The sequence below is a fragment of the Ambystoma mexicanum genome, chromosome 6q, assembly GCF_040938575.1.
Source record: "Ambystoma mexicanum isolate Mex_15411 chromosome 6q, UKY_AmexF1_1, whole genome shotgun sequence".
NCBI classification, from domain to species: domain Eukaryota; kingdom Metazoa; phylum Chordata; class Amphibia; order Caudata; family Ambystomatidae; genus Ambystoma; species Ambystoma mexicanum.
The window spans coordinates 16,998,842-17,070,593 of NC_090937.1; positions in this window are offsets into that span (position 1 = coordinate 16,998,842).

A 71,752-nucleotide genomic window follows, 5' to 3' on the forward strand; every position below is an offset into this window, starting at 1 on the left:
AGCAGTCCCTGGAATGGGACTGTGCCCTCTCTCTACCACGGGAGGTGGCCAGATGCAGCTCCAACACGGCTTGACGATAAGTTAAGACCCTCCCTGGGCCCTTTCAGGCACACGCACATCGTTGCTGCCATGACATTGAATTGCTACCCTGCCTTGAAGATTGTGGCACTCTACAGCTCTGTTGTAGACTATGGATATTACTGCTTGCTAGGCTGCATTTTCGACAGCTACTGCCCTTCTGCAATATGTTCGAACTGCAAGCTGCCATACCAAGATGGCGGCCCGCACACTGTGTTGTTGTGTGCTTGGTGCAGTTGATGCTCTGCCTCCATTGGCTCTGGCTCCTTTGTAATGGGCTAATGAGAAGCCGGCAGGCTTGGCCGGCCCTCCTCCAAAGGCCCGATCCTGGCACTGGACAAAAAGCTCCTCTCTTCACTAACCCGCGCATCGGGAAGGAAGCAGTCCCTGGAATGAGACTGCGGCTTCTCCCTTCCACGGAAGGTTGCCAGGTGAAGCTCCATCACGGCTTGACGATAAGATAAGACCCTCCCTCGGCCCTTTGAGGCACACTCACATCGTTGCTGCCATGACATTGAATTGCTTCCCTGCCCTGAAGATCGTGACACTCTGCAGCTCTGTTGTGGACTGTGGATGTTACTGCTTGCTAGGCTGCATTTTTGACGGCTACTGCCCTTCTGCAATATATTCGAACCGCCAGCTGCCATACCAAGATGGCGGCCCGCACACTGTGTTGTGTGCTTGGTGCAGTTGATGCTCTGTCCCCATTGGCTCTGGCTCATTTGTAATGGGCCAATGAGAAGCCGGCAGGCTTGGCCAACCCTCCTCCGAAGGCCCGATCCTGGTCCCGGACAAAATGCTCCTCTCTTCGTTTTCCCGTGCATTGGCAAGGCAGCAGTCCCTGGAATGGCACTGCGCCCTCTCCCTACCACGGTATGTTGCCAGGTGAAGCTCCAAGAAGGCTTGACGATAAGGGAAGACCCTCCCTGGACCCTTTCAGGCACACGCACATCGTTCCTGCCATGACTTTCAATTGCTTCCCTGCCCTGAAGATCGTTGCACTCTACAGCTCTGTTGTGGACTATGGATGTTACTCATTGCTAGGCTGCATGTTCGACAGCTACTGCCCACCTGCAATATATTCGAACTGCGAGCTGCCGTACCAAGATGGCGACCCGCACCCTGTGTCGTGTGTCTTTCTAGCAGTTGATGCTCTGCCCCCATTGGCTCTGGCTCCTTTGTAATGGGCCAATGAGAAGCTGGCAGGCTTGGCCGGCCCTCCTCCAAAGGCCCGATCCTGGCCTTGGACAAAATGGTTGTCTCTTAACTATCTCACACATCGGCAAGGCAGCAGTCCCTGGAATGGGACTGTGCCCTCTCTCTACCACGGGAGGTGGCCAGGTGCAGCTCCAAGAAGGCTTGACGATAAGGGAAGACCCTCCCTGGGCCCTTTCAGGCACACGCACATCGTTGCTGCCATGACTTTCAATTGCTTCCCTGCCCTGAAGATCGTTGCACTCTACAGCTCTGTTGTGGACCATGGATGTTACTGCTTGCTAGGCTGCATTTTTAACAGCTACTGCCCTTCTGCAATATATTCTAACTGTGCGCTCCCATACCAAGATGGCGGCCTGCACACTGTGTTGTTGCGTGCTTGGTGCAGTTGATGCTCTGCCCCCATTGACTATCGCTCTTTTGTAATGGGCCAATGAGAAGCCGGCAGGTTTGCCAGCCCTCCTCCAAAGGCCCGATCCCGGCCCTGTACAAAATGCTCCTCTCTTCACTATCCCACGCATCGGCAAGGCAGCAGTCCCTGGAATGGCAATGCACCCTCTCCCTACCACGGGAGGTGGCCAGGTGCAGCTCCAACACGGCTTGACGATAAGGTAAGACCCTCCCTGGGCCCTTTCAGGTACACGCACATAGAAGCTGCCATGACTTTCAATTGCTTCCCTGCCCTGAAGATCGTTGCACTCTACAGCTCTGTTGTGGACTATGGATGTTACTGCTTGCTAGGCTGCATTTTCGACAGCTACTGCCCTTCTGCAATATATTCAAACTGCAAGCTGCTATACCAAGATGGCGGCCCGCAAACTGTGTTGTCGTGTGCTTGGTGCAGTTGATGCTCTGCCCCCATTGGGTCTAGCTCCTTTGTAATGGGCCAATGAGAAGCCGGCAGGCTTAGCCATCCCTCCTCCAAAGGCCTGGCCCTGGACAAAATGGTTGTCTCTTAACTAACCCACGCATCGGCAAGGCAGCAGTCCCTGGAATGGGACTGCGCCTTCTCCCTTCCACGGAAGGTTGCCAGGTGCAGCTCCATCACGGCTTGACGATAAGGTAAGACCCTCCCTGGGCCCTTTCAGGCATGCGCACGTCGGCGCTGCCATGACTTTGAATTGCTTAGCTGCCCTGAAGATCGTGGCACTCTACAGCTCTGTTGTGGACTATGGATGTTACTGCTTGCTAGGCTGCATTTCCGACGGCTACTGCCCTTCTGCAATATATTAGAACCCCGAGTTGCCATACCAAGATGGGGGCCCGCACACTGTGTTGTGTGCTTGGTGCAGTTGATGCTCTGCCCCCATTGGCTCTAGCTCCTTTGTAATGGGCCAATGAGAAGCCGGCAGGCTTGGCCGGCCCTCCTCCAAGGGCCCAATCCTGGCCCTGGACAAAATGGTTGTCTGTTAATTATCCCACGCATCGGCAAGGCAGCAGTCCCTCGAATGGGACTGTGCCCTCTCTCTACCACGGGAGGTGGCCAGGCGCAGCTCCAACACGGCTTGACGATAAGGTAAGAACATCCCTGGGCCCTTTCAGGCACGCGCACGTCGGCGCTGCCATGACTTTGCATTGCTTAGCTGCCTGAAGATCGTGGCACTCTACAGCTCTGTTGTGGACTATGGATGTTACTGCTTGCTAGGCTGCATTTTTGACGGCTACTGTCCACCTGCAATATATTCGAACTGCGAGCTGCCGTACCAAGATGGCGGCCCGCACACTGTGTTGTTGTGTGCTTCGTGCAGTTGATTCTCTGCCCTCATTGGCTCTGGCTCCTTTGTAATGGGCCAATGAGAAGCTGGCAGGCTTGGCCAGCCCTCCTCCAAACGCCCGATCCTGGCCTTGGACAAAATGGTTGTCTCTTAACTATCTCAGGCATCGGCAAGGCAGCAGTCCCTGGAATGGGACTGTGCCCTCTCTCTACCACGGGAGGTGGCCAGATGCAGCTCCAACACGGCTTGACGATAAGTTAAGACCCTCCCTGGGCCCTTTCAGGCACACGCACATCGTTGCTGCCATGACATTGAATTGCTACCCTTCTCCAGCATGGGGTCTGGCATGGATTCACATGCTCATGAATATTCCCCGTCGTCAGGCTGGGAATCCTCGGTAAAGAAAAAACCAGTATCAGTTTCGTTTCTGATCTGTCTTTCGTAGTAATAACCAATCACTGGTCTCTGCGTCATACTGACCACAGCCAATGACTGCCCTCTACCTAAGCACCGCCTCTGGCAGCCATCTTCAGATTTTTACCGCACGTTCATGTGTTGGGATCCTCGTGCTATTGCTCTCGAGCGTTAGTGCTATTTTTTCGCGCTTTTTCACAAAAACTTCGATTCTTTCGGTCAAAAGAGCCTCAAGCTCCACCGATCCTACATCCGATCAACGGGGACCCGTGTCGGATTCATCTGTGCCCCTCAAGGGTGAAGATTTCGTCGAGCTACACTTCGGAGGACTCCAGAAGCTTCTCAGGCCCGGTCTCGGAGATGGCCCAGGAGAAGGGAAGCTCGACGCCCGGAAAGCTGTTCAGGGCCTGCCCTGGATGCCAGCTGCAGAACGTCTTCAAGGAGGACGAACACTCTTTCTGCCTTTACTGCCTTCATGGGGACAAGACGCACGTGGAGAAGGACTGTGCGTTTTGCGGCAACATGTCGGAACGGACCATGAAGGACCGCCATCAACGTCTCGCCAGCTGGCTGGAGGGTAAGAGCCCGTCTGGCGAGAAGAAGAAGAAATCTGAGCGGTCTTCTAAGACCTTTGAGGGCGCCCCGGCGACGGGGGCCCAACATAAGGCCAAGCACCGCGAGTCCGCTGGCACCGGGAGCGCCGAACGGTCGGGCTCTACGGGCGCCAGGCAGGGCGCACCCTCCCCGGCACCATCAACCACGAGCCAACGCTCTGGGTCGGGTAAGAGGAAGGCCGAGCACCCGGCGAAGCTCCTGGAGAGACCCCGGTCGAGCTCTAAGGCAGAGGAGGAGCGTGGCAGTGCCCCCTCCCTCAAGGATAAGGCGGTGAGCGCACCTAAGGTGGTGAAGGCCTTGATCCATTCGACCAAGCCCTCTATCGAAACGGTCGCGGCGGCCCTGGCCCAGCCTGTGGAGGCTGCACCAGTGGTGGCGGCCTCGGGGCCCAGAATCTCCCTGCCTCCTCGGAGGGAGTCTTCTTTCGTGCCCATCGATAGGACCCCCGTGAAACCCTCCGTGGGGAAGAAGGGGGGGCAGGGCGTCGTCGTAGATTCGGCCTCAACCTCAGAAGAGGAACTGATCGAGGTCTTAAGCCACGGCCTAGGCGTGGAACAAGACCAGCCCGTCGGAATGGGCCCCGACGCAGGTGACGACGACGACATCGTCGAGGATACCGACGGGGCCCCTGCTCGCCCGTCGGATTCCCCTCTGCCAGCGCCGCAAGACAACTCAGCGGCCATTTTGTTGGCTATACAGTCCTTATGCTCCGAGATAAGGACGAGACTACCGTTACCGACGGAGGAACCTCTCCCGTCGGGGGATCCAGAACCGGGACCTTCTGGTGTTCCCCCTACCAAGAAAAGAAGGATCCATCCACCGCCTCCTTTTCAACCGTCGCGCCCCGTCCAGCCCTCCTCCCCGTCCACCCGAGGGGATGATACGGGGACTGACACGGCAGCGACGGGTACGGACGACGAGGCATACGACGAGGATTTTCCGTCGTCGCCTCCCACCAGGGCTTCTCCGCCCGACGAGATTGGATCGTTCCACTCAATGATCGCCAGGGCATCCGAGCTTTTCCAACTCTGCCCTGAGGAGAAGAAAAAGGAAGGCTTCCTTTACCAACGGCGCGAGACCAAGAGGAAGACGGTCCTCGCAGTGCCTCTGTTGGACGACATTTGGGATGAGGGCCTTTCCCTCCTCAAGAACCCTTCCACGACGCCAGCGAAAAGAGACCGGTACGAGAAAAAGTACCGGGTCCCGGACTCGGCCCCCCTATGCCTCCGGGCGCAGCCTACCCCGGACTCCGTCGTCTCCGCGGCAGCCAGGAAGAAAGCGGGGGGGGGTGCGGCCTCCACGTCGACTTCCCCGCCGGACGGCGAGGGAAAGAAATTGGATGCCATGGGACGCAGAGTCATCTCGTCGGCGGCGACGACGATTAAAGCGGCCAACGCCTTGGCTATCGTGGCCCGCTACGACAGGGAACTCTGGTACAAGATAGCTCCCCTGCTGGATTTTCTGCCGGACGACAAGAGGGCGGAGGCCCTTGAGATCCTGCAGGAAGGTGAGGTGGCCTCGGACCACGCCATCACCGTGGCGACGGACATCGCCGACACTGGGTTCCGCCAGATGGGCAACGGCGTTTGCCTTCGACGTCGCGGATGGCTCAAGGCTACGGACTTTCGGCAGGACGTCCAGACCAGGGTCCTGGACATGCCCTTCGACGGGAACAACCTGTTTGGGAAGACAGTGGACGATTCCCTTCAGGCCATCAAGGCGGATACTGAGACGGCCCGGGCCCTTGGAGTACTGCAGCAACGGCGGACGCCCTTTCGGAGCGGCGGAGGCAAGGGCGCCTCCAAAGGTTCCGGCGGCGGTTTCGCTTCCTACCGTCAAGCGGCCCGCTCGTCGTCGCAAGAGGCCTACAGAGGACGAGGCAAGTCTGGCGGCCCCCGCCGTCGTCGCCAAGGAGGCCAAGGCGGCAAGGCCGCGTCCAAGCAGGATTGAACCGGCCGTGGGGTCGGGCCCCCACCGAAGCACCCCGGTGGGAGGCCGGCTGGCGGGCTTCGTCAGCGTGTGGGAGTCCATCTCCACCGACCGTTGGGTGCTGGACGCCCTGGCCCGGGGCCACGCGCTCGAGTTTCAAAGAAGGTGCCCGCGCGTCCCCCCCGTGGCCAGGAAAGAACTTCACGTCCCTCAACTTCTCCTGGAGGTAAAGGCGATGCTCAGAAAGGGCGCCATCGAACTCGTCCCAAAGAGGCTTCGGGGCTCCGGAGTCTACTCGCGTTACTTCCTCGTGAAGAAGAAGACGGGAGGATGGCGCCCCATCCTGGACCTGCGACGCCTGAACAAGTTCATCAAGGCGCAGAAGTTCCGGATGGTCACCCTCCAGCACGTCCTGGGTCAGCTGGAGGAAGGAGACTTCCTATCGTCGTTGGATTTGGAGGATGCCTACTTCCACATTCCCATCCTAAAGGGGCACCGAAAATTCCTCAGATTCGTGGTCCAAGGGCGTCATTACCAGTTCAAAGCCCTTCCCTTCGGACTGCGGTCGGCACCCAGGGTTTTCACCAAGTGCCTCGCACCGGTGGCGGCGCAGCTGCGCCGCGAGGGGATTCCCAAATCCCACCTGGTGCCCGCGCAAGTCGCACTGTTTCTGGGAGCGAGGCTCGACACAGTGTCCCTTCTGGCCTCCCCGTCGGAGGAGAGGACCAGGACCATCTTGGGCAAGGTGCAACGGATGTTGGTGGCCGACGCGGCCAAGGTGAGGTCCATCAAGTCCCTCCTCGGGATGATGTCTTCCTGCATCTACCTCATTCCCATGTGCAGGCTCCGGATGCGCCCGTTGCAAGAGTTCCTGGATGCGCGCTGGATCCAGACGACGGGCAGCTTCGAGGAAAGGATCAAGCTCGACGAGAGTTTCCGACGAGCGATACGGTGGTGGGGCACCCGCGCGCATCTGACGGCGGGCATGGACTTCCAGACCCCAGCCCACCAGGTGACTGTGACCACGGATGCCTCCCTAGAAGGGTGGGGAGCGCACACCGAAAATCTGCACGCAAGGGGACTCTGGCTCCCGACGGAGAAGTCCCTGCATATCAACGTCCTGGAACTCCGTGCAGTGTTTTGGGCCCTCAGGTCCTTCCTTCCGTCCCTCAAGGGCAAGGTGGTGAGGATCTTCACCGACAACACCACCACCATGTTTTACATCAGGAAACAGGGCGGAACCAGGTCCCCAGCGCTGTCCAAGGAGGCGCAGGACCTGTGGCATTGGGCCGTCGCCCAAGGGATTCTTCTGGTGCCGTTTCATCTGGCAGGGATAAAAAACACCATCGCCGACTCACTCAGCAGGGAGCTGCGCTCGTGCCACGAGTGGGAACTACGGCAGGATCTGGTGGATCGCCTCTTCCGACGGTGGGGCACACCCCAGATCGACCTGTTCGCGACGGCGACGAACACCAAGTGCCGGAGGTTCGCCAGCAGGTTTCCCCAGACGAGGAGCATGGGCGATGCTTTCTCGTTCCCCTGGGAGGGCCTGTTCCTCTACGCGTTCCCTCCCTTGCCTCTGCTAATCCGGCTCGTCAACCAGCTCAAGAGGTCACGGTGCAGGATGATCCTCGTCGCACCTGCGTGGCCGAGGCAGATATGGTTCCCGGACCTTCTGGACTTGTCGGCGTCCCCGCCAATCAAGCTGCCGGCGGACGCGGATCTACTCTCCAGGGAAGGAGGCGCCATCCTCCACCACGACCCGAAGTCGCTGAACTTGCAGGCCTGGCTCCTGCAGCGCTAGAGTTTGGAGGATACGACATACCGGCCGATTGCAGAGAGGTTCTTGCAAAGGCCAGGGCGTCCTCGACTCTTAAATGCTACGGACACAAATGGAAGAGGTTCTCTGTCTGGTGCTACGCACAGAAGATTAACCCTCTACGGATTACGGCTCCCCAAGTGCTGCCGTACCTGCTGACGCTGGCCAAAGCTGGTCTGGCACACGCGTCCATCAAGATTCATCTTGCTGCGATCTCCCGATACACCAGAACCACGGGCCGGACGTCCTTGTGGTCTCATCGTCTGGTGAAAGAGTTCATGAAGGGACTGTTCAGATCGTTCCCGCCGGTGAAGGCTCCGGCCCCGGCGTGGGAGCTCAACGTGGTGCTGACCAAACTCATGGGACCTCCGTTCGAGCCTCTGCACTCGGCCCCGTTGAAGTTTCTATCGTGGAAAACAGCTTTTCTCGTGGCCATCACCTCCGCACGACGAGTGGGAGAGATCCAGGCCCTTTCCTGCAAGGCCCCGTACTTGACTTTCCACGACACGAGGGTAGTGCTCAGGACGCACCCCTCCTTCATGCCCAAGGTACCGTCGGACTTTCATCTCAATGAACCCTTGGTGTTACCTGTGTTCTTCCCGTCGCCTTCGTCGCCGGCTGAGAGGACTTTGCACTCGCTGGATGTAGCTAGAGCGCTGAAGTTCTACGTGGACCGCACGAAAGGTTTTCGGAAGACGTCACAACTCTTTGTGAACTTTGGACCTGTCAATCAGGGGAAGGCTCTCTCGAAGGCTTCCATCTCCAGATGGCTCTCCGGCTGTATCATGTACTGTCACCGGTTGGCAAACCGACCGCTGCCTGGCCGTCCGAGAGCCCATTCCACCAGAGCGATCGCAGCTACCACGGCGTTCCTATCTGGTGTGCCCCTGCTGGACATATGCAGGGCTGCTACGTGGAGGTCGACGCACACCTTCACGAAATTCTACTGCGTCGACCGGGATTCCAGGGAGGAGTCCAGGGTCGGCCAAGCAGTGCTGCGCAACCTGTTCGCCTGAGGTGAGCCTGGTGAGGAGGTAAGATGCTTAATGTTGAGTTGATGTGATGCTTAATGTTGAGCCTTTGCCACCTCCCGTGGTTGTGCATGTGTGTACTGCTATGTATTCTTTATTCATGAGCATGTGAATCCATGCCAGACCCCATGCTGGAGAAGGAACAAGTTACTTACCTGTAACTGTTGTTCTCCAGCATGGGTCTGGCATGGATTCACATGCGAACCCTCCCGCCTACCCCTCTGCGGCTCTTCACTTGGTCATACTGCCACTTCACGTGCTTCCAAATCTGAAGATGGCTGCCAGAGGCGGTGCTTAGGTAGAGGGCAGTCATTGGCTGTGGTCAGTATGACGCAGAGACCAGTGATTGGTTATTACTACGAAAGACAGATCAGAAACGAAACTGATACTGGTTTTTTCTTTACCGAGGATTCCCAGCCTGACGACGGGGAATATTCATGAGCATGTGAATCCATGCCAGACCCATGCTGGAGAACAACAGTTACAGGTAAGTAACTTGTTCCTGCCTTGAAGATTGTGGCACTCTACAGCTCTGTTGTAGACTATGGATATTACTGCTTGCTAGGCTGCATTTTCGACAGCTACTGCCCTTCTGCAATATGTTCGAACTGCAAGCTGCCATACCAAGATGGCGGCCCGTACACTGTGTTGTTGTGTGCTTGGTGCAGTTGATGCTCTGCCTCCATTGGCTCTGGCTCCTTTGTAATGGGCTAATGAGAAGCCGGCAGGCTTGGCCGGCCCTCCTCCAAAGGCCCGATCCTGGCACTGGACAAAAAGCTCCTCTCTTCACTAACCCGCGCATCGGGAAGGAAGCAGTCCCTGGAATGAGACTGCGGCTTCTCCCTTCCACGGAAGGTTGCCAGGTGAAGCTCCATCACGGCTTGACGATAAGACCCTCCCTCGGCCCTTTGAGGCACACTCACATCGTTGCTGCCATGACATTGAATTGCTTCCCTGCCCTGAAGATCGTGACACTCTGCAGCTCTGTTGTGGACTGTGGATGTTACTGCTTGCTAGGCTGCATTTTTGACGGCTACTGCCCTTCTGCAATATATTCGAACTGCGAGCTGCCGTACCAAGATGGCGGCCCGCACACTGTGTTGTTGTGTGCTTCGTGCAGTTGATTCTCTGCCCTCATTGGCTCTGGCTCCTTTGTAATGGGCCAATGAGAAGCTGCCAGGCTTGGCCGGCCCTCCTCCAAACGCCCGATCCTGGCCTTGGACAAAATGGTTGTCTCTTAACTATCTCAGGCATCGGCAAGGCAGCAGTCCCTGGAATGGGACTGTGCCCTCTCTCTACCACGGTAGGTGGCCAGATGCAGCTCCAACACGGCTTGACGATAAGTTAAGACCCTCCCTGGGCCCTTTCAGGCACACGCACATCGTTGCTGCCATGACATTGAATTGCTACCCTGCCTTGAAGATTGTGACACTCTACAGCTCTGTTGTAGACTATGGATATTACTGCTTGCTAGGCTGCATTTTCGACAGCTACTGCCCTTCTGCAATATGTTCGAACCGCCAGCTGCCATACCAAGATGGCGGCCCGCACACTGTGTTGTGTGCTTGGTGCAGTTGATGCTCTGTCCCCATTGGCTCTGGCTCATTTGTAATGGGCCAATGAGAAGCCGGCGGGTTTGGCCGGCCCTTCTCCGAAGATCCGATCCTGGCCCACGACAAAATGCTCCTCTCTTCGTTTTCCCGTGCATTGCAAGACAGCAGTCCCTGGAATGGCACTGCGCCCTCTCCCTACCACGGTATGTTGCCAGGTGAAGCTCCAAGAAGGCATGACGATAAGGGAAGACCCTCCCTGGACCCTTTCAGGCACACGCACATCGTTGCTGCCATGACTTTCAATTGCTTCCCTGCCCTGAAGATCGTTGCACTCTACAGCTCTGTTGTGGACTATGGATGTTACTCCTTGCTAGGCTGCATGTTCGACAGCTACTGCCCACCTGCAATATATTCGAACTGCGAGCTGCCGTACCAAGATGGCGACCCGCACCCTGTGTTGTGTGTCTTTCTAGCAGTTGATGCTCTGCCCCCATTGGCTCTGGCTCCTTTGTAATGGGCCAATGAGAAGCTGGCAGGCTTGGCCGGCCCTCCTCCAAAGGCCCGATCCTGGCCTTGGACAAAATGGTTGTCTCTTAACTATCTCACACATCGGCAAGGCAGCAGTCCCTGGAATGGGACTGTGCCCTCTCTCTACCACGGGAGGTGGCCAGGTGCAGCTCCAACACGGCTTGACGATAAGTTAAAACCCTCCCTTGGCCCTTTCAGGCACACGCACATCGTTGCTGCCATAACATTGAATTGCTACCCTGCCTTGAAGATTGTGGCACTCTACAGCTCTGTTTTAGACTGTGGATATTACTGCTTGCTAGGCTGCATTTTCGACGGCTACTGCCCTTCTGCAATATATTCGAACTCCGAGCTGCCATACCAAGATGGCGGCCCGCACACTGTGTTGTTGTGTGCTTGGTGCAGTGATGCTCTGCCCCCATTGGCTCTGGCTCCTTTGTAGTGGGCCAATGAGAAGCCGGCAGGCTTGGCCGGCCCTCCTCCAAAGGCCCGATCCTGGCACTGGACAAAAAGCTCCTCTCTTCACTAACCCGCGCATCGGGAATGAAGCAGTCCCTGGAATGAGACTGCGGCTTCTCCCTTCCACGGAAGGTTGCCAGGTGAAGCTCCATCACGGCTTGACGATAAGATAAGACCCTCCCTGGGCCCTTTGAGGCACACTCAAATCGTTGCTGCCATGACATTGAATTGCTTCCCTGCCCTGAAGATCGTGACACTCTGCAGCTCTGTTGTGGACTGTGGATGTTACTGCTTGCTAGGCTGCATTTTTGACGGCTACTGCCCTTCTGCAATATATTCGAACCGCCAGCTGCCATACCAAGATGGCGGCCCGCACACTGTGTTGTGTGCTTGGTGCAGTTGATGCTCTGTCCCCATTGGCTCTGGCTCATTTGTAATGGGCCAATGAGAAGCCAGCAGGCTTGGCCAACCCTCCTCCGAAGGCCCGATCCTGGTCCCGGACAAAATGCTCCTCTCTTCGTTTTCCCGTGCATTGGCAAGGCAGCAGTCCCTGGAATGGCACGGCGCCCTCTCCCTACCACGGTATGTTGCCAGGTGAAGCTCCAAGAAGGCTTGACGATAAGGGAAGACCCTCCCTGGACCCTTTCAGGCACACGCACATCGTTGCTGCCATGACTTTCAATTGCTTCCCTGCCCTGAAGATCGTTGCACTCTACAGCTCTGTTGTGGACTATGGATGTTACTCATTGCTAGGCTGCATGTTCGACAGCTACTGCCCACCTGCAATATATTCGAACTGCGAGCTGCCGTACCAAGATGGCGACCCGCACCCTGTGTTGTGTGTCTTTCTAGCAGTTGATGCTCTGCCCCCATTGGCTCTGGCTCCTTTGTAATGGGCCAATGAGAAGCTGGCAGGCTTGGCCGGCCCTCCTCCAAAGGCCCGATCCTGGCCTTGGACAAAATGGTTGTCTCTTAACTATCTCACACATCGGCAAGGCAGCAGTCCCTGGAATGGGACTGTGCCCTCTCTCTACCACGGGAGGTGGCCAGGTGCAGCTCCAAGAAGGCTTGACGATAAGGGAAGACCCTCCCTGGGCCCTTTCAGGCACACGCACATCGTTGCTGCCATGACTTTCAATTGCTTCCCTGCCCTGAAGATCGTTGCACTCTACAGCTCTGTTGTGGACCATGGATGTTACTGCTTGCTAGGCTGCATTTTTAACAGCTACTGCCCTTCTGCAATATATTCTAACTGTGCGCTCCCATACCAAGATGGCGGCCTGCACACTGTGTTGTTGCGTGCTTGGTGCAGTTGATGCTCTGCCCCCATTGACTATCGCTCTTTTGTAATGGGCCAATGAGAAGCCGGCAGGTTTGCCAGCCCTCCTCCAAAGGCCCGATCCCGGCCCTGTACAAAATGCTCCTCTCTTCACTATCCCACGCATCGGCAAGGCAGCAGTCCCTGGAATGGCAATGCACCCTCTCCCTACCACGGGAGGTGGCCAGGTGCAGCTCCAACACGGCTTGACGATAAGGTAAGACCCTCCCTGGGCCCTTTCAGGTACACGCACATAGAAGCTGCCATGACTTTCAATTGCTTCCCTGCCCTGAAGATCGTTGCACTCTACAGCTCTGTTGTGGACTATGGATGTTACTGCTTGCTAGGCTGCATTTTCGACAGCTACTGCCCTTCTGCAATATATTCAAACTGCAAGCTGCTATACCAAGATGGCGGCCCGCAAACTGTGTTGTCGTGTGCTTGGTGCAGTTGATGCTCTGCCCCCATTGGGTCTAGCTCCTTTGTAATGGGCCAATGAGAAGCCGGCAGGCTTAGCCATCCCTCCTCCAAAGGCCTGGCCCTGGACAAAATGGTTGTCTCTTAACTAACCCACGCATCGGCAAGGCAGCAGTCCCTGGAATGGGACTGCGCCTTCTCCCTTCCACGGAAGGTTGCCAGGTGCAGCTCCATCACGGCTTGACGATAAGGTAAGACCCTCCCTGGGCCCTTTCAGGCATGCGCACGTCGGCGCTGCCATGACTTTGAATTGCTTAGCTGCCCTGAAGATCGTGGCACTCTACAGCTCTGTTGTGGACTATGGATGTTACTGCTTGCTAGGCTGCATTTCCGACGGCTACTGCCCTGCTGCAATATATTAGAACCCCGAGCTGCCATACCAAGATGGGGGCCTGCACACTGTGTTGTGTGCTTGGTGCAGTTGATGCTCTGCCCCCATTGGCTCTAGCTCCTTTGTAATGGGCCAATGAGAAGCCGGCAGGCTTGGCCGGCCCTCCTCCAAGGGCCCAATCCTGGCCCTGGACAAAATGGTTGTCTGTTAATTATCCCACGCATCGGCAAGGCAGCAGTCCCTCGAATGGGACTGTGCCCTCTCTCTACCACGGGAGGTGGCCAGGCGCAGCTCCAACACGGCTTGACGATAAGGTAAGAACATCCCTGGGCCCTTTCAGGCACGCGCACGTCGGCGCTGCCATGACTTTGCATTGCTTAGCTGCCTGAAGATCGTGGCACTCTACAGCTCTGTTGTGGACTATGGATGTTACTGCTTGCTAGGCTGCATTTTTGACGGCTACTGTCCACCTGCAATATATTCGAACTGCGAGCTGCCGTACCAAGATGGCGGCCCGCACACTGTGTTGTTGTGTGCTTCGTGCAGTTGATTCTCTGCCCTCATTGGCTCTGGCTCCTTTGTAATGGGCCAATGAGAAGCTGGCAGGCTTGCCGGCCCTCCTCCAAACGCCCGATCCTGGCCTTGGACAAAATGGTTGTCTCTTAACTATCTCAGGCATCGGCAAGGCAGCAGTCCCTGGAATGGGACTGTGCCCTCTCTCTACCACGGTAGGTGGCCAGATGCAGCTCCAACACGGCTTGACGATAAGTTAAGACCCTCCCTGGGCCCTTTCAGGCACACGCACATCGTTGCTGCCATGACATTGAATTGCTACCCTGCCTTGAAGATTGTGGCACTCTACAGCTCTGTTGTAGACTATGGATATTACTGCTTGCTAGGCTGCATTTTCGACAGCTACTGCCCTTCTGCAATATGTTCGAACTGCGAGCTGCCATACCAAGATGGCGGCCCGCACACTGTGTTGTTGTGTGCTTGGTGCAGTTGATGCTCTGCCTCCATTGGCTCTGGCTCCTTTGTAATGGGCTAATGAGAAGCCGGCAGGCTTGGCCGGCCCTCCTCCAAAGGCCCGATCCTGGCACTCGACAAAAAGCTCCTCTCTTCACTAACCCGCGCATCGGGAAGGAAGCAGTCCCTGGAATGAGACTGCGGCTTCTCCCTTCCACGGAAGGTTGCCAGGTGAAGCTCCATCACGGCTTGACGATAAGATAAGACCCTCCCTCGGCCCTTTGAGGCACACTCACATCATTGCTGCCATGACATTGAATTGCTTCCCTGCCCTGAAGATCGTGACACTCTGCAGCTCTGTTGTGGACTGTGGATGTTACTGCTTGCTAGGCTGCATTTTTGACGGATACTGCCCTTCTGCAATATATTCGAACCGCCAGCTGCCATACAAAGATGGCGGCCCGCACACTGTGTTGTGTGCTTGGTGCAGTTGATGCTCTGTCCCCATTGGCTCTGGCTCATTTGTAATGGGCCAATGAGAAGCCGGCGGGTTTGGCCGGCCCTTCTCCGAAGATCCGATCCTGGCCCACGACAAAATGTTCCTCTCTTCGTTTTCCCGTGCATTGGCAAGGCAGCAGTCCCTGGAATGGCACTGCGCCCTCTCCCTACCACGGTATGTTGCCAGGTGAAGCTCCAAGAAGGCTTGACGATAAGGGAAGACCCTCCCTGGACCCTTTCAGGCACACGCACATCGTTGCTGCCATGACTTTCAATTGCTTCCCTGCCCTGAAGATCGTTGCACTCTACAGCTCTGTTGTGGACTATGGATGTTACTCATTGCTAGGCTGCATGTTCGACAGCTACTGCCCACCTGCAATATATTCGAACTGCGAGCTGCCGTACCAAGATGGCGACCCGCACCCTGTGTTGTGTGTCTTTCTAGCAGTTGATGCTCTGCCCCCATTGGCTCTGGCTCCTTTGTAATGGGCCAATGAGAAGCTGGCAGGCTTGGCCGGCCCTCCTCCAAAGGCCGGATCCTGGCCTTGGACAAAATGGTTGTCTCTTAACTATCTCACACATCGGCAAGGCAGCAGTCCCTGGAATGGGACTGTGCCCTCTCTCTACCACGGGAGGTGGCCAGGTGCAGCTCCAAGAAGGCTTGACGATAAGGGAAGACCCTCCCTGGGCCCTTTCAGGCACACGCACATCGTTGCTGCCATGACTTTCAATTGCTTCCCTGCCCTGAAGATCGTTGCACTCTACAGCTCTGTTGTGGACCATGGATGTTACTGCTTGCTAGGCTGCATTTTTAACAGCTACTGCCCTTCTGCAATATATTCTAACTGTGCGCTCCCATACCAAGATGGCGGCCTGCACACTGTGTTGTTGCGTGCTTGGTGCAGTTGATGCTCTGCCCCCATTGACTATCGCTCTTTTGTAATGGGCCAATGAGAAGCCGGCAGGTTTGCCAGCCCTCCTCCAAAGGCCCGATCCCGGCCCTGTACAAAATGCTCCTCTCTTCACTATCCCACGGATCGGCAAGGCAGCAGTCCCTTTAATGGCAATGCACCCTCTCCCTACCACGGGAGGTGGCCAGGTGCAGCTCCAACACGGCTTGACGATAAGGTAAGACCCTCCCTGGGCCCTTTCAGGTACACGCACATAGAAGCTGCCATGACTTTCAATTGCTTCCCTGCCCTGAAGATCGTTGCACTCTACAGCTCTGTTGTGGACTATGGATGTTACTGCTTGCTAGGCTGCATTTTCGACAGCTACTGCCCTTCTGCAATATATTCAAACTGCAAGCTGCTATACCAAGATGGCGGCCCGCAAACTGTGTTGTCGTGTGCTTGGTGCAGTTGATGATCTGCCCCCATTGGGTCTAGCTCCTTTGTAATGGGCCAATGAGAAGCCGGCAGGCTTAGCCATCCCTCCTCCAAAGGCCTGGCCCTCGACAAAATGGTTGTCTCTTAACTAACCCACGCATCGGGAATGCAGCAGTCCCTGGAATGGGACTGCGCCTTATCCCTTCCACGGAAGGTTGCCAGGTGCAGCTCCATCACGGCTTGACGATAAGGTAAGACCCTCCCTGGGCCCTTTCAGGCATGCGCACGTCGGCGCTGCCATGACTTTGAATTGCTTAGCTGCCCTGAAGATCGTGGCACTCTACAGCTCTGTTGTGGACTATGGATGTTACTGCTTGCTAGGCTGCATTTCCGACGGCTACTGCCCTTCTGCAATATATTAGAACCCCGAGTTGCCATACCAAGATGGGGGCCCCCACACTGTGTTGTGTGCTTGGTGCAGTTGATGCTCTGCCCCCATTGGCTCTAGCTCCTTTGTAATGGGCCAATGAGAAGCCGGCAGGCTTGGCCGGCCCTCCTCCAAGGGCCCAATCCTGGCCCTGGACAAAATGGTTGTCTGTTAATTATCCCACGCATCGGCAAGGCAGCAGTCCCTCGAATGGGACTGTGCCCTCTCTCTACCACGGGAGGTGGCCAGGCGCAGCTCCAACACGGCTTGACGATAAGGTAAGAACATCCCTGGGCCCTTTCAGGCACGCGCACGTCGGCGCTGCCATGACTTTGCATTGCTTAGCTGCCTGAAGATCGTGGCACTCTACAGCTCTGTTGTGGACTATGGATGTTACTGCTTGCTAGGCTGCATTTTTGACGGCTACTGTCCACCTGCAATATATTCGAACTGCGAGCTGCCGTACCAAGATGGCGGCCCGCACACTGTGTTGTTGTGTGCTTCGTGCAGTTGATTCTCTGCCCTCATTGGCTCTGGCTCCTTTGTAATGGGTCAATGAGAAGCTGGCAGGCTTGGCCGGCCCTCCTCCAAACGCCCGATCCTGGCCTTGGACAAAATGGTTGTCTCTTAACTATCTCAGGCATCGGCAAGGCAGCAGTCCCTGGAATGGGACTGTGCCCTCTCTCTACCACGGGAGGTGGCCAGATGCAGCTCCAACACGGCTTGACGATAAGTTAAGACCCTCCCTGGGCCCTTTCAGGCACACGCACATCGTTGCTGCCATGACATTGAATTGCTACCCTGCCTTGAAGATTGTGGCACTCTACAGCTCTGTTGTAGACTATGGATATTACTGCTTGCTAGGCTGCATTTTCGACAGCTACTGCCCTTCTGCAATATGTTCGAACTGCAAGCTGCCATACCAAGATGGCGGCCCGCACACTGTGTTGTTGTGTGCTTGGTGCAGTTGATGCTCTGCCTCCATTGGCTCTGGCTCCTTTGTAATGGGCTAATGAGAAGCCGGCAGGCTTGGCCGGCCCTCCTCCAAAGGCCCGATCCTGGCACTGGACAAAAAGCTCCTCTCTTCACTAACCCGCGCATCGGGAAGGAAGCAGTCCCTGGAATGAGACTGCGGCTTCTCCCTTCCACGGAAGGTTGCCAGGTGAAGCTCCATCACGGCTTGACGATAAGACCCTCCCTCGGCCCTTTGAGGCACACTCACATCGTTGCTGCCATGACATTGAATTGCTTCCCTGCCCTGAAGATCGTGACACTCTGCAGCTCTGTTGTGGACTGTGGATGTTATTGCTTGCTAGGCTGCATTTTTGACGGCTACTGCCCTTCTGCAATATATTCGAACTGCGAGCTGCCGTACCAAGATGGCGGCCCGCACACTGTGTTGTTGTGTGCTTCGTGCAGTTGATTCTCTGCCCTCATTGGCTCTGGCTCCTTTGTAATGGGCCAATGAGAAGCTGGCAGGCTTGGCCGGCCCTCCTCCAAACGCCCGATCCTGGCCTTGGACAAAATGGTTGTCTCTTAACTATCTCAGGCATCGGCAAGGCAGCAGTCCCTGGAATGGGACTGTGCCCTCTCTCTACCACGGTAGGTGGCCAGATGCAGCTCCAACACGGCTTGACGATAAGTTAAGACCCTCCCTGGGCCCTTTCAGGCACACGCACATCGTTGCTGCCATGACATTGAATTGCTACCCTGCCTTGAAGATTGTGGCACTCTACAGCTCTGTTGTAGACTATGGATATTACTGCTTGCTAGGCTGCATTTTCGACAGCTACTGCCCTTCTGCAATATGTTCGAACTGCGAGCTGCCATACCAAGATGGCGGCCCGCACACTGTGTTGTTGTGTGCTTGGTGCAGTTGATGCTCTGCCTCCATTGGCTCTGGCTCCTTTGTAATGGGCTAATGAGAAGCCGGCAGGCTTGGCCGGCCCTCCTCCAAAGGCCCAATCCTGGCACTGGACAAAAAGCTCCTCTCTTCACTAACCCGCGCATCGGGAAGGAAGCAGTCCCTGGAATGAGACTGCGGCTTCTCCCTTCCACGGAAGGTTGCCAGGTGAAGCTCCATCACGGCTTGATGATAAGATAAGACCCTCCCTCGGCCCTTTGAGGCACACTCACATCGTTGCTGCCATGACATTGAATTGCTTCCCTGCCCTGAAGATCGTGACACTCTGCAGCTCTGTTGTGGACTGTGGATGTTACTGCTTGCTAGGCTGCATTTTTGACGGATACTGCCCTTCTGCAATATATTCGAACCGCCAGCTGCCATACCAAGATGGCGGCCCGCACACTGTGTTGTGTGCTTGGTGCAGTTGATGCTCTGTCCCCATTGGCTCTGGCTCATTTGTAATGGGCCAATGAGAAGCCGGCGGGTTTGGCCGGCCCTTCTCCGAAGATCCGATCCTGGCCCACGACAAAATGCTCCTCTCTTCGTTTTCCCGTGCACTGCAAGACAGCAGTCCCTGGAATGGCACTGCGCCCTCTCCCTACCACGGTATGTTGCCAGGTGAAGCTCCAAGAAGGCATGACGATAAGGGAAGACCCTCCCTGGACCCTTTCAGGCACACGCACATCGTTGCTGCCATGACTTTCAATTGCTTCCCTGCCCTGAAGATCGTTGCACTCTACAGCTCTGTTGTGGACTATGGATGTTACTCCTTGCTAGGCTGCATGTTCGACAGCTACTGCCCACCTGCAATATATTCGAACTGCGAGCTGCCGTACCAAGATGGCGACCCGCACCCTGTGTTGTGTGTCTTTCTAGCAGTTGATGCTCTGCCCCCATTGGCTCTGGCTCCTTTGTAATGGGCCAATGAGAAGCTGGCAGGCTTGGCCGGCCCTCCTCCAAAGGCCCGATCCTGGCCTTGGACAAAATGGTTGTCTCTTAACTATCTCACACATCGGCAAGGCAGCAGTCCCTGGAATGGGACTGTGCCCTCTCTCTACCACGGGAGGTGGCCAGGTGCAGCTCCAACACGGCTTGACGATAAGTTAAAACCCTCCCTTGGCCCTTTCAGGCACACGCACATCGTTGCTGCCATAACATTGAATTGCTACCCTGCCTTGAAGATTGTGGCACTCTACAGCTCTGTTTTAGACTGTGGATATTACTGCTTGTTAGGCTGCATTTTCGACGGCTACTGCCCTTCTGCAATATATTCGAACTCCGAGCTGCCATACCAAGATGGCGGCCCGCACACTGTGTTGTTGTGTGCTTGGTGCAGTGATGCTCTGCCCCCATTGGCTCTGGCTCCTTTGTAGTGGGCCAATGAGAAGCCGGCAGGCTTGGCCGGCCCTCCTCCAAAGGCCCGATCCTGGCACTGGACAAAAAGCTCCTCTCTTCACTAACCCGCGCATCGGGAATGAAGCAGTCCCTGGAATGAGACTGCGGCTTCTCCCTTCCACGGAAGGTTGCCAGGTGAAGCTCCATCACGGCTTGACGATAAGATAAGACCCTCCCTGGGCCCTTTGAGGCACACTCAAATCGTTGCTGCCATGACATTGAATTGCTTCCCTGCCCTGAAGATCGTGACACTCTGCAGCTCTGTTGTGGACTGTGGATGTTACTGCTTGCTAGGCTGCATTTTTGACGACTACTGCCCTTCTGCAATATATTCGAACCGCCAGCTGCCATACCAAGATGGCGGCCCGCACACTGTGTTGTGTGCTTGGTGCAGTTGATGCTCTGTCCCCATTGGCTCTGGCTCATTTGTAATGGGCCAATGAGAAGCCGGCTGGTTTGGCCGGCCCTTCTCCGAAGATCCGATCCTGGCCCACGACAAAATGCTCCTCTCTTCATTTTCCCGTGCATTAGCAAGGCAGCCGTCCCTGGAATGGCACTGCGCCCTCTCCCTACCATGGGATGTTGCCAGGTGCAGCTCCAAGAAGGCTTGACGATAAGGGAAGACCCTCCCTGGGCCCTTTCAGGCACACGCACATCGTTGCTGCCATGACTTTCAATTGCTTCCCTGCCCTGAAGATCGTTGCACTCTACAGCTCTGTTGTGGACCATGGATGTTACTGCTTGCTAGGCTGCATTTTTAACAGCTACTGCCCTTCTGCAATATATTCTAACTGTGCGCTCCCATACCAAGATGGCGGCCTGCACACTGTGTTGTTGCGTGCTTGGTGCAGTTGATGCTCTGCCCCCATTGACTATCGCTCTTTTGTAATGGGCCAATGAGAAGCCGGCAGGTTTGCCAGCCCTCCTCCAAAGGCCCGATCCCGGCCCTGTACAAAATGCTCCTCTCTTCACTATCCCACGCATCGGCAAGGCAGCAGTCCCTGGAATGGCAATGCACCCTCTCCCTACCACGGGAGGTGGCCAGGTGCAGCTCCAACACGGCTTGATGATAAGGTAAGACCCTCCCTGGGCCCTTTCAGGTACACGCACATAGAAGCTGCCATGACTTTCAATTGCTTCCCTGCCCTGAAGTTCGTTGCACTCTACAGCTCTGTTGTGGACTATGGATGTTACTGCTTGCTAGGCTGCATTTTCGACAGCTACTGCCCTTCTGCAATATATTCAAACTGCAAGCTGCTATACCAAGATGGCGGCCCGCAAACTGTGTTGTCGTGTGCTTGGTGCAGTTGATGCTCTGCCCCCATTGGGTCTAGCTCCTTTGTAATGGGCCAATGAGAAGCCGGCAGGCTTAGCCATCCCTCCTCCAAAGGCCTGGCCCTGGACAAAATGGTTGTCTCTTAACTAACCCACGCATCGGGAAGGCAGCAGTCCCTGGAATGGGACTGCGCCTTCTCCCTTACACGGAAGGTTGCCAGGTGCAGCTCCATCACGGCTTGACGATAAGGTAAGACCCTCCCTGGGCCCTTTCAGGCATGCGCACGTCGGCGCTGCCATGACTTTGAATTGCTTAGCTGCCCTGAAGATCGTGGCACTCTACAGCTCTGTTGTGGACTATGGATGTTACTGCTTGCTAGGCTGCATTTCCGACGGCTACTGCCCTTCTGCAATATATTAGAACCCCGAGCTGCCATACCAAGATGGGGGCCCGCACACTGTGTTGTGTGCTTGGTGCAGTTGATGCTCTGCCCCCATTGGCTCTAGCTCCTTTGTAATGGGCCAATGAGAAGCCGGCAGGCTTGGCCGGCCCTCCTCCAAGGGCCCAATCCTGGCCCTGGACAAAATGGTTGTCTGTTAATTATCCCACGCATCGGCAAGGCAGCAGTCCCTCGAATGGGACTGTGCCCTCTCTCTACCACGGGAGGTGGCCAGGCGCAGCTCCAACACGGCTTGACGATAAGGTAAGAACATCCCTGGGCCCTTTCAGGCACGCGCACGTCGCCGCTGCCATGACTTTGCATTGCTTAGCTGCCTGAAGATCGTGGCACTCTACAGCTCTGTTGTGGACTATGGATGTTACTGCTTGCTAGGCTGCATTTTTGACGGCTACTGTCCACCTGCAATATATTCGAACTGCGAGCTGCCGTACCAAGATGGCGGCCCGCACACTGTGTTGTTGTGTGCTTCGTGCAGTTGATTCTCTGCCCTCATTGGCTCTGGCTCCTTTGTAATGGGCCAATGAGAAGCTGGCAGGCTTGGCCGGCCCTCCTCCAAACGCCCGATCCTGGCCTTGGACAAAATGGTTGTCTCTTAACTATCTCAGGCATCGGCAAGGCAGCAGTCCCTGGAATGGGACTGTGCCCTCTCTCTACCACGGGAGGTGGCCAGATGCAGCTCCAACACGGCTTGACGATAAGTTAAGACCCTCCCTGGGCCCTTTCAGGCACACGCACATCGTTGCTGCCATGACATTGAATTGCTACCCTGCCTTGAAGATTGTGGCACTCTACAGCTCTGTTGTAGACCATGGATATTACTGCTTGCTAGGCTGCATTTTCGACAGCTACTGCCCTTCTGCAATATGTTCGAACTGCGAGCTGCCATACCAAGATGGCGGCCCGCACACTGTGTTGTTGTGTGCTTGGTGCAGTTGATGCTCTGCCTCCATTGGCTCTGGCTCCTTTGTAATGGGCTAATGAGAAGCCGGCAGGCTTGGCCGGCCCTCCTCCAAAGGCCCGATCCTGGCACTGGACAAAAAGCTCCTCTCTTCACTAACCCGCGCATCGGGAAGGAAGCAGTCCCTGGAATGAGACTGCGGCTTCTCCCTTCCACGGAAGGTTGCCAGGTGAAGCTCCATCACGGCTTGATGATAAGATAAGACCCTCCCTCGGCCCTTTGAGGCACACTCACATCGTTGCTGCCATGACATTGAATTGCTTCCCTGCCCTGAAGATCGTGACACTCTGCAGCTCTGTTGTGGACTGTGGATGTTACTGCTTGCTAGGCTGCATTTTTGACGGATACTGCCCTTCTGCAATATATTCGAACCGCCAGCTGCCATACCAAGATGGCGGCCCGCACACTGTGTTGTGTGCTTGGTGCAGTTGATGCTCTGTCCCCATTGGCTCTGGCTCATTTGTAATGGGCCAATGAGAAGCCGGCGGGTTTGGCCGGCCCTTCTCCGAAGATCCGATCCTGGCCCACGACAAAATGCTCCTCTCTTCGTTTTCCCGTGCATTGCAAGACAGCAGTCCCTGGAATGGCACTGCGCCCTCTCCCTACCACGGTATGTTGCCAGGTGAAGCTCCAAGAAGGCATGACGATAAGGGAAGACCCTCCCTGGACCCTTTCAGGCACACGCACATCGTTGCTGCCATGACTTTCAATTGCTTCCCTGCCCTGAAGATCGTTGCACTCTACAGCTCTGTTGTGGACTATGGATGTTACTCCTTGCTAGGCTGCATGTTCGACAGCTACTGCCCACCTGCAATATATTCGAACTGCGAGCTGCCGTACCAAGATGGCGACCCGCACCCTGTGTTGTGTGTCTTTCTAGCAGTTGATGCTCTGCCCCCATTGGCTCTGGCTCCTTTGTAATGTGCCAATGAGAAGCTGGCAGGCTTGGCCGGCCCTCCTCCAAAGGCCCGATCCTGGCCTTGGACAAAATGGTTGTCTCTTAACTATCTCACACATCGGCAAGGCAGCAGTCCCTGGAATGGGACTGTGCCCTCTCTCTACCACGGGAGGTGGCCAGGTGCAGCTCCAACACGGCTTGACGATAAGTTAAAACCCTCCCTTGGCCCTTTCAGGCACACGCACATCGTTGCTGCCATAACATTGAATTGCTACCCTGCCTTGAAGATTGTGGCACTCTACAGCTCTGTTTTAGACTGTGGATATTACTGCTTGCTAGGCTGCATTTTCGACGGCTACTGCCCTTCTGCAATATATTCGAACTCCGAGCTGCCATACCAAGATGGCGGCCCGCACACTGTGTTGTTGTGTGCTTGGTGCAGTGATGCTCTGCCCCCATTGGCTCTGGCTCCTTTGTAGTGGGCCAATGAGAAGCCGGCAGGCTTGGCCGGCCCTCCTCCAAAGGCCCGATCCTGGCACTGGACAAAAAGCTCCTCTCTTCACTAACCCGCGCATCGGGAATGAAGCAGTCCCTGGAATGAGACTGCGGCTTCTCCCTTCCACGGAAGGTTGCCAGGTGAAGCTCCATCACGGCTTGACGATAAGATAAGACCCTCCCTGGGCCCTTTGAGGCACACTCAAATCGTTGCTGCCATGACATTGAATTGCTTCCCTGCCCTGAAGATCGTGACACTCTGCAGCTCTGTTGTGGACTGTGGATGTTACTGCTTGCTAGGCTGCATTTTTGACGACTACTGCCCTTCTGCAATATATTCGAACCGCCAGCTGCCATACCAAGATGGCGGCCCGCACACTGTGTTGTGTGCTTGGTGCAGTTGATGCTCTGTCCCCATTGGCTCTGGCTCATTTGTAATGGGCCAATGAGAAGCCGGCTGGTTTGGCCGGCCCTTCTCCGAAGATCCGATCCTGGCCCACGACAAAATGCTCCTCTCTTCATTTTCCCGTGCATTAGCAAGGCAGCCGTCCCTGGAATGGCACTGCGCCCTCTCCCTACCATGGGATGTTGCCAGGTGCAGCTCCAAGAAGGCTTGACGATAAGGGAAGACCCTCCCTGGGCCCTTTCAGGCACACGCACATCGTTGCTGCCATGACTTTCAATTGCTTCCCTGCCCTGAAGATCGTTGCACTCTACAGCTCTGTTGTGGACCATGGATGTTACTGCTTGCTAGGCTGCATTTTTAACAGCTACTGCCCTTCTGCAATATATTCTAACTGTGCGCTCCCATACCAAGATGGCGGCCTGCACACTGTGTTGTTGCGTGCTTGGTGCAGTTGATGCTCTGCCCCCATTGACTATCGCTCTTTTGTAATGGGCCAATGAGAAGCCGGCAGGTTTGCCAGCCCTCCTCCAAAGGCCCGATCCCGGCCCTGTACAAAATGCTCCTCTCTTCACTATCCCACGCATCGGCAAGGCAGCAGTCCCTGGAATGGCAATGCACCCTCTCCCTACCACGGGAGGTGGCCAGGTGCAGCTCCAACACGGCTTGACGATAAGGTAAGACCCTCCCTGGGCCCTTTCAGGTACACGCACATAGAAGCTGCCATGACTTTCAATTGCTTCCCTGCCCTGAAGTTCGTTGCACTCTACAGCTCTGTTGTGGACTATGGATGTTACTGCTTGCTAGGCTGCATTTTCGACAGCTACTGCCCTTCTGCAATATATTCAAACTGCAAGCTGCTATACCAAGATGGCGGCCCGCAAACTGTGTTGTCGTGTGCTTGGTGCAGTTGATGCTCTGCCCCCATTGGGTCTAGCTCCTTTGTAATGGGCCAATGAGAAGCCGGCAGGCTTAGCCATCCCTCCTCCAAAGGCCTGGCCCTGGACAAAATGGTTGTCTCTTAACTAACCCACGCATCGGGAAGGCAGCAGTCCCTGGAATGGGACTGCGCCTTCTCCCTTCCACGGAAGGTTGCGAGGTGCAGCTCCATCACGGCTTGACGATAAGGTAAGACCCTCCCTGGGCCCTTTCAGGCATGCGCACGTCGGCGCTGCCATGACTTTGAATTGCTTAGCTGCCCTGAAGATCGTGGCACTCTACAGCTCTGTTGTGGACTATGGATGTTACTGCTTGCTAGGCTGCATTTCCGACGGCTACTGCCCTTCTGCAATATATTAGAACCCCGAGCTGCCATACCAAGATGGGGGCCCGCACACTGTGTTGTGTGCTTGGTGCAGTTGATGCTCTGCCCCCATTGGCTCTAGCTCCTTTGTAATGGGCCAATGAGAAGCCGGCAGGCTTGGCCGGCCCTCCTCCAAGGGCCCAATCCTGGCCCTGGACAAAATGGTTGTCTGTTAATTATCCCACGCATCAGCAAGGCAGCAGTCCCTCGAATGGGACTGTGCCCTCTCTCTACCACGGGAGGTGGCCAGGCGCAGCTCCAACACGGCTTGACGATAAGGTAAGAACATCCCTGGGCCCTTTCAGGCACGCGCACGTCGCCGCTGCCATGACTTTGCATTGCTTAGCTGCCTGAAGATCGTGGCACTCTACAGCTCTGTTGTGGACTATGGATGTTACTGCTTGCTAGGCTGCATTTTTGACGGCTACTGTCCACCTGCAATATATTCGAACTGCGAGCTGCCGTACCAAGATGGCGGCCCGCACACTGTGTTGTTGTGTGCTTCGTGCAGTTGAGTCTCTGCCCTCATTGGCTCTGGCTCCTTTGTAATGGGCCAATGAGAAGCTGGCAGGCTTGGCCGGCCCTCCTCCAAACGCCCGATCCTGGCCTTGGACAAAATGGTTGTCTCTTAACTATCTCAGGCATCGGCAAGGCAGCAGTCCCTGGAATGGGACTGTGCCCTCTCTCTACCACGGGAGGTGGCCAGATGCAGCTCCAACACGGCTTGACGATAAGTTAAGACCCTCCCTGGGCCCTTTCAGGCACACGCACATCGTTGCTGCCATGACATTGAATTGCTACCCTGCCTTGAAGATTGTGGCACTCTACAGCTCTGTTGTAGACCATGGATATTACTGCTTGCTAGGCTGCATTTTCGACAGCTACTGCCCTTCTGCAATATGTTCGAACTGCGAGCTGCCATACCAAGATGGCGGCCCGCACACTGTGTTGTTGTGTGCTTGGTGCAGTTGATGCTCTGCCTCCATTGGCTCTGGCTCCTTTGTAATGGGCTAATGAGAAGCCGGCAGGCTTGGCCGGCCCTCCTCCAAAGGCCCGATCCTGGCACTGGACAAAAAGCTCCTCTCTTCACTAACCCGCGCATCGGGAAGGAAGCAGTCCCTGGAATGAGACTGCGGCTTCTCCCTTCCACGGAAGGTTGCCAGGTGAAGCTCCATCACGGCTTGACGATAAGATAAGACCCTCCCTCGGCCCTTTGAGGCACACTCACATCGTTGCTGCCATGACATTGAATTGCTTCCCTGCCCTGAAGATCGTGACACTCTGCAGCTCTGTTGTGGACTGTGGATGTTACTGCTTGCTAGGCTGCATTTTTGACGGCTACTGCCCTTCTGCAATATATTCGAACCGCCAGCTGCCATACCAAGATGGCGGCCCGCACACTGTGTTGTGTGCTTGGTGCAGTTGATGCTCTGTCCCCATTGGCTCTGGCTCATTTGTAATGGGCCAATGAGAAGCCGACGGGTTTGGCCGGCCCTTCTCCGAAGATCCGATCCTGGCCCACGACAAAATGCTCCTCTCTTCATTTTCCTGTGCATTGGCAAGGCAGCGGTCCCTGGAATGGCACTGCGCCCTCTCCCTACCACGGGATGTTGCCAGGTGCAGCTCCAAGAAGGCTTGACGATAAGGGAAGACCCTCCCTGGTCCGTTTCAGGCACACGCACATCGTTGCTGCCATGCCTTTCAATTGCTTAGCTGCCCTGAAGATCATGGCACTCTAGAGCTCTGTTGTGGACTGTGGATGTTACTGCTTGCTAGGCTGAATTTTCAACGGCTACCGTCCTTCTGCAATATATTCGAACTGCGAGCTGCCATACCAAGATGGCAGCCCACACACTGTGTTATTGTGTCCTTGGTGCAGTTGATGCTCTGCCCCCATTCGCTCTAGCTCCTTTGTAATGGGCCAATGAGAAGCCGGCAGGCTTGGCCAACCCTCCCCCGAAGGCCCGATCCTGGTCCCGGACAAAATGCTCCTCTCTTCACTATCCCACGCATTGGCAACGCAGCAGTCCCTGGCATAGCACTGCGCCCTCTCCATACCACGGGAGGTTGCCACGTGTAGCTTCAACACAGCTTGACGATAAGGTAAGACCCTCCCTGGGCCCTTTCAGGCACACGCACATCGTCACTGCCATGACACTGAATTGCTTCCTTGCCCTGAAGATCGTGGCACTCTACAGCTCTTTTGTGGACTATGGATGTTACTGCTTGCTAGGCTGTATTTTCGATGGCTACTGACCTTCTGCAATATATTCGAATTGCTATACCAAGAGGGCGGCCCGCACACTGTGTTGTTGTGTGCTTGGTGCAGTTGATGCTCTGCCCCCATTGGCTCTGGCTCCTTTGTAATGGGCCAATGAGAAGCCGGCAGGCTTGGTCGGCCCGATCCTGGCCCTGGACAAAATGCTCCTCTCATCACTATCCCGAGCATTGGGAAGGCAGCAGTCCCTGGAATGGCACTGCTCCCTCTGCATACCACGGGAAGTTGCCAGGTGCAGCTCCAACATGGCTTGGTGATAAGGTAAGACCCTCACTGGGCCCTTTCAGGCACACACACATCGTCGCTGCCGTGACATTGACTTGCTTCCCTGCCCTGAAGATAGTGGCACTCTACAGCTCTGTTGTGGACTGTGGATGTTACTGCTTGCCAGGGTGCATTTTCAACGGATACCGCCCTTCTGCAATACATTCAAACTTTGAGCTGCCATACCAAGATGGCGGACCGCACACTGTGTTGTTGTGTGCTTGGTGCAGTTGGTGCTCTGCCCCCATTGGCTCTAGCTCCTTTGTAATGGGTCAATGAGAAGCCGGCAGGCTTGGCCGGCCCTCCTCCAAAGGCCAGATCCTGGCCCTCGACAAAATGCTTGTCTCTTTACTATCCCACGCATCGGCAAGGCAGCAGTCACTGGAATGGAACTGTGCCCTCTCCCTACCACGGGAGGTGGCCAGTTGCAGCTCCATCACGTCTTGACGATAAGGTAAGACCCTGCACGTGCACGTCGGCGGTACCATGACTTTGAATTGCTTCCCTGCCCTGAAGATCGTGGCACTCTACAGCTCTGTTGTGGACTATGGATGTTACTGCTTGGTAGGCTGAATTTTCGACGGCTAATGCCCTTCTGCAATATATTTGAATTGCTATACCAAGATGGCAGCCCGCACACTGTGTGGTTGTGTGCTTGGTGCAGTTGATGCTCTGCCCCCATTGGCTCTGGCTCCTTTGTAATGGGCCAATGAGAAGCCAGCAGGCTTGGTCGGCCTGGCCCTGGACAAAATGCTCCTCTCTTCACTATCCCGAGCATCGGGAAGGCAGCAGTCCCTAGAATGGCACTGCGCCTTCTGCATACCACGGGAAGTTGCCAGGTGCAGCTCCAACATGGCTTGGCGATAAGGTAAGACCCTGCCTGGGCCCTTTCAGGCACATACACATTGTCTCTGCCGTGACATTGAATTTCTTCCCTGCTCTGAAGATCGTGGCACTCTACAGCTCTGTTGTGTACTTTGGATGTTACTGCTTGCTAGGCTGCATTTTCGTCGGCTTACGCCCTTCTGCAATATATTCGAACTTTGAGCTGCCATACCAAGATGGCGACCCGCACACTGTGTTGTTGTGTGCTTGGTGCAGTTGATGCTCTGCCCCCATTGGCTTTAGCTCCTTTGTAATGGGCCAATGAGAGACCGGCAGGCTTGGCCGGCCCTCCTCCAAATGCCTGATCCTGGCCCTGGACAAAATGATTGTCTCTTAAATATCCCACGCATCAGCAAGGCTGCAGTCACTGGAATTGAACTGTGCCCTCTCCCTACCACGGGAGGTGTCCAGTTGCAGCTCCAACACGGCTTGACGATAAGGTAAGACCCTCTCTGGGCCCTTTCATGCACGTGCACGTCGCCGCTATCATGACTTTGAATTGTTTGCCTGCCCTGAAGATCGTGGCACTCTACAGCTCTGTTGTGGACTATGGCTGTTACTGCTTGGGAGGCTGCATTTTGTAACGGCTAATGCCCTTTTGCAATATATTCGAACTGCGAGCTGCCATACCAAGATGGCTGCCCGCACACTGTGCTGTGTGCTTGGTGCAGTTGATGCTCTGCCCCCATTGGCTTTAGCTCCTTTGCAATGGGCCAATGAGAAGTCAGCAGGCTTGTCCGGCCCTCCTCCAAAGGCCCGATCCTGGCCCTGGACAAAATGCTTGTCTCTAACTATCCCATGCATCGGCAAGGCAGCAGTCACTGGAATGGAACTCTGCCCTCTCCCTACCACGGGAGGTGGGCAGTTGCAGCTCCAACACGGCTTGACGATAAGGTAAGACCGTCCCTGGGCCCTTTCATGCACGTGCACGTCGGCGCTACCATGACTTTGAATTGCTTCCCTGCCCTGAAGATCGTGGCACTCTACAGCTCTGTTGTGGACTATGGATGTTACTGCTTGGTAGACTGCATTTTCGACGGCTAATGCCCTTCTGCAATATATTGGAACTGCGAGCTGCCATACAAAGATGGAGCCCCACGTTTTGTGCTTGGTGCAGTTGATGCTATGCCACCATTGGCTCTAGCTCCTTTGTAATGGGCCAATGAGACGCCGGCAGGCTTGGCGGGCCCTCCTCCAAAGGCCCGATCCTGGCTTTGGACAAAATGGTTGTCTCTTAACTATACCGAGCATCGGCAAGGCAGCAGTCACTGGAATGGAACTGTGCCCTCTCCCTACCACGGGAGGTGGCCAGTTGCAGCTCCATCACGTCTTGACGATAAGGTAAGACCCTCCCTGGGCCCTTTCATGCACGTGCATGTCGGCGGTACCATGACTTTGAATTGCTTCCCTGCCCTGAAGATAGTGGCACTCTACAGCTCTGTTGTGGACTATGGATGTTACTGCTTGGTAGGCTGAATTTTCGACGGCTAATGCCCTTCTGCAATATATTTGAATTTCTATACCAAGATGGCAGCCCGCACACTGTGTTGTTGGGTGCTTGGTGCAGTTGATGCTCTGCCCCCATTGGCTCTGGCTCCTTTGTAATGGGCCAATGAGAAGCCAGCAGGCTTGGTCGGCCTGGCCCTGGACAAAATGCTCCTCTCTTCACTATCCCGAGAATCGGGAAGGCAGCAGTCCCTAGAATGGCACAGCGCTCTCTGCATACCACGGGAAGTTGCCAGGTGCAGCTCCAACATGGCTTGGCGATAAGGTAAGACCCTGCCTGGGCCCTTTCAGGCACACACACATCGTCGCTGCGTGACATTGAATTTCCTCCCTGCTCTGAAGATCGTGGCACTCTACAGCTCTGTTGTGGACTTTGGATGTTACTGCTTGCTAGGCTGCATTTTTGACAGCTTCCGCCCTTCTGCAATATTTTCGAACTTTGAGCTGCCATACCAAGATGGCGACCCGCACACTGTGTTGTTGTGTGCTTGGTGCAGTTGATGCTCTGCCCCCATTGGCTTTAGCTCCTTTGTAAGGGGCCAATGAGAAGCCGGCTGGCTTGGCCGGCCCTCCTCCAAAGGCCTGATCCTGGCCCTGGACAAAATGATTGTCTCTTAAATATCCCACGCATCAGCAAGGCTGCAGTCACTGGAATGGAACTGTGCCCTCTCCCTACCACGGGAGGTGGCCAGTTGCAGCTCCAACACGGCTTGACGATAAGGTAAGACCCTCCCTGGGCCCTTTCATGCACGTGCACGTCGACGCTATCATGACTTTGAATTGTTTCCCTGCCCTGAAGATCGTGGCACTCTACAGCTCTGTTGTGGACTATGGCTGTTACTGCTTGGGAGGCTGCATTTTGTAACGGCTAATGCCCTTTTGCAATATATTTGAACTGCGAGCTGCCATACCAAGATGGCTGCCCGCAAACTGTGTTGTGTGCTTGGTGCAGTTGATGCTCTGCCCCCATTGGCTTTAGCTCCTTTGCAATGGGCCAATGAGAAGCCGGCAGGCTTGTCCGGCCCTCCTCCAAAGGCCCGATCCTGGCCCTTGACAAAATGCTTGTCTCTTAACTATCCCATGCATCGGCAAGGCAGCAGTCACTGGAATGGAACTGTGCCCTCTCCCTATCACGGGAGGTGGACAGTTGCAGCTCCAACACGGCTTGACGATAAGGTAAGACCGTCCCTGGGCCCTTTCATGCACGTGCACGTCGGCGCTACCATGACTTTGAATTGCTTCCCTGACCTGAAGATCGTGGCACTCTACAGCTCTGTTGTGGACATTGGATGTTACTGCTTGTTAGACTGCATTTTCGAGGGCTAATGCCCTTCTGCAATATATTGGAACTGCGAGCTGCCATACAAAGATGGAGCCCCACGTTTTGTGCTTGGTGCAGTTGATGCTTTGCCACCATTGGCTCTAGCTCCTTTGTAATGGGCCAATGAGACGCCGGCAGGCTTGGCGGACCCTCCTCCAAAGGCCCGATCCTGGCTCTGGACAAAATGGTTGTCTCTTAACTATACCGAGCATCGGCAAGGAATGGAATGGAATGGGACTGCGCCCTCTCCCTACCACGGGAGCTGGCCAGGTGCAGCTCCAAAACGGCTTGCCGATAAGGTAAGACCCTCCCTGGGCCCTTTGAGGCATGCGCACATCGGCGCTGCCATGATTTTAATTGCTTAGCTGCCCTGAAGATCGTGGCACTCTACAGCTCTGTTGTGGACTATGTATGTTACTGCTTGCTAGGCTGCATTTATGACGGCTACTGCCCTTCTGCAATATATTCGAACTGCGAGCTGCCATACCAAGATGGCGGCCCACACACTGTGTTGTTGTGTGCTTGGTGCAGTTGATGCTTTGCCACCATTGGCTCTAGCTCCTTTGTAATGGGCCAATGAGAAGCCGGCAGGCTTGGCCAGCCCTCCTCCAAAGGCCCGATCCTGCCCTTGGACAGAATGCTCCTCTCTTCACTATCCCGGGCATCGGCAAGGCTGAAGTCCCTGGAATGGCACTACGCCCTCTCCCTACCACAGGAGGTTGCCAGGTTCAGCTCCAACACGGCTTGACAATAAGGTAAGACCCTCCGTGGGCCCTTTCAGGCACACGCACATCAGTGCTGCCATGGCATTGAATTGCTTCCCTGGCCTGAACATCGTGGCACTCTAGAGCTCTGTTGTGGACTGTGGATGTTACTGCTTGCTTGGCTGCATTTTCGACAGCTACTTCCCTTATGCAATATATTCAAACTGCGAGCTGCCATACCAAGATGGCGGCCCGCACACTGTGTTGTTGTGTGCTTGGTGCAGTTGATGCTCTGCCCCCATTTGCTTTAGCTCCTTTGTAATGGGCCAGTGAGAAGCCGGCAGGCTTGGCCAGCACTCCTCCAAAGGCCAGATCCTGGCCCTGGACAAAATGCTTGTCTCTTAACTATCCCACGCATCGGCAAGGCAGCAGTCACTGGATTGGAACTGTGCCCTCTCCCTACCACGGGAGGTGGCCAGTTGCAGCTCCAACACGGCTTGACCATAAGGTAAGACCCTCTCTGGGCCCTTTCATGCACGTGCACGTCGGCGGTACCATGACTTTGAATTGCTTCCCTGCCCTGAAGATCGTGGCACTCTACAGCTCTGTTGTGGACTATGGATGTTACTGCTTGGTAGGCTGCATTTTCGACGGCTAATGCCCTTCTGCAATATATTCGAACTGCGAGCTGCCATACCAAGATGGCGGACCGCACACTGTGTTGTTGTGTGCTTGGTGCAGTTGATGCTCTGTCCCCATTGACTCTGGCTCATTTGTAATGGGCCAGTGAGAAGCCGGCAGGCTTGGCTGGCCCTCCTCCAAAGGCCAGATCCTGGCCCTGGACAAAACGCTTGTCTCTTTACTATCCCACGCATCAGCAAGGCAGCAGTCACTGGAATGGAACTGTGCCCTCTCCCTACAACGGGAGGTGGCCAGTTGCAACTCCATCACGTCTTGACGATAAGGTAAGACCCTCCCTGGGCCGTTTCATGCACGTGCACGTCGGCGGTACCATGACTTTGAATTGCTTCCCTGCCATGAAGATCGTGGCACTCTACAGCTTTGTTGTGGACTATGGATGTTACTGCTTGGTAGGCTGAATTTTCGACGGCTACTGCCCTTCTGCAATATATTTGAATTGCTATACCAAGATGGCAGACCGCACACTGTGTTGTTGTGTGCTTGGTGCAGTTGATGCTCTGCCCCCATTGGCTCTGGCTCCTTAGTAATGGGCCAATGAGAAGCCAGCAGGCTTGGTCGGCCTGGCCCTGGACAAAATGCTCCTCTCTTCACTATCCCGAGCATCGGGAAGGCAGCAGTCCCTAGAATGGCACTGCGCCCTCTGCATACCACGGGAAGTTGCCAGGTGCAGCTCCAACATGGCTTGACGATAAGGTAAGACCCTGCCTGGGCCTTTTCAGGCACACACACATCGTCGCTGCCGTGACATTGAATTTCTCCAGCATGGGGTCTGGCATGGATTCACATGCTCATGAATATTCCCCGTCGTCAGGCTGGGAATCCTCGGTAAAGAAAAAATCAGTATCAGTTTCGTTTCTGATCTGTCTTTCGTAGTAGTAACCAATCACTGATCTCTGCGTCATACTGACCACAGCCAATGACTGCCCTCTACCTAAGCCCCGCCTCTGGCAGCCATCTTCAGATTTTTACCGCACGTTCAAGTGTTGGGATCCTCGTGCTATTGCTCTCGAGCGTTAGTGCTTTTTTTCGCATTTTTTCTTAGAAAAATTTCTCTTTTTCGGTCAAAAGAGCCTCAAGCTCCACCGTTTCTTTATCCGATACACGGGGACCCGTGTCGGATTCTTCTACGCCCCTCAAGGGTGAAGATTTCGTCGAGCACGCTTTTGGAGGATTCCAGAAGTTTCTCAGGCCCTCCTCGAGCATGGCCCAGGAGAAGGGAAGCTCGACGCCCGGAAAGCTGTTCAGGGTCTGCCCTGGATGCCAGCTTCAGAATGTCTTTAAGGAAGATGAACACTCCCTTTGCCTCTACTGCCTACATGAGGACAAGACGCATGTGGAGAAGGACTGTGCGTTTTGCGGCAATATGTCGGAGCGGACCATGAAGGACCGCCATCAACGTCTCGCCAACTGGCTGGAAGGTAAGAGCCCGTCAGGCGAGAAGAAGAAGAAGAAGTCCGAGCGGTCTTCTAAGACCTTTGAGGGCGCCCCGGCGACAAGGGTCCAACAGAAGGCCAAGCACCGCGAGTCCGCTGGCACCGGGAGCACCGAACGGTCGGGCTCTACGGGCGCCAGGCAGGGCGCATCCTCCCCGGCGCCATCAACCACGAGCCAACGCTCTGGCTCGGGTAAGAGGAAGGCCGAGCACCCGGCGAAACTCCTGGAGAGACCCCGGTCGTGCCCTAAGGCCCCATCGGACGGGGAGCGAGGTGGTGACCCTCCCCCCAAGGAGAAGGCGGTGAGCGCACCTAAGGTGGTGAAAGCCTTGATCCATCCGGCCAAGGCCTCTATCGAGACAGTCGCAGCGGCCCTGGCTCAGCCTGTGGAGGCTACACCAGTGGTGGCGACCTCGGGGCCCAGAATCTCCCTGCCACCGCGAAGGGAGTCTTCTTTCATGCCCATCGACAGGACCCCCGTGAAACCTCCGACAGAGAAGAAAAAGGGGGGGCAGGAGGTCGTCGTGGATTCGGCCTCAACCTCTGAGGAGGAGCTGATCGAAGTCTTAGGCCACGGCTCTGGCGTGGAAGAAGGCCATCCTGTCGGGGGGGGGACCCCGACGTGGAAGACGACGAGGGCGTCGAGGATGCCGACGGGGCTCCTGATCGCCCGTCGGAACTCCCTCCACCAGTGCCGCAAGACCACCGAAAGTTTCTCAGGTTCGTGGTCCAAGGGCGTCACTACCAGTTCAGAGCCCTTCCCTTCGGATTGAGGTCTGCACCCAGGGTGTTCACCAAGTGCCTCGCACCTGTGGCAGCGCGGCTGCGCTTAGAGGGGATCCACGTCTACCCCTACCTGGACGACTGGCTCATCCGGGCGAAGACGAAGGAGCTCGCCGTGGAGCACACGGCAAGGACCGTCCAACTACTCACGGACCTGGGATTCTCCATAAACTACGCCAAGTCCCACCTGGTGCCCGCACAAGACGCGCTGTTTCTGGGAGCGAAGCTCGACACAGTGTCGCTTCTGGCCTCTCCGTCGGAGGAAAGGACGAGGGCCATCTTGGGCAAGGTGCAGCGGATGCTGGTTGCGGACGCGGCCAGGGTGAGGTCCATCAAGTCCCACCTCGGAATGATGTGTTCTTGCATCTATCTCATCCGCCTGTGCAGGCTCTGGATGCGCCCGTTGCAGGAGTTCCTGGACGCACGCTGGATCCAGACGACGGGCAGCTTCGAGAACTCGGCGGCCATTTTGTTGGCTATACAGTCCTTATGCTCGGAGATAAGGACGAGACTGCCGTTACCACCAAAGGAGGAACCGCTCCCGACGGGGGACCCGGAGCCAGGCCCTTCTGGGAGCCCTCCTCCTAAGAGAAGAAGGATTCATCCTCCACCTCCTTTTCAGCCATCGCGCCCTTCTCAGCCCTCCTCCCCGTCCACGACACGTGGGGATGATACGGGGACTGACATGGCCGCGACGGGTACAGACGACGAGGTTTACGACGAGGATCTCCCGTCGTCACCTCCCACCCGGGCTTCCCCGCCCGACGAGATTGGATCGTTTCACTCCATGATCGCCAGGGCATCCGAGCTTTTCCAGCTCTGCCCGGAAGAGAAGAAAAAAGGTTTCCTTTAGCAACGGCGCGAGACCAAGAGGAAGACGGTCCTCGCTGTACCTCTACTGGAGACACGGAGACAGCCCGGGCTCTTGGGGTTCTCCGGCAACGGCGGCCGCCCTTTCGGAGCGGCGGAGGCAAACAGGGTGCCTCCAAAGGTTCCAGCGGCGAATTTTCCACCTACCGTCAAGCGGCCCGTTCGTCGTCACAGGAAGCTTACAGGGGACGAGGCAAGTCAGGCGGACCCCGCCGTCGTCGCCAAGGAGGACAAGGTGGCAAAGCCTCGTCAAAGCAGGACTGAACCGGCCGTGGGGTCGGGCACCCACCGAAGCACCCCGGTGGGAGGCCGGCTGGCGAGCTTCGTCAGCGCGTGGGAGTCCATCTCCACCGACCGTTGGGTGCTGGACGCCCTGGCTCAGGGTCACGCGCTCGAGTTTCTAAAGAGGTGCCCGCGCGTCCCCCCTGTGGCCAGAAAGGAACATCACGTCCCTCAACTTCTCTTGGAGGTAAAGGCGATGCTCAGGAAGGGCGCCATCGAGCTCGTCCCAAAGAGGCTTCGGGGCTCCGGAGTTTACTCAAGATACTTCCTCGTGAAGAAGAAGACGGGAGGATGGCGCCCCATCCTGGAACTACGACGACTGAACAAATTCATCAAGGCACAGAAGTTCAGGATGGTCACCCTCCAACACGTCTTGGGTCAACTGGAGGAGGGCGATTTCCTGTCGTCGTTGGATTTGGAGGATGCCTACTTCCATTTCCCCATCCTAAAGGGAGAGGATCACACTCGACGAGAGTTTCCGATGAGCGATCCGGTGGTGGGGCACCCGCGCGCATCTGACGGCGGGCATGGACTTCCAGACCCCTCGTCACCAGGAGACAGTGACCACGGATGCCTCCCCGGAAGGGTGGGGATTGCACACCGAAAATCTGCACGCGAGAGGCCTTTGGCTTCCGACGGAGAAGTCCCTCCATATCAACGTCCTGGAGCTCCGTGCAGTGTTTTGGGCCCTCAGGTCCTTTCTTCCGTCCCTCAAGGGCAAGGTGGTGAGGATCTTCACCGACAACACCACCACCATGTTCTACATCAGGAAGCAGGGCGGTACCAGATCCCCAGCCCTGTCCAAGGAGGCGCAGGATCTGTGGCATTGGGCCGTCGCCCAAGGGATGTTTCTGGTGCCGTTTCACCTGGCAGGAATAAAAAACACCATCACCGACTCGCTCAGCAGAGAGCTGCGCTCGTGCCACGAGTGGGAACTACGGCAGGATCTAGTGGACCGCCTCTTCCGACGTTGGGGCACACCCCAGATCGACCTGTTCGCGACGGCGACGAACTCCAAGGGCCGGAGGTTCGCCAGCAGGTTTCCCCAGCCGAGGAGCATGGGCGATGCTTTCTCGTTCCCATGGGAGGGCCTGTTTCTGTACGCGTTCCCTCCATTGCCGCTGCTGATCAGGCTCATCAACCAGCTCAAGAGGTCACGGTGCAGGATGATCCTCGTCGCACCTGCGTGTCCGAGGCAGATATGGTTCCCGGACCTTCTGGACTTGTCAGCGTCCCCGTCAATCAAGCTGCCAGTGGACGCGGATCTTCTCTTCAGGGAGGGAGGCGCCATCCTCCATCACGACCCGAAGTCGCTGAACTTGCAGGCCTGGCTCCTGCAGCGTTAGAGTTTGGAGGATACGACATACCGGCTGACTGCAGAGAGGTTCTTGCAAAGGCCAGGGCGTCCTCGAATCTTAAATGCTACGGACACAAATGGAAGAGGTTCTCTGTCTGGTGCAACGCACAGAAGATTAACCCTCTACGGATTACGGCTCCCCAGGTACTGCCGTACCTACTGACGCTGGCCAAGGCTGGACTGGCGCACGCGTCCATCAAGATTCATCTTGCTGCGATCTCCCGATACACCAGAACCACGAGGCGGACGTCTTTGTGGTCTCATCGTCTGGTGAAAGAGTTCATGAAGGGACTGTTCAGATCGTTCCCGCCGGTAAAGGCTCCGGCCCCGGCGTGGGAGCTCAACGTGGTGCTGACCAAGCTCATGGGACCTCCGTTCGAGCCTCTGCACTCGGCTCCGTTGAAGTTCTTGTCGTGGAAAACAGCGTTTCTTGTGGCCATCACCTCCGCACGACGGGTGGGAGAGATCCAGGCCCTTTCCTGCAAGGCCCCGTACTTGACTTTTCACGACACGAGGGTAGTGCTCAGGACGCACCCCTCCTTCATGCCCAAAGTGCCGTCGGACTTCCACCTCAACGAACCCTTGGTGTTGCCTGTTTTCTTCCCGTCGCCTTCGTCGCCGGCTGAAAGGACTTTGCACTGGCTGGATGTGGCTAGAGCGCTGAAGTTCTACGTGGACCGCACGAAGTGTTTTCGGAAGACGTCACAACTCTTTGTGAACTTTGGACCTGTCAATCAGGGGAAGGCTCTCTCGAAGGCTTCCATTTCCAGATGGCTCTCTGGCTGTATCATGTACTGTCATCGGTTGGCAAACCGACCCCTGCCTGGCCGTCCGAGAGCCCATTCCACCAGAGCGATCGCAGCTACCACGGCGTTCCTATCTGGTGTGCCCTTGCTGGACATCTGCAGGGCTGCTACGTGGAGGTCGACGCACACCTTCACGAAATTCTACTCCGTCGATCGGGATTCCAGGGAGGAGTCCAGGGTCGGCCAAGCAGTGCTGCGCAACCTGTTCGCCTAAGGTGAGCCTGGTGAGGAGGTAAGAATTGCTTAATGTTGAGTTTGATGTAATGCTTAATGTTGAGCCTTTGCCACCTCCCGTGGTTGTGCATGTGTGTACTGCTATGTATTCTTTTATTCATGAGGATGTGAATCCATGCCAGACCCCATGCTGGAGAAGGAACAAGTTACTTACCTGTAACTGTTGTTCTCCAGCATGGGTCTGGCATGGATTCACATGCGAACCCTCCCGCCTACCCCTCTGCGGCTCTTCACTTGGTCATACTGCCACTTCACGTGCTACCAAATCTGAAGATGGCTGCCAGAGGCGGGGCTTAGGTAGAGGGCAGTCATTGGCTGTGGTCAGTATGACGCAGAGATCAGTGATTGGTTACTACTACGAAAGACAGATCAGAAACAAAACTGATACTGATTTTTTCTTTACCGAGGATTCCCAGCCTGACGACGGGGAATATTCATGAGCATGTGAATCCATGCCAGACCCATGCTGGAGAATAACAGTTACAGGTAAGTAACTTGTTCCTTCTTCCCTGCTCTGAAGATCGTGGCACTCTACAGCTCTGTTGTGGACTTTGGATGTTACTGCTTGCTAGGCTGCATTTTCGACGGCTTCCGCCCTTCTGCAATATATTCGAACTTTGAGCGGCCATACCAAGATGGCGACCCGCACACTGTGTTATGTGCTTGGTGCAGTTGATGCTCTGCCCCCATTGGCTTTAGCTCCTTTGTAATGGGCGAATGAGAAGCCGACAGGCTTGGCCGGCCCTCCTCCAAAGGCCTGATCCCGGCCCTGGACAAAATGATTGTCTCTTAAATATCCCACGCATCAGCAAGGCTGCAGTCACTGGAATGGAACTGTGCCCTCTCCCTACCACGGGAGGTGGCCAGTTGCAGCTCCAACACGGCTTGACGATAAGGTAAGACCCTCCCTGGGCCCTTTCATGCACGTGCACGTCGGCGCTATCATGACTTTGAATTGTTTCCCTGCCCTGAAGATCGTGGCACTCTACAGCTCTGTTGTGGACTATGGCTGTTACTGCTTGGGAGGCTGCATTTTGTAACGGCTAATGCCCTTTTGCAATATATTCGAACTGCGAGCTGCCATACCAAGATGGCTGCCCGCACACTGTGTTGTGTGCTTGGTGCAGTTGATGCTCTGCCCCCATTGGCTTTAGCTCCTTTGCAATGGGCCAATGAGAAGCCGGCAGACTTGTCCGGCCCTCCTCCAAAGGCCTGATCCTGGCCCTGGACAAAATGCTTGTCTCTAACTATCCCATGACTCGGCAAGGCAGCAGTCACTGGAATGGAACTGTGCCCTCTCCCTATCACGGGAGGTGGGCAGTTGCAGCTCCAACACGGCTTGACGATAAGGTAAGACCGTCCCTGGGCCCTTTCATGCACGTGCACGTCGGCGCTACCATGACTTTGAATTGCTTCCCTGCCCTGAAGATCGTGGCACTCTACAGCTCTGTTGTGGACTATGGATGTTACTGCTTGGTAGACTGCATTTTCGACGGCTAATGCCCTTCTGCAATATATTCGAACTGCGAGCTGCCATACAAAGATGGAGCCCCACGTTTTGTGCTTGGTGCAGTTAATGCTCTGCCACCATTGGCTCTAGCTCCTTTGCAATGGGCCAATGAGACGCCGGCAGGTTTGGAAGGCCCTCCTCCAAAGGCCGTATCCTGGCTCTGGACAAAATGGTTGTCTCTTAACTATACCGAGCATCGGCAAGGAATGGAATGGAATGGGACTGCGCCCTCTCCCTACCACGGGAGCTGGCCAGGTGCAGCTCCAAAACGGCTTGACGATAAGGTAAGACCCTCCCTGGGCCCTTTGAGGCATGCGCACGTCGGCGCTGCCATGACTTTGAATTGCTTAGCTGCCCTGAAGATCGTGGCACTCTACAGCTCTGTTGTGGACTATGTATGTTACTGCTTGCTAGGCTGCATTTACGACGGCTACTGCCCTTCTGCAATATATTCGAACTGCGAGCTGCCATACCAAGATGGCGGCCCACACACTGTGTTGTTGTGTGCGTGGTGCAGTTGATGCTCTGCCCCCATTCGCTCTAGCTCCTTTGTAATGGGCCAATGAGAAGCCGGCAGGCTTGGCCAGCCCTCCTCCAAAGGCCCGATCCTGTCCTTGGACAGAATGCTCCTCTCTTCACTATCCCTTTCATCGGCAAGGCTGAAGTCCCTGGAATGGCACTACGCCCTCTCCCTACCACAGGAGGTTGCCAGGTTCAGCTCCAACACGGCTTGACAATAAGGTAAGACCCTCCGTGGGCCCTTTCAGGCACACGCACATCGTTGCTGCCATGGCATTGAATTGCTTCTCTGGCCTGAAGATGGTGGCACTCTAGAGCTCTGTTGTGGACTGTGGATGTTACTGCTTGCTTGGCTGCATTTTCGACAGCTACTTCCCTTATTCAATATATTCAAACTGCGAGCTGCCATACCAAGATGGCGGCCCGCACACTGTGTTGTCGTGTGCTTGGTGCAGTTGATGCTCTTCCCCCATTGGCTCTGGGTCCTTTGTAATGGGCCAATGAGAAGCCGGCAGGCTTGGTCGGCCCGATCCTGGCCCTGTACAAATCTCCTCTCATCACTATCCCGAGCATTGGGAAGGCAGCAGTCCCTGGAATGGCACTGCGCCCTCTGCATACCACGGGAAGTTGCCAGGTGCAGCTCCAACACGGCTTGACAATAAGGTAAGACCCTCCGTGGGCCCTTTCAGGCACACGCACATCGTCGCTGCCATGAAATTAAATTGCTTCCCTGCCCTCAAGATCGTGGCCCTCTACAGCTCTGTTGTGGACTGTGGATGTTATTGCTTGCTAGGCTGCATTTTCAATGGCTACCGCCCTTCTGCAATATATTCGAACTTTGAGCTGCGATAGCAAGATGGTGGCCCGCACACTGTGTTGTTGTGTGCTTGGTGCAGTTGATTCTCTGCCCCCATTGGCTTTAGCTCCTTTGTAATGGGCCAATGAGAAGCCGGCAGGCTTGGCCAGCCTCCTCCAAAGGCCCGATCCTGGCCCTGTACAAAATGCTTGTCTCTTAACTATCCCACGCATCGGCAAGGCAGCAGTCACTGGAATGGAACTGTGCCCTCTCCCTACCACGAGAGGTGGCCAGTTGCAACTCCAACACGGCTTGATGATAAGGTAAGACCCTCCCTGGGCCCTTTCATGCACGTGCACTGTGTTGTGTGCTTGGTGCAGTTGATGCTCTGCCCCCATTGGCTTTAGCTCCTTTGTAATGGGCCAATGAGAAGCCGGCAGGCTTGTCCGGCCCTCCTCCAAAGGCCCGATCCTGGGCCTGGACAAAATGCTTGTCTCTTAACTATCCCACGCATCGGCAAGGCAGCAGTCACTGGAATGGAACTGTGCCCTCTCCCTACCACGGGAGGTGGCCAGTTGCAGCTCCAACACGGCTTGACGATAATGCAAGACCCTCCCTGGGCCCTTTCATGCACGTGCACGTCAGCGGTACCTTGACTTTGAATTGCTTCCCTGCCCTGAAGATTGTGGCACTCCACAGCTCTGTTGTGGACTATGGATGTTACTGCTTGGTAGGCTGCATTTTCGACGGCTAATGCCCTTCTGCAATATATTCGAAGTGCGAGCTGCCATACCAAGATGGCGGACCGCACACTGTGTTCTTGTGTGCTTGGTGCAGTTGATGCTCTGTCCCCATTGACTCTGGCTCATTTGTAATGGGCCAGTGAGAAGCTGGCAGGCTTGGCTGGCCCTCCTCCAAAGGCCCGATCCTGACCCTTGACAAAATGCTCCTCTCTTCACTATCCCGCGCATCGGCAAGGGAGCAGTCTCTGGAATGGCACTGCGCCCTCTCCCTACCACGGGAGGTGGCCAGGTGCAGCTCCAACACGGCTTGACGATAAGGGAAGCCCCTCCCTGGGCCCCTTCAGGCATGCGCACGTCAGCGCTGCCATGACTTTGAATTGCTTCCCTGTCCTTAAGATCACGGCACTCTACAGCTCTGTTGTAGTCTATGGATGTTACTGCTTGCTAGGCTACATTTTCGAGGGCTACTGCCCTTCTGCAATATATTCAAACTGCAAGTGGCTATACCAAGATGGCGGCCTGCAAACTGTGTTGTTGCTGCTCTGCCCCCATTGGCTCTGGCTCCTTTGTAATGGGCCAATGAGAAGCCGGCAGGCTTGGCCGGCCCTCCTCCAAAGGCCAGTTCCTGGCCCTGGACAAAATGCTTCTCTTAACTATCCCACACATCGGCAAGGCAGCAGTCACTGGAATGGAACTGTGCCCTCTCCCTACCACGGGAGGTGGCCAGTTGCAGCTTCAACACGGCTTGACGATAAGGTAAGACCCTCCCTGGGCCCTTTCATGCACGTGCACATCGGCGGTATCATGGCTTTGAATTGCTTCCCTGCCCTGAAGATCGTGGCACTCTACGGCTCTGTTGTGGACTATAGATGTTACTGCTTGGTAGGCTGCATTTTCGATGGCTAATGCCCTTCTGCAATATATTCGAACTGCGAGCTGCGATACCAAGATGGCGCACCGCACACTGTGTTCTTGTGTGCTTGGTGCAGTTGATGCTCTGTCCCCATTGGCTCTGGCTCCTTTGTAATGGGCCAATGAAAAGCAGGCGGGTTTGGCCGGCCCTTCTCCGAAGGGCCTATCCTGGTCCCAGACAAAATGCTCCTCTCTTCACCATCCCGCGCATCGGCAAGACAGCAGTCCCTGGAATGGCACTGCGCTCTCTCCCTACCACGGGAGGTTGCCAGGTGCAGCTCCAGCAAGGCTTAAGGATAAGGGAAGACCCTCCCTGGGCCCTTTCAGGCACACGCACATCGTTGCTGCCATAACATTGAATTGATTCCCTGCCCTGAAGATCATTGCACACTACAGCTCTGTTGTGGACTATGGATGTTACTGCTTGCTAGGCTGCATTTTCGAGGGCTATTGCCCTTCTGCAGTATATTCGAATTGCAAGCTGCTATACCAATATGGCGGCCCGCAAACTGTGTTGGTGTGTGCTTGGTGCAGTTGATGCTCTGCCCCCATTGGCTCTGGCTCCTTTGTAATGGGCCAATGAGAAGCTGGCAGGCTTAGCCGGCCCTCCTTCGAAGGCCCAATCGTGGCCCTGGACAAAATGCTCCTCTCTTCACTATCCCGCGCATCTGCAAGGCTGCAGTCCCTGGAATGGCACTACGCCCTCTCCCTACCACAGGAGGTTGCAGGTACAGCTCAACACGGCTTGACGATAAGGTAAGACCCTCCCTGGGCCCTTTCAGGCACACGCACATTGTCGCTGCCATGGCATTGAATTGCTTCCCTGCCCTGAAGATCGTGGCACTCTACAGCTCTGTTGTGGACTGTGGATGTTACTGCTTGCTAGGCTGCATTTTCGACGGCTACTGCCATTCTGCAATATATTCGAAATGCGAGCTGCCATACCAAGATGGTGGCCCGCACACTGTTGTTGTGTGCTTGGTGCAGTTGATGCTCTGCCCCCATTGGCTTTGGCTCCTTTGTAATGGGCCAATGAGAAGCTGGCAGGCTTGGCCAGCCCTCCTCCGAAGGCCCGATCCTGGTCCCGGACAAAATGCTCCTCTCTTCACTATCCCGCACATCGGCAAGGCAGCAGTCACTGGAATGGCACTACGCCCTCTCCCTACCACGGGAGGTTGCTAGGTGCAGCTCCATTACGGCTTGATGATAAGGTAAGACCCTCCCTGGGCCCTCTTCAGGCACACGCACATCGTCGCTGCCATGACATTGAATTGCTTCCCTGCCCTGAAGATCGTGGCACTCTACAGCTCTGTTGTGGACTATGGATGTTACTGCTTACTAGACTGCATTTTTCGACGGCTACTGCCCTTCTGCAATATATTCGAATTGCTATACCAAGATGGCAGCCCGCACACTGTGTGGTTGTGTGCTTGGTGCAGTTGATGCTCTGCCACCATTGGCTCTGGCTCATTTGTAATGGGCCAATGAGAAGCTGTCAGGCGTGGCTGGCCCAATCCTGGCCCCGGACAAAATGCTCCTCTCTTCACTATCCCGAGCATCGGGAAGACAGCAGTCCCTGGAATGGCACTGCTCCCTCTGCATACCACAGCTTGGCGATAAGGTAAACCCCTCCCTGGGTCCTTTCAGGCACACACACATCGTCCCTGCCCTGAAGATCGTGGCACTCTACAGCTCTGTTGTGGACTATGGATGTTACTGCTTGGTAGGCTGCATTTTCGACGGCTAATGCCCTTCTGCAATATATTCGAACCGCGAGCTGCCATACCAAGATGGCGGACCGCACACTGTGTTGTTGAGTGCTTGGTGCAGTTGAGGCTCTGCCCCCATTGGCTCTAGCTCCTTTGTAATGGGCCAATGAGAAGGCGGCAGGCTTGGCCGGCCCTCCTCCAAAGGCCAGATCCTGGCCTTGGACAAAATGCTTGTCTCTTTACTATCCCACGCATCGGCAAGGCAGCAGTCACTGGAATGGAACTGTGCCCTCTCCCTACCACGGGAGGTGGCCAGTTGCAGCTCCATCACGTCTTGACGATAAGGTAAGACCCTCCCCGGGCCCTTTCATGCACGTGCCCGTCGGCGGTACCATGACTTTGAATTGCTTCCCCGCCCTGAAGATCGTGGCACTCTACAGCTCTGTTGTGGACTGTGGATGTTACTGCTTGCTTGGCTGCATTTTCGACAGCTACTTCCCTTATGCAATATATTCAAACTGCGAGCTGCCATACCAAGATGGCGGCCTGCACACTGTGTTGTTGTGTGCTTGGTGCAGTTGATGCTCTGCCCCCATTGGCTCTGGCTCCTTTGTAATGGGCTAATGAGAAGCCGGCGGGTTTGGCCGGCCCTTCTCCGAAGGTCCGATCCTGGTCCCAGACAAAATGCTCCTCTCATCACTATCCCGAGCATTGGGAAGGCAGCAGTTCCTGGAATGGCACTGCGCCCTCTGCATATCACGGGAAGTTGCCAGGTGCAGCTCCAACACTGCTTGACAATAAGGTAAGACCCTCCGTGGGCCCTTTCAGGCACACGCACATCGTCGCTGCCGTGAAATTAAATTGCTTCCCTGCCCTGAAGATCGTGGCCCTCTACAGCTCTTTTGTGGACTGTGGATGTTACTGCTTGCTAGGCTGCATTTTCAATGGCTACCACCCTTCTGCAATATATTCGAACTTTGAGCTGCGATAGCAAGATGGTGGCCCGCACACTGTGTTGTTGTGTGCTTGGTGCAGTTGATGCTCTGCCCCCATTGGCTTTAGCTCCTTTGTAATGGGCCAATGAGAAGCCGGCAGGCTTGGCCAGCCCTCCTCCAAAGGCCCGATCCTGGCCCTGTACAAAATGTTTGTCTCTTAACTATCCCACGCATCGGCAAGACAGCAGTCACTGGAATGGAACTGTGCCCTCTCCCTACCACGAGAGGTGGCCAGTTGCAACTCCAACACGGCTTGATGATAAGGTAAGACCCTCCCTGGGCCCTTTCATGCACGTGCACTGTGTTGTGTGCTTGGTGCAGTTGATGCTCTGCCCCCATTGGCTCTAGCTCCTTTGTAATGGGCCAATGAGAAGCCGGCAGGCTTGTCCGGCCCTCCTCCAAAGGCCCGATCCTGGCCCTGGACAAAATGCTTGTCTCTTAACTATCCCATGCATCGGCAAGGCAGCAGTCACTGGAATGGAACTGTGCCCTCTCCCTACCACGGGAGGTGGCCAGTTGCAGCGCCAACACGGCTTGCCGATAAGATAAGACCCTCCCTGGGCCCTTTCATGATGCACGTGCATGTCGGCGCTACCATGACTTTGAATTGCTTCCCTGCCCTGAAGATCCTGGCACTCTACAGCTCTGTTGTGGACAATGGATGTTACTGCTTGGTAGGCTGCATTTTCGACGGCTAATGCCCTTTTGCAATATATTCGAACTGCGAGCTGCCATAACAAGATGGCGGACTGCACACTGTGTTGTTGTGTGCTTGGTGCAGTTGATGCTCTGCCCACATTGGCTTTAGCTCCTTTGTAATGGGCCATTGAGAAGCGGGCAGGCTTGGCCAGCCCTCCTCCAAAGGCCAGATCCTGGCCCTGGACAAAATGCTTGTCTCTTAACTATCCCAAGCATCGGCAAGGCAGCAGTCACTGGAATGGAACTGCGCCCTCTCCCTACCACGGGAGGTGGCCAGTTGCAGCTCCAACACGGCTTGACGATAATGTAAGACCCTCCCTGGGCCCTTTCATGCACGTGCACGTCAGCGGTACCATGACTTTGAATTGCTTCCCTGCCCTGAAGATCGTGGCACTCTACAGCTCTGCTGTGGACTATGGATGTTACTGCTTGGTAGGCTGCATTTTCGACGGCTAATGCCCTTCTTCAATATATTCGAACTGCGAGCTGCCATACCAAGATACGGACCGCACACTGTGTTCTTGTGTGCTTGGTGCAGTTGATGCTCTGTCCCCATTGACTCTGGCTCATTTGTAATGGGCCAGTGAGAAGCTAGCAGGCTTGGCTGGCCCTCCTCCAAAGGCCCGATCCTGACCCTTGACAAAATGCTCCTCTCTTCACTATCCCGCGCATCGGCAAGGGAGCAGTCTCTGGAATGGCACTGCGCCCTCTCACTACCACTGGAGGTGGCCAGTTGCAACTCCAACACGGCTTGATGATAAGGTAAGACCCTCCCTGGGCCCTTTCATGCACGTGCACTGTGTTGTGTGCTTGGTGCAGTTGATGCTCTGCCCCCATTGGCTCTAGCTCCTTTGTAATGGGCCAATGAGAAGCCGGCAGGCTTGTCCGGCCCTCCTCCAAAGGCCCGATCCTGGCCCTGGACAAAATGCTTGTCTCTTAACTATCCCATGCATCGGCAAGGCAGCAGTCACTGGAATGGAACTGTGCCCTCTCCCTACCACGGGAGGTGGCCAGTTGCAGCTCCAACACGGCTTGCCGATAAGGTAAGACCCTCCCTGGGCCCTTTCATGATGCACGTGCATGTCGGCGCTACCATGACTTTGAATTGCTTCCCTGCACTGAAGATCCTGGCACTCTACAGCTCTGTTGTGGACAATGGATGTTACTGCTTGGTAGGCTGCATTTTCGACGGCTAATGCCCTTTTGCAATATATTCGAACTGCGAGCTGCCATACCAAGATGGCGGACCGCACACTGTGTTGTTGTGTGCTTGGTGCAGTTGATGCTCTGCCCACATTGGCTTTAGCTCCTTTGTAATGGGCCATTGAGAAGCGGGCAGGCTTGGCCAGCCCTCCTCCAAAGGCCAGATCCTGGCCCTGGACAAAATGCTTGTCTCTTAACTATCCCACGCATCGGCAAGGCAGCAGTCACTGGAATGGAACTGTGCCCTCTCCCTACCACGGGAGGTGGCCAGTTGCAGCTCCAACACGGCTTGACGATAATGTAAGACCCTCCCTGGGCCCTTTCATGCACGTGCACGTCAGCGGTACCATGACTTTGAATTGCTTCCCTGCCCTGAAGATCGTGGCACTCTACAGCTCTGTTGTGGACTATGGATGTTACTGCTTGGTAGGCTGCATTTTCGACGGCTAATGCCCTTCTTCAATATATTCGAACTGCGAGCTGCCATACCAAGATACGGACCGCACACTGTGTTCTTGTGTGCTTGGTGCAGTTGATGCTCTGTCCCCATTGACTCTGGCTCATTTGTAATGGGCCAGTGAGAAGCTAGCAGGCTTGGCTGGCCCTCCTCCAAAGGCCCGATCCTGACCCTTGACAAAATGCTCCTCTCTTCACTATCCCGCGCATCGGCAAGGGAGCAGTCTCTGGAATGGCACTGCGCCCTCTCACTACCACTGGAGGTGGCCAGGTGCAGCTCCAACACGGCTTGACGATAAGGGAAGACCCTCCCTGGGCCCCTTCAGGCACGTGCACGTCCGCGCTGCCATGACTTTGAATTGCTTCCCTGCCCTTAAAATCACGGCACTCTACAGGTCTGTCGTGGACAATGGATGTTACTGCTTGGTAGGCTGCATTTTCGACGGCTAATGCACTTCTGCTATATTTTCGAACCGTGAGCTGCCATACCAAGATGGCGGACCGCACACTGTGTTGTTGTGTGCTTGGTGCAGTTGATGCTCTGCCCCCATTGGTTTTGGCTCCTTTGTAATGGGCCAATGAGAAGCCGGCAGGCCTGGCCAGCCCTCCTCCAAAGGCCCGATCCTGGCCCTGTACAAAATGCTTGTCTCTTAACTATCCCACGCATCGGCAAGGCAGCAGTCACTGGAATGGAACTGTGCCCTCTCCCTACCACGAGTGGTGGCCAGTTGCAACTCCAACACGGCTTGATGATAAGGTAAGACCCTCCCTGGGCCCTTTCATGCACGTGCACTGTGTTGTGTGCTTGGTGCAGTTGATGCTCTGCCCCCATTGGCTCTACCTCCTTTGTAATGGGCCAATGAGAAGCCGGCAGGCTTGTCCGGCCCTCCTCCAAAGGCCCGATCCTGGCCCTGGACAAAATGCTTGTCTCTTAACTATCCCATGCATCGGAAAGGCAGCAGTCACTGGAATGGAACTGTGCCCTCTCCCTACCACGGGAGGTGTGCAGTTGCAGCTCCAACACGGCTTGACGATAATGTAAGACCCTCCCTGGGCCCTTTCATGCACGTGCACGTCAGCGGTACATGACTTTGAATTGCTTCCCTGCCCTGAAGATCGTGGCACTCTACAGCTCTGTTGTGGACTATGGATGTTACTGCTTGGTAGGCTGCATTTTCGACGGCTAATGCCCTTCTGCAATATATTCGAAGTGCGAGCTGCCATACCAAGATGGCGGACCGCACACTGTGTTCTTGTGTGCTTGGTGCAGTTGATGCTCTGTCCCCATTGACTCTGGCTCATTTGTAATCAACAGTGAGAAACAGGCAGGCTTGGCTGGCCCTCCTCCAAAGGCCCGATCCTGACCCTTGACAAAATGCTCCTCTCTTCACTATCCCGCGCATCGGCAAGGGAGCAGTCTCTGGAATGGCACTGCGCCCTCTCCCTACCACGGGAGGTGGCCAGGTGCAGCTCCAACACGGCTTGACGATAAGGGAAGCCCCTCCCTGGGCCCCTTCAGGCATGCGCACGTCAGCGCTGCCATGACTTTGAATTGCTTCCCTGTCCTTAAGATCACGGCACTCTACAGCTCTGTTGTAGTCTATGGATGTTACTGCTTGCTAGGCTACATTTTCGAGGGCTACTGCCCTTCTGCAATATATTCGAACTGCAAGTGGCTATACCAAGATGGCGGCCTGCAAACTGTGTTGTTCTCCAGCATGGGGTCTGGCATGGATTCACATGCTCATGAATATTCCCCGTCGTCAGGCTGGGAATCCTCGGTAAAGAAAAAACCAGTATCAGTTTCGTTTCTGATCTGTCTTTCGTAGTAATAACAAATCACTGGTCTCTGCGTCATACTGACCACAGCCAATGACTGCCCTCTACCTAAGCACCGCCTCTGGCAGCCATCTTCAGATTTTTACCGCACGTTCATGTGTTGGGATCCTCGTGCTATTGCTCTCGAGCGTTAGTGCTAATTTTTCGCGCTTTTTACAAAAAACTTCGATTCTTTCGGTTAAAAGAGCCTCAAGCTCCACCGATCCTACATCCGATCAACGGGGACCCGTGTCGGATTCATCTGTGCCCCTCAAGGGTGAAGATTTCGTCGAGCTACACTTCGGAGGACTCCAGAAGCTTCTCAGGCCCTGTCTCGGAGATGGCCCAGGAGAAGGGAAGCTCGACGCCCGGAAAGCTGTTCAGGGTCTGCCCTGGATGCCAGCTGCAGAACGTCTTCAAGGAGGACGAACACTCTTTCTGCCTTTACTGCCTTCATGAGGACAAGACGCACGTGGAGAAGGACTGTGCGTTTTGCGGCAACATGTCGGAACGGACCATGAAGGACCGCCATCAACGTCTCGCCAACTGGCTGGAGGGTAAGAGCCCGTCTGGCGAGAAGAAGAAGAAATCCGAGCGGTCTTCTAAGACCTTTGAGGGCGCCCCGGCGACGGGGGCCCAACATAAGGCCAAGCACCGCGAGTCCGCTGGCACCGGGAGCGCCGAACGGTCGGGCTCTGCGGGCGCCAGGCAGGGCGCACCCTCCCCGGCACCATCAACCACGAGCCAACGCTCTGGGTCGGGTAAGAGGAAGGCCGAGCACCCGGCGAAGCTCCTGGAGAGGCCCCGGTCGAGCTCTAAGGCAGAGGAGGAGCGTGGCAGTGCCCCCTCCCTCAAGGATAAGGCGGTGAGCGCACCTAAGGTGGTGAAGGCCTTGATCCATCCGGCCAAGCCCTCTATCGAAACGGTCGCGGCGGCCCTGGCTCAGCCTGTGGTGGCTGCACCAGTGGTGGCGACCTCAGGGCCCAGAATCTCCCTGCCTCCTCGGAGGGAGTCTTCCTTTGTGCCCATCGATAGGACCCCCGTGAAACCCTCCGTGGGGAAGAAGAAGGGGGGGCAGGGCGTCGTCGTAGAGTCGGCCTCAACCTCAGAAGAGGAACTGATCGAGGTCTTAAGCCACGGCCTAGGCGTGGAAGAAGGCCAGCCCGTCGGAATGGACCCCGACGCAGGTGACGACGACGACATCGTCGAGGAGACCGACGGGGCCCCTGCTCGCCCGTCGGATTCCCCTCTGCCAGCCCCGCAAGACAACTCGGCGGCCATTTTGTTGGCCATACAGTCCTTATGCTCCGAGATAAGGACGAGGCTACCGTTACCGACGGAGGAACCTCTCCCGTCGGGGGATCCAGAACCGGGACCTTCTGGTGTTCCCCCTACCAAGAAAAGAAGGATCCATCCACCACCTCCTTTTCAACCGTCGCGCCCCTTCCAGCCCTCCTCCCCGTCCACCCGAGGGGATGATACGGGGACTGACACGGCAGCGACGGGTACGGACGACGAGGCATACGACGAGGATTTTCCGTCGTCGCCTCCCACCAGGGCCTCTCCGCCCGACGAGATCGGATCTTTCCACTCCATGATCTCCAGGGCTTCCGAGCTTTTCCAACTCTGCCCTGAGGAGAAGAAAAAGGAAGGCTTCCTTTATCAGCGGCGCGAGGCCAAGAGGAAGACGGTCCTCGCAGTGCCTCTGTTGGACGACATTTGGGATGAGGGCCTTTCCCTCCTCAAGAACCCTTCCACGACGCCAGCTAGAAGAGACCGGTACGAGAAAAAGTACCGGGTCCCGGACACGGCCCCCCTATGCCTCCGGGCGCAGCCTACCCCGGACTCCGTCGTCTCCGCGGCAGCCAGGAAGAAAGCGGGGGGGGGTGCGGCCTCCACATCGACTTCCCCGCCGGACGGCGAGGGAAAGAAATTGGATACTATGGGGCGTAGAGTCATCTCGTCGGCAGCGACGACGATTAAAGCGGCCAACGCCTTGGCTATCGTGGCCCGCTACGACAGGGAGCTCTGGTACAAGATGGCTCCTCTGCTGGATTTTCTGCCGGACGACAAGAGGGCGGAGGCCCTTGAGATCCTGCAGGAAGGTGAGGTGGCCTCGGACCACGCCATCACCGTGGCGACGGACATCGCCGACACTGGATTGCGCCAGCTGGGCAACGGCGTTTGCCTTCGACGTCGTGGATGGCTCAAAGCTACGGACTTCCGGCAGGACGTCCAGACCAGAGTCCTGGACATGCCCTTCGACGGGAACAACCTGTTTGGGAAGACAGTGGACGATTCCCTTCAGGCCATCAAGGCGGATACTGAGACGGCCCGGGCCCTTGGAGTCCTGCAACGACAGACGCCCTTTCGGAGCGGCGGAGGCAAGGGCGCCTCCAAAGGTTCCGGCGGCGGTTTCGCTTCCTACCGTCAAGCGGCCCGCTCGTCGTCGCAAGAGGCCTACAGAGGACGAGGCAAGTCTAGCGGACCCCGCCGTCGTCGCCAAGGAGGTCAAGGCGGCAAGGCCGCGTCCAAGCAGGATTGAACCGGCCTTGGGGTCGGGTCCCCACCGAAGCACCCCGGTGGGAGGCCGGCTGGCGGGCTTCGTCAGCGTGTGGGAGTCCTTCTCCACCGACCGTTGGGTGCTGGACGCCCTGGCCCGGGGCCACGCGCTCGAGTTTCAAAGAAGGTGCCCGCGCGTCCCCCCCGTGGCCAGGAAAGAACTTCACGTCCCTCAACTTCTCCTGGAGGTAAAGGCGATGCTCAGAAAGGGCGCCATCGAACTCGTCCCAAAGAGGCTTCGGGGCTCTGGAGTCTACTCGAGATACTTCCTCGTGAAGAAGAAGACGGGAGGATGGCGCCCCATCCTGGACCTGCGACGTCTGAACAAGTTCATCAAGGCGCAGAAGTTCCGGATGGTCACCCTCCAGCACGTCCTGGGTCAGCTGGAGGAAGGAGACTTCCTATCGTCGTTGGATTTGGAGGATGCCTACTTCCACATTCCCATCCTAAAGGGGCACCGCAAATTCCTCAGATTCGTGGTCCAAGGGCGTCATTACCAGTTCAAAGCCCTTCCCTTCGGACTACGGTCGGCACCCAGGGTATTCACCAAGTGCCTTGCACCGGTGGCGGCGCAGCTGCGCCGCGAGGGGATCCACGTCTACCCCTACCTGGACGACTGGCTCATCCGCGCCAAGACGAGGGAGCTCGCCGTGGTCCACACGGCAAGGACCGTCCAACTCCTCACGGACCTGGGATTCTCCGTGAACTACGCCAAATCCCACCTGGTGCCCGCGCAAGTCGCACTGTTTCTGGGAGCGAGGCTCGACACAGTGTCCCTTCTGGCCTCCCCGTCGGAGGAGAGGACCAGGACCATCTTGGGCAAGGTGCAACGGATGTTGGTGGCCGACGCGGCCAAAGTGAGGTCCATCAAGTCCCTCCTCGGGATGATGTCTTCCTGCATCTACCTCATTCCCATGTGCAAGCTCCGGATGCGCCCGTTGCAAGAATTCCTGGATGCGCGCTGGATCCAGACGACGGGCAGCTTCGAGGAAAGGATCAAGCTCGACGAGAGTTTCCGACGAGCGATACGGTGGTGGGGCACCCGCGCGCATCTGACGGCGGGCATGGACTTCCAGACCCCAGCCCACCAGGAGACTGTGACCACGGATGCCTCCCTGGAAGGGTGGGGAGCGCACACCGAAAATCTGCACGCAAGGGGACTCTGGCTCTCGACGGAGAAGTCCCTACATATCAACGTCCTGGAGCTCCGTGCAGTGTTTTGGGCCCTCAGGTCCTTCCTTCCGTCCCTCAAGGGCAAGGTGGTGAGGATCTTCACCGACAACACCACCACCATGTTTTACATCAGGAAACAGGGCGGAACCAGGTCCCCAGCGCTGTCCAAGGAGGCGCAGGACCTGTGGCATTGGGCCGTCGCCCAAGGGATTTTTCTGGTGCCGTTTCATCTGGCAGGGATAAAAAACACCATCGCCGACTCACTCAGCAGGGAGCTGCGCTCGTGCCACGAGTGGGAACTACGGCAGGATCTGGTGGATCGCCTCTTCCGACGGTGGGGCACACCCCAGATCGACCTGTTCGCGACGGCGACGAACGCCAAGTGCCGGAGGTTCGCCAGCAGGTTTCCCCAGACGAGGAGCATGGGCGATGCTTTCTCGTTCCCCTGGGAGGGCCTGTTCCTCTACGCGTTCCCTCCCTTGCCTCTGCTAATCCGGCTCGTCAACCAGCTCAAGAGGTCACGGTGCAGGATGATCCTCGTCGCACCTGCGTGGCCGAGGCAGATATGGTTCCCGGACCTTCTGGACTTGTCAGCGTCCCCGCCGATCAAGCTGCCGGCGGACGCGGATCTACTCTCCAGGGAAGGAGGCGCCATCCTCCACCACGACCCGAAGTCGCTGAACTTGCAGGCCTGGCTCCCGCAGCACTAGAGTTTGGAGGATACGACATACCGGCCGATTGCAGAGAGGTTCTTGCAAAGGCCAGGGCGTCCTCGACTCTTAAATGCTATGGACACAAATGGAAGAGGTTCTCTGTCTGGTGCCACGCACAGAAGATTAACCCTCTACGGATTACGGCTCCCCAAGTACTGCCGTACCTGCTGACGCTGGCCAAAGCTGGTCTGGCACATGCGTCCATCAAGATTCATCTTGCTGCGATCTCCCGATACACCAGAACCACGGGCCGGACGTCCTTGTGGTCTCATCGTCTGGTGAAAGAGTTCATGAAGGGACTGTTCAGATCGTTCCCGCCGGTGAAGGCTCCGGCCCCGGCGTGGGAGCTCAACGTGGTGCTGACCAAGCTCATGGGACCTCCGTTCGAGCCTCTGCACTCGGCCCCGTTGAAGTTTCTATCGTGGAAAACAGCTTTTCTTGTGGCCATCACCTCCGCACGACGAGTGGGAGAGATCCAGGCCCTTTCCTGCAAGGCCCCGTACTTGACTTTCCACGACACGAGGGTAGTGCTCAGGACGCACCCCTCCTTCATGCCCAAGGTACCGTCGGACTTCCATCTCAACGAACCCTTGGTGTTGCCTGTGTTCTTCCCGTCGCCTTCGTCGCCGGCTGAGAGGACTTTGCACTCGCTGGATGTAGCTAGAGCGCTGAAGTTCTACGTGGACCGCACGAAGGGTTTTCGGAAGACGTCACAACTCTTTGTGAACTTTGGACCTGTCAATCAGGGGAAGGCTCTCTCGAAGGCTTCCATCTCCAGATGGCTCTCCGGCTGTATCATGTGCTGTCACCGGTTGGCAAACCGACCGCTGCCTGGCCGTCCGAGAGCCCATTCCACCAGAGCGATCGCGGCTACCACGGCGTTCCTATCTGGTGTGCCCCTGCTGGACATATGCAGGGCTGCTACGTGGAGGTCGACGCACACCTTCACGAAATTCTACTGCGTCGACCGGGATTCCAGGGAGGAGTCCAGGGTCGGCCAAGCAGTGCTGCGCAACCTGTTCGCCTGAGGTGAGCCTGGTGAGGAGGTAAGATGCTTAATGTTGAGTTGATGTGATGCTTAATGTTGAGCCTTTGCCACCTCCCGTGGTTGTGCATGTGTGTACTGCTATGTATTCTTTATTCATGAGCATGTGAATCCATGCCAGACCCCATGCTGGAGAAGGAACAAGTTACTTACCTGTAACTGTTGTTCTCCAGCATGGGTCTGGCATGGATTCACATGCGAACCCTCCCGCCTACCCCTCTGCGGCTCTTCACTTGGTCATACTGCCACTTCACGTGCTTCCAAATCTGAAGATGGCTGCCAGAGGCGGTGCTTAGGTAGAGGGCAGTCATTGGCTGTGGTCAGTATGACGCAGAGACCAGTGATTGGTTATTACTACGAAAGACAGATCAGAAACGAAACTGATACTGGTTTTTTCTTTACCGAGGATTCCCAGCCTGACGACGGGGAATATTCATGAGCATGTGAATCCATGCCAGACCCATGCTGGAGAACAACAGTTACAGGTAAGTAACTTGTTCCTTGCTGCTCTGCCCCCATTGGCTCTGGCTCCTTTGTAATGGGCCAATGAGAAGCCGGCAGGCTTGGCCGGCCCTCCTCCAAAGGCCAGTTCCTGGCCCTGGACAAAATGCTTCTCTTAACTATCCCACGCATCGGCAAGGCAGCAGTCACTGGAATGGAACTGTGCCCTCTCCCTACCACGGGAGGTGGCCAGTTGCAGCTCCAACACGGCTTGACGATAAGGTAAGACCCTCCCTGGGCCCTTTCATGCATGTGCACATCGGCGGTATCATGGCTTTGAATTGCTTCCCTGCCCTGAAGATCGTGGCACTCTACAGCTCTGTTGTGGACTATAGATGTTACTGCTTGGTAGGCTGCATTTTCGATGGCTAATGCCCTTCTGCAATATATTCGAACTGCGAGCTGCGATACCAAGATGGCGCACCGCACACTGTGTTCTTGTGTGCTTGGTGCAGTTGATGCTCTGTCCCCATTGGCTCTGGCTCCTTTGTAATGGGCCAATGAGAAGCCGGCAGGCCTGGCCAGCCCTCCTCCAAAGGCCCGATCCTGGCCCTGTACAAAATGCTTGTCTCTTAACTATCCCACGCATCGGCAAGGCAGCAGTCACTGGAATGGAACTGTGCCCTCTCCCTACCATGAGAGGTGGCCAGTTGCAACTCCAACACGGCTTGATGATAAGGTAAGACCCTCCCTGGGCCCTTTCATGCACGTGCACTGTGTTGTGTGCTTGGTGCAGTTGATGCTCTGCCCCCATTGGCTCTAGCTCCTTTGTAATGGGCCAATGAGAAGCCGGCAGGCTTGTCCGGCCCTCCTCCAAAGGCCCGATCCTGGCCCTGGACAAAATGCTTGTCTCTTAACTATCCCATGCATCGGAAAGGCAGCAGTCACTGGAATGGAACTGTGCCCTCTCCCTACCACGGGAGGTGTGCAGTTGCAGCTCCAACACGGCTTGACGATAAGGTAAGACCCTCCCTGGGCCCTTTCATGCACGTGCATGTCGCTGCTACCATGACTTTGAATTGCTTCCCTGCCCTGAAGATCCTGGCACTCTACAGCTCTGTTGTGGACAATGGATGTTACTGCTTGGTAGGCTGCATTTTCGACGGCTAATGCCCTTTTGCAATATATTCGAACTGCGAGCTGCCATACCAAGATGGCTGCCCGCACACTGTGTTCTTGTGTGCTTGGTGCAGTTGATGCTCTGCCCCCATTGGCTTTAGCTCCTTTGTAATGGGCCAATGAGAAGCCGGCAGGCTTGGCCAGCCCTCCTCCAAAGGCCAGATCCTGGCCCTGGACAAAATGCTTGTCTCTTAACTATCCCACGCATCGGCAAGGCAGCAGTCACTGGAATGGAACTGTGCCCTCTCCCTACCACGGGAGGTGGCCAGTTGCAGCTCCAACATGGCTTGACGATAATGTAAGACCCTTCCTGGGCCCTTTCATGCACATGCACGTCAGCGGTACATGACTTTGAATTGCTTCCCTGCCCTGAAGATCGTGGCACTCTACAGCTCTGTTGTGGACTATGGATGTTACTGCTTGGTAGGCTGCATTTTCGACGGCTACTGCCCTTCTGCAATATATTCGAATTGCTATACCAAGATGGCAGCCCGCACACTGTGTGGTTGTCTGCTTGGTGCAGTTGATACTCTGCCACCATTGGCTCTGGCTTATTTGTAATGGGCTAATGAGAAGCTGTCAGGCTTGGCTGGCCCGATCCTGGCCCCGGACAAAATGCTCCTCTCTTCACTATCCCGAGCATCGGGAAGGCAGCAGTCCCTGGAATGGCACTGCTCCCTCTGCATACCACGGCTTGGCGATAAGGTAAACCCCTCCCTGGGTCCTTTCAGGCACACACACATCGTCCCTGCCCTGAAGATCGTGGCACTCTACAGCTCTGTTGTGGACTATGGATGTTAGTGCTTGGTAGGCTGCATTTTCGACGGCTAATGCCCTTCTGCAATATATTCGAACCGCGAGCTGCCATACCAAGATGGCGGACCGCACACTGTGTTGTTCAGTGCTTGGTGCAGTTGAGGCTCTGCCCCCATTGGCTCTAGCTCCTTTGTAATGGGCCAATGAGAAGGCGGCAGGCTTGGCCGGCCCTCCTCCAAAGGCCAGATCCTGGCCCTGGACAAAATGCTTGTCTCTTTACTATCCCACGCATCGGCAAGGCAGCAGTCACTGGAATGGAACTATGCCCTCTCCCTACCACGGGAGGTGGCCAGTTGCAGCTCCATCACGTCTTGACGATAAGGTAAGACCCTCCCTGGGCCCTTTCATGCACGTGCCCTTCGGCGGTACCATGACTTTGAATTGCTTCCCTGCCATGAAGATCGTGGCACTCTACAGCTCTGTTGTGGACTGTGGATGTTACTGCTTGCTTGGCTGCATTTTCGACAGCTACTTCCCTTATGCAATATATTCAAACTGCGAGCTGCCATACCAAGATGGCGGCCTGCACACTGTGTTGTTGTGTGCTTGGTGCAGTTGATGCTCTGCCCCCATTGGCTCTGGCTCCTTTGTAATGGGCCAATGTGAAGCCGGCAGGCTTGGTCGGCCCGATCCTGGCCCTGGACAAAATGCTCCTCTCATCACTATCCCGAGCATTGGGAAGGCAGCAGTTCCTGGAATGGCACTGCGCCCTCTGCATATCACGGGAAGTTGCCAGGTGCAGCTCCAACACTGCTTGACAATAAGGTAAGACCCTCCGTGGGCCCTTTCAGGCACACGCACATCGTTGCTGCCATGAAATTAAATTGCTTCCCTGCCCTGAAGATCGTGGCCCTCTACAGCTCTTTTGTGGACTGTGGATGTTACTGCTTGCTAGGCTGCATTTTCAATGGCTACCACCCTTCTACAATATATTCGAACTTTGAGCTGCGATAGCAAGATGGTGGCCCGCACACTGTGTTGTTGTGTGCTTGGTGCAGTTGATGCTCTGCCCCCATTGGCTTTAACTCCTTTGTAATGGGCCAATGAGAAGCCGGCAGGCTTGGCCAGCCCTCCTCCAAAGGCCCGATCCTGGCCCTGTACAAAATGCTTGTCTCTTAACTATCCCACGCATCGGCAAGACAGCAGTCACTGGAATGGAACTGTGCCCTCTCCCTACCACGAGAGGTGGCCAGTTGCAACTCCAACACGGCTTGATGATAAGGTAAGACCCTCCCTGGGCCCTTTCATGCACGTGCACTGTGTTGTGTGCTTGGTGCAGTTGATGCTCTGCCCCCATTGGCTCTAGCTCCTTTGTAATGGGCCAATGAGAAGCCGGCAGGCTTGTCCGGCCCTCCTCCAAAGGCCAGATCCTGGCCCTGGACAAAATGCTTGTCTTTTAACTATCCCACGCATCGGCAAGGCAGCAGTCACTGGAATGGAACTGTGCCCTCTCCCTACCACGTTGGCCAGTTGCAGCTCCAACACGGCTTGACGATAATGTAAGACCCTCCCTGGGCCCTTTCATGCACGTGCACGTCAGCGGTACCATGACTTTGAATTGCTTCCCTGCCCTAAAGATCGTGGCACTCTACAGCTCTGTTGTGGACTATGGCTGTTACTGCTTGGTAGGGTGCATTTTCGACGGCTAATGCCCTTCTGCAATATATTCGAACTGCGAGCTGCCATACCAAGATGGCGGACCGCACACTGTGTTCTTGTGTGCTTGGTGCAGTTGATGCTCTGTCCCCATTGACTCTGGCTCATTTGTAATGGGCCAGTGAGAAGCTAGCAGGCTTGGCTGGCCCTCCTCCAAAGGCCCGATCCTGACCCTTGACAAAATGCTCCTCTCTTCACTATCCCCACGGGAGGTGGCCAGGTGCAGCTCCAACACGGCTTGACGATAAGGGAAGACCCTCCCTGGGCCCCTTCAGGCACGTGCACGTTAGCGCTGCCATGACTTTGAATTGCTTCCCTGCCCTTAAAATCACGGCCCTCTACAGGTCTGTCGTGGACAATGGATGTTACTGCTTGGTAGGCTGCATTTTCGACGGCTAATGCACTTCTGCAATATTTTCGAACCGCGAGCTGCCATACCAAGATGGCGGACCGCACACTGTGTTCTTGTGTGCTTGGTGCAGTTGATGCTCTGTCCCCATTGACTCTGGCTCATTTATAATGGGCCAGTGAGAAGCTGGCAGGCTTGGCTGGCCCTCCTCCAAAGGCCCGATCCTGACCCTTGACAAAATGCTCCTCTCTTCACTATCCCGCGCATCGGCAAGGGAGCAGTCTCTGGAATGGCACTGCGCCCTCTCCCTACCACGGGAGGTGGCCAGGTGCAGCTCCAACACGGCTTGACGATAAGGGAAGCCCCTCCCTGGGCCCCTTCAGGCATGCGCACGTCAGCGCTGCCATGACTTTGAATTGCTTCCCTGTCCTTAAGATCACGGCACTCTACAGCTCTGTTGTAATCTATGGATGTTACTGCTTGCTAGGCTACATTTTCGAGGGCTACTGCCCTTCTGCAATATATTCGAACTGCAAGTGGCTATACCAAGATGGCGGCCTGCAAACTGTGTTGTTGCTGCTCTGCCCCCATTGGCTCTGGCTCCTTTGTAATGGGCCAATGAGAAGCCGGCAGGCTTGGCCGGCCCTCCTCCAAAGGCCAGTTCCTAGCCCTGGACAAAATGCTTCTCTTAACTATCCCACGCATCGGCAATGCAGCAGTCACTGGAATGGAACTGTGCCCTCTCCCTACCACGGGAGGTGGCCAGTTGCAGCTCCAACACGGCTTGACGATAAGGTAAGACCCTCCCTGGGCCCTTTCATGCACGTGCACATCGGCGGTATCATGGCTTTGAATTGCTTCCCTGCCCTGAAGATCGTGGCACTCTACAGCTCTGTTGTGGACTATAGATGTTACTGCTTGGTAGGCTGCATTTTCGATGGCTAATGCCCTTCTGCAATATATTCGAACTGCGAGCTGCGATACCAAGATGGCGCACCGCACACTGTGTTCTTGTGTGCTTGGTGCAGTTGATGCTCTGTCCCCATTGGCTCTGGCTCCTTTGTAATGGGCCAATGAGAAGCCGGCAGGCCTGGCCAGCCCTCCTCCAAAGGCCCGATCCTGGCCCTGTACAAAATGCTTGTCTCTTAACTATCCCACGCATCGGCAAGGCAGCAGTCACTGGAATGGAACTGTGCCCTCTCCCTACCACGAGAGGTGGCCAGTTGCAACTCCAACACGGCTTGATGATAAGGTAAGACCCTCCCTGGGCCCTTTCATGCACGTGCACTGTGTTGTGTGCTTGGTGCAGTTGATGCTCTGCCCCCATTGGCTCTAGCTCCTTTGTAATGGGCCAATGAGAAGCCGGCAGGCTTGTCAGGCCCTCCTCCAAAGGCCCGATCCTGGCCCTGGACAAAAGGCTTGTCTCTTAACTATCCCATGCATCGGAAAGGCAGCAGTCACTGGAATGGAACTGTGCCCTCTCCCTACCACGGGAGGTGTGCAGTTGCAGCTCCAACACGGCTTGACGATAAGGTAAGACCCTCCCTGGGCCCTTTCATGCACGTGCATGTCGCCGCTACCATGACTTTTAATTGCTTCCCTGCCCTGAAGATCCTGGCACTCTACAGCTCTGTTGTGGACAATGGATGTTACTGCTTGGTAGGCTGCATTTTCGACGGCTAATGCCCTTTTGCAATATATTCGAACTGCGAGCTGCCATACCAAGATGGCTGCCCGCACACTGTGTTGTTGTGTGCTTGGTGCAGTTGATGCTCTGCCCCCATTGGCTTTAGCTCCTTTGTAATGGGCCAATGAGAAGCCGGCAGGCTTGGCCAGCCCTCCTCCAAAGGCCAGATCCTGGCCCTGGACAAAATGCTTGTCTCTTAACTATCCCACGCATCGGCAAGGCAGCAGTCACTGGAATGGAACTGTGCCCTCTCCCTACCACGGGAGGTGGCCAGTTGCATCTCCAACACGGCTTGACGATAATGTAAGACCCTCCCTGGGCCCTTTCATGCACATGCACGTCAGCGGTACATGACTTTGAATTGCTTCCCTGCCCTGAAGATCGTGGCACTCTACAGCTCTGTTGTGGACTATGGATGTTACTGCTTGGTAGGCTGCATTTTCGACGGCTACTGCCCTTCTGCAATATATTCGAATTGCTATACCAAGATGGCAGCCCGCACACTGTGTGGTTGTCTGCTTGGTGCAGTTGATACTCTGCCACCATTGGCTCTGGCTTATTTGTAATGGGCTAATGAGAAGCTGTCAGGCTTGGCTGGCCCGATCCTGGCCCCGGACAAAATGCTCCTCTCTTCACTATCCCGAGCATCGGGAAGGCAGCAGTCCCTGGAATGGCACTGCTCCCTCTGCATTCCACGGCTTGGCGATAAGGTAAACCCCTCCCTGGGTCCTTTCAGGCACACACACATCGTCCCTGCCCTGAAGATCGTGGCACTCTACAGCTCTGTTGTGGACTATGGATGTTAGTGCTTGGTAGGCTGCATTTTCGACGGCTAATGCCCTTCTGCAATATATTCGAACCGCGAGCTGCCATACCAAGATGGCGGACCGCACACTGTGTTGTTGAGTGCTTGGTGCAGTTGAGGCTCTGCCCCCATTGGCTCTAGCTCCTTTGTAATGGGCCAATGAGAAGGCGGCAGGCTTGGCCGGCCCTCCTCCAAAGGCCAGATCCTGGCCCTGGACAAAATGCTTGTCTCTTTACTATCCCACGCATCGGCAAGGCAGCAGTCACTGGAATGGAACTATGCCCTCTCCCTACCACGGGAGGTGGCCAGTTGCAGCTCCATCACGTCTTGACGATAAGGTAAGACCCTCCCTGGGCCCTTTCATGCACGTGCCCTTCGGCGGTACCATGACTTTGAATTGCTTCCCTGCCATGAAGATCGTGGCACTCTACAGCTCTGTTGTGGACTGTGGATGTTACTGCTTGCTTGGCTGCATTTTCGACAGCTACTTCCCTTATGCAATATATTCAAACTGCGAGCTGCCATACCAAGATGGCGGCCTGCACACTGTGTTGTTGTGTGCTTGGTGCAGTTGATGCTCTGCCCCCATTGGCTCTGGCTCCTTTGTAATGGGCCAATGTGAAGCCGGCAGGCTTGGTCGGCCCGATCCTGGCCCTGGACAAAATGCTCCTCTCATCACTATCCCGAGCATTGGGAAGGCAGCAGTTCCTGGAATGGCACTGCGCCCTCTGCATATCACGGGAAGTTGCCAGGTGCAGCTCCAACACTGCTTGACAATAAGGTAAGACCCTCCGTGGGCCCTTTCAGGCACACGCACATCGTTGCTGCCATGAAATTAAATTGCTTCCCTGCCCTGAAGATCGTGGCCCTCTACAGCTCTTTTGTGGACTGTGGATGTTACTGCTTGCTAGGCTGCATTTTCAATGGCTACCACCCTTCTACAATATATTCGAACTTTGAGCTGCGATAGCAAGATGGTGGCCCACACACTGTGTTGTTGTGTGTTTGGTGCAGTTGATGCTCTGCCCCCATTGGCTTTAGCTCCTTTGTAATGGGCCAATGAGAAGCCGGCAGGCTTGGCCAGCCCTCCTCCAAAGGCCCGATCCTGGCCCTGTACAAAATGCTTGTCTCTTAACTATCCCACGCATCGGCAAGACAGCAGTCACTGGAATGGAACTGTGCCCTCTCCCTACCACGAGAGGTGGCCAGTTGCAACTCCAACACGGCTTGATGATAAGGTAAGACCCTCCCTGGGCCCTTTCATGCACGTGCACTGTGTTGTGTGCTTGGTGCAGTTGATGCTCTGCCCCCATTGGCTCTAGCTCCTTTGTAATGGGCCAATGAGAAGCCGGCAGGCTTGTCCGGCCCTCCTCCAAAGGCCAGATCCTGGCCCTGGACAAAATGCTTGTCTTTTAACTATCCCACGCATCGGCAAGGCAGCAGTCACTGGAATGGAACTGTGCCCTCTCCCTACCACGGGAGTTGGCCAGTTGCAGCTCCAACACGGCTTGACGATAATGTAAGACCCTCCCTGGGCCCTTTCATGCACGTGCACGTCAGCGGTACCATGACTTTGAATTGCTTCCCTGCCCTGAAGATCGTGGCACTCTACAGCTCTGTTGTGGACTATGGCTGTTACTGCTTGGTAGGGTGCATTTTCGACGGCTAATGCCCTTCTGCAATATATTCGAACTGCGAGCTGCCATACCAAGATGGCGGACCGCACACTGTGTTCTTGTGTGCTTGGTGCAGTTGATGCTCTGTCCCCATTGACTCTGGCTCATTTGTAATGGGCCAGTGAGAAGCTAGCAGGCTTGGCTGGCCCTCCTCCAAAGGCCCGATCCTGACCCCTGACAAAATGCTCCTCTCTTCACTATCCCCACGGGAGGTGGCCAGGTGCAGCTCCAACACGGCTTGACGATAAGGGAAGACCCTCCCTGGGCCCCTTCAGGCACGTGCACGTTAGCGCTGCCATGACTTTGCATTGCTTCCCTGCCCTTAAAATCACGGCCCTCTACAGGTCTGTCGTGGACAATGGATGTTACTGCTTGGTAGGCTGCATTTTCGACGGCTAATGCACTTGTGCAATATTTTCGAACCGCGAGCTGCCATACCAAGATGGCGGACCGCACACTGTGTTCTTGTGTGCTTGGTGCAGTTGATGCTCTGTCCCCATTGACTCTGGCTCATTTGTAATGGGCCAGTGAGAAGCTGGCAGGCTTGGCTGGCCCTCCTCCAAAGGCCCGATCCTGACCCTTGACAAAATGCTCCTCTCTTCACTATCCCGCGCATCGGCAAGGGAGCAGTCTCTGGAATGGCACTGCGCCCTCTCCCTACCACGGGAGGTGGCCAGGTGCAGCTCCAACACGGCTTGACGATAAGGGAAGCCCCTCCCTGGGCCCCTTCAGGCATGCGCACGTCAGCGCTGCCATGACTTTGAATTGCTTCCCTGTCCTTGAGATCACGGCACTCTACAGCTCTGTTGTAGTCTATGGATGTTACTGCTTGCTAGGCTACATTTTCGAGGGCTACTGCCCTTCTGCAATATATTCGAACTGCAAGTGGCTATACCAAGATGGCGGCCTGCAAACTGTGTTGTTGCTGCTCTGCCCCCATTGGCTCTGGCTCCTTTGTAATGGGCCAATGAGAAGCCGGCAGGCTTGGCCGGCCCTCCTCCAAAGGCCAGTTCCTAGCCCTGGACAAAATGCTTCTCTTAACTATCCCACGCATCGGCAAGGCAGCAGTCACTGGAATGGAACTGTGCCCTCTCCCTACCACGGGAGGTGGCCAGTTGCAGCTCCAACACGGCTTGACGATAAGGTAAGACCCTCCCTGGGCCCTTTCATGCACGTGCACATCGGCGGTATCATGGCTTTGAATTGCTTCCCTGCCCTGAAGATCGTGGCACTCTACAGCTCTGTTGTGGACTATAGATGTTACTGCTTGGTAGGCTGCATTTTCGATGGCTAATGCCCTTCTGCAATATATTCGAACTGCGAGCTGCGATACCAAGATGGCGCACTGCACACTGTGTTCTTGTGTGCTTGGTGCAGTTGATGCTCTGTCCCCATTGGCTCTGGCTCCTTTGTAATGGGCCAATGAAAAGCCGGCGGGTTTGGCCGGCCCTTCTCCGAAGGTCCGATCCTGGTCCCAGACAAAATGCTCCTCTCTTCACCATCCCGCGCATCGGCAAGACAGCAGTCCCTGGAATGGCACTGCGCTCTCTCCCTACCACGGGAGGTTGCCAGGTGCAGCTCCAGCAAGGCTTAAGGATAAGGGAAGACCCTCCCTGGGCCCTTTCAGGCACACGCACATCGTTGCTGCCATAACATTGAATTGATTCCCTGCCCTGAAGATCATTGCACACTACAGCTCTGTTGTGGACTATGGATGTTAGTGCTTGCTAGGCTGCATTTTCGAGGGCTATTGCCCTTCTGCAGTATACTCGAATTGCAAGCTGCTATACCAATATGGCGGCTCGCAAACTGTGTTGGTGTGTGCTTGGTGCAGTTGATGCTCTACCCCCATTGGCTCTGGCTCCTTTGTAATGGGCCAATGAGAAGCTGGCAGGCTTAGCCGGCCCTCCTTCGAAGGCCCAATCGTGGCCCTGGACAAAATGCTCCTCTCTTCACTATCCCGCGCATCTGCAAGGCTGCAGTCCCTGGAATGGCACTACGCCCTCTCCCTACCACAGGAGGTTGCAGGTACAGCTCCAACACTGCTTGACGATAAGGTAAGACCCTCCCTGGGCCCTCTCAGGCACACGCCACATTGTCGCTGCCATGGCATTGAATTGCTTCCCTGCCCTGAAGATCGTGGCACTCTACAGCTCTGTTGTGGACTGTGGATGTTACTGCTTGCTAGGCTGCATTTTTGACGGCTACTGCCATTCTGCAATATATTTGAAATGCGAGCTGCCATACCAAGATGGTGGCCCGCACACTGTTGTTGTGTGCTTGGTGCAGTTGATGCTCTGCCCCCATTGGCTTTGGCTCCTTTGTAATGGGCCAATGAGAAGCTGGCAGGCTTGGCCAGCCCTCCTCCGAAGGCCCGATCCTGGTCCCGGACAAAATGCTCCTCTCTTCACTATCCCGCACATCGGCAAGGCAGCAGTCACTGGAATGGCACTGCGCCCTCTCCCTACCACGGGAGGTTGCCAGGTGCAGCTCCATCACGGCTTGATGATAAGGTAAGACCCTCCCTGGGCCCTCTTCAGGCACACACACATCGTCGCTGCCATGACATTGAATTGCTTCCCTGCCCTGAAGATCGTGGCACTCTATAGCTCTGTTGTGGACTATGGATGTTACTGCTTACTAGACTGCATTTTTCGGCGGCTACTGCCCTTCTGCAATATATTCGAATTGCTATACCAAGATGGCAGCCCGCACACTGTGTGGTTGTGTGCTTGGTGCAGTTGATGCTCTGCCACCATTGGCTCTGGCTCATTTGTAATGGGCCAATGAGAAGCTGTCAGGCTTGGCTGGCCCGATCCTGGCCCCGGACAAAATGCTCCTCTCTTCACTATCCCGCGCATCGGCAAGGGAGCAGTCTCTGGAATGGCACTGCGCCCTCTCACTACCACTGGAGGTGGCCAGGTGCAGCTCCAACACGGCTTGACGATAAGGGAAGACCCTCCCTGGGCCCCTTCAGGCACGTGCACGTCCGCGCTGCCATGACTTTGAATTGCTTCCCTGCCCTTAAAATCACGGCACTCTACAGGTCTGTCGTGGACAATGGATGTTACTGCTTGGTAGGCTGCATTTTCGACGGCTAATGCACTTCTGCAATATTTTCGAACCGCGAGCTGCCATACCAAGATGGCGGACCGCACACTGTGTTGTTGTGTGCTTGGTGCAGTTGATGCTCTGCCCCCATTGGTTTTGGCTCCTTTGTAACGGGCCAATGAGAAGCCGGCAGGCTTGGCCAGCCCTCCTCCAAAGGCCCGATCCTGGCCCTGTACAAAATGCTTGTCTCTTAACTATCCCACGCATCGGCAAGGCAGCAGTCACTGGAATGGAACTGTGCCCTCTCCCTACCACGGGAGGTGGCCAGTTGCAGCTCCATCACGTCTTGACGATAAGGTAAGACCCTCCCTGGGCCCTTTCATGCACGTGCACGTCGGCGGTACCATGACTTTGAATTGCTTCCCTGCCCTGAAGATCGTGGCACTCTACAGCTCTGTTGTGGACTATGGATGTTACTGCTTGGTAGACTGCATTTTCGACGGCTAATGCCCTTCTGCAATATATTCGAACTGCGAGCTGCCATACCAAGATGGCGGACCGCACACTGTGTTCTTGTGTGCTTGGTGCAGTTGATGCTCTGTCCCCATTGACTCTGGCTCATTTGTAATGGGCCAGTGAGAAGCTAGCAGGCTTGGCTGGCCCTCCTCCAAAGGCCCGATCCTGACCCTTGACAAAATGCTCCTCTCTTCACTATCCCCACGGGAGGTGGCCAGGTGCAGCTCCAACACGGCTTGACGATAAGGGAAGACCCTCCCTGGGCCCCTTCAGGCACGTGCACGTTAGCGCTGCCATGACTTTGAATTGCTTCCCTGCCCTTAAAATCACGGCCCTCTACAGGTCTGTCGTGGACAATGGATGTTACTGCTTGGTAGGCTGCATTTTCGACGGCTAATGCACTTCTGCAATATTTTCGAACCGCGAGCTGCCATACCAAGATGGCGGACCGCACACTGTGTTCTTGTGTGCTTGGTGCAGTTGATGCTCTGTCCCCATTGACTCTGGCTCATTTATAATGGGCCAGTGAGAAGCTGGCAGGCTTGGCTGGCCCTCCTCCAAAGGCCCGATCCTGACCCTTGACAAAATGCTCCTCTCTTCACTATCCCGCGCATCGGCAAGGGAGCAGTCTCTGGAATGGCACTGCGCCCTCTCCCTACCACGGGAGGTGGCCAGGTGCAGCTCCAACACGGCTTGACGATAAGGGAAGCCCCTCCCTGGGCCCCTTCAGGCATGCGCACGTCAGCGCTGCCATGACTTTGAATTGCTTCCCTGTCCTTAAGATCACGGCACTCTACAGCTCTGTTGTAATCTATGGATGTTACTGCTTGCTAGGCTACATTTTCGAGGGCTACTGCCCTTCTGCAATATATTCGAACTGCAAGTGGCTATACCAAGATGGCGGCCTGCAAACTGTGTTGTTGCTGCTCTGCCCCCATTGGCTCTGGCTCCTTTGTAATGGGCCAATGAGAAGCCGGCAGGCTTGGCCGGCCCTCCTCCAAAGGCCAGTTCCTAGCCCTGGACAAAATGCTTCTCTTAACTATCCCACGCATCGGCAATGCAGCAGTCACTGGAATGGAACTGTGCCCTCTCCCTACCACGGGAGGTGGCCAGTTGCAGCTCCAACACGGCTTGACGATAAGGTAAGACCCTCCCTGGGCCCTTTCATGCACGTGCACATCGGCGGTATCATGGCTTTGAATTGCTTCCCTGCCCTGAAGATCGTGGCACTCTACAGCTCTGTTGTGGACTATAGATGTTACTGCTTGGTAGGCTGCATTTTCGATGGCTAATGCCCTTCTGCAATATATTCGAACTGCGAGCTGCGATACCAAGATGGCGCACCGCACACTGTGTTCTTGTGTGCTTGGTGCAGTTGATGCTCTGTCCCCATTGGCTCTGGCTCCTTTGTAATGGGCCAATGAGAAGCCGGCAGGCCTGGCCAGCCCTCCTCCAAAGGCCCGATCCTGGCCCTGTACAAAATGCTTGTCTCTTAACTATCCCACGCATCGGCAAGGCAGCAGTCACTGGAATGGAACTGTGCCCTCTCCCTACCACGAGAGGTGGCCAGTTGCAACTCCAACACGGCTTGATGATAAGGTAAGACCCTCCCTGGGCCCTTTCATGCACGTGCACTGTGTTGTGTGCTTGGTGCAGTTGATGCTCTGCCCCCATTGGCTCTAGCTCCTTTGTAATGGGCCAATGAGAAGCCGGCAGGCTTGTCCGGCCCTCCTCCAAAGGCCCGATCCTGGCCCTGGACAAAAGGCTTGTCTCTTAACTATCCCATGCATCGGAAAGGCAGCAGTCACTGGAATGGAACTGTGCCCTCTCCCTACCACGGGAGGTGTGCAGTTGCAGCTCCAACACGGCTTGACGATAAGGTAAGACCCTCCCTGGGCCCTTTCATGCACGTGCATGTCGCCGCTACCATGACTTTTAATTGCTTCCCTGCCCTGAAGATCCTGGCACTCTACAGCTCTGTTGTGGACAATGGATGTTACTGCTTGGTAGGCTGCATTTTCGACGGCTAATGCCCTTTTGCAATATATTCGAACTGCGAGCTGCCATACCAAGATGGCTGCCCGCACACTGTGTTGTTGTGTGCTTGGTGCAGTTGATGCTCTGCCCCCATTGGCTTTAGCTCCTTTGTAATGGGCCAATGAGAAGCCGGCAGGCTTGGCCAGCCCTCCTCCAAAGGCCAGATCCTGGCCCTGGACAAAATGCTTGTCTCTTAACTATCCCACGCATCGGCAAGGCAGCAGTCACTGGAATGGAACTGTGCCCTCTCCCTACCACGGGAGGTGGCCAGTTGCATCTCCAACACGGCTTGACGATAATGTAAGACCCTCCCTGGGCCCTTTCATGCACATGCACGTCAGCGGTACATGACTTTGAATTGCTTCCCTGCCCTGAAGATCGTGGCACTCTACAGCTCTGTTGTGGACTATGGATGTTACTGCTTGGTAGGCTGCATTTTCGACGGCTACTGCCCTTCTGCAATATATTCGAATTGCTATACCAAGATGGCAGCCCGCACACTGTGTGGTTGTCTGCTTGGTGCAGTTGATACTCTGCCACCATTGGCTCTGGCTTATTTGTAATGGGCTAATGAGAAGCTGTCAGGCTTGGCTGGCCCGATCCTGGCCCCGGACAAAATGCTCCTCTCTTCACTATCCCGAGCATCGGGAAGGCAGCAGTCCCTGGAATGGCACTGCTCCCTCTGCATTCCACAGCTTGGCGATAAGGTAAACCCCTCCCTGGGTCCTTTCAGGCACACACACATCGTCCCTGCCCTGAAGATCGTGGCACTCTACAGCTCTGTTGTGGACTATGGATGTTAGTGCTTGGTAGGCTGCATTTTCGACGGCTAATGCCCTTCTGCAATATATTCGAACCGCGAGCTGCCATACCAAGATGGCGGACCGCACACTGTGTTGTTGAGTGCTTGGTGCAGTTGAGGCTCTGCCCCCATTGGCTCTAGCTCCTTTGTAATGGGCCAATGAGAAGGCGGCAGGCTTGGCCGGCCCTCCTCCAAAGGCCAGATCCTGGCCCTGGACAAAATGCTTGTCTCTTTACTATCCCACGCATCGGCAAGGCAGCAGTCACTGGAATGGAACTATGCCCTCTCCCTACCACGGGAGGTGGCCAGTTGCAGCTCCATCACGTCTTGACGATAAGGTAAGACCCTCCCTGGGCCCTTTCATGCACGTGCCCTTCGGCGGTACCATGACTTTGAATTGCTTCCCTGCCATGAAGATCGTGGCACTCTACAGCTCTGTTGTGGACTGTGGATGTTACTGCTTGCTTGGCTGCATTTTCGACAGCTACTTCCCTTATGCAATATATTCAAACTGCGAGCTGCCATACCAAGATGGCGGCCTGCACACTGTGTTGTTGTGTGCTTGGTGCAGTTGATGCTCTGCCCCCATTGGCTCTGGCTCCTTTGTAATGGGCCAATGTGAAGCCGGCAGGCTTGGTCGGCCCGATCCTGGCCCTGGACAAAA